At 32.5% G+C, this 72,089-nt stretch overlaps 3 protein-coding genes across 5 annotated transcripts; 2 read left to right on the top strand and 1 right to left on the bottom strand.

Moving 5' to 3' along the window:
* The first annotated feature begins 3,495 nt into the window (after positions 1-3,495).
* Positions 3,496-9,336, top strand: LOC110624927. The gene is made up of 7 exons (XM_021770391.2): positions 3,496-3,881; positions 5,362-5,419; positions 5,690-5,770; positions 5,945-5,980; positions 6,084-6,323; positions 6,411-6,552; positions 8,382-9,336. The coding sequence occupies exons 1-7, from the start codon at positions 3,670-3,672 to the stop codon at positions 8,870-8,872; spliced, it is 1,260 nt and encodes a 419-aa protein (XP_021626083.1). The 5' UTR covers positions 3,496-3,669; the 3' UTR covers positions 8,873-9,336.
* An 18,068-nt stretch (positions 9,337-27,404) lies between these two features.
* On the top strand, positions 27,405-37,442 carry LOC110624555 (B3 domain-containing protein At3g19184). 2 transcript variants are annotated; one of them, XM_021769751.2, is made up of 7 exons: positions 27,405-27,773; positions 27,861-27,962; positions 28,404-28,435; positions 28,544-28,712; positions 28,828-29,034; positions 34,508-34,664; positions 37,173-37,442. In XM_021769751.2, the coding sequence occupies exons 1-7, from the start codon at positions 27,642-27,644 to the stop codon at positions 37,181-37,183; spliced, it is 810 nt and encodes a 269-aa protein (XP_021625443.1). In that variant the 5' UTR covers positions 27,405-27,641; the 3' UTR covers positions 37,184-37,442. The 2 variants fall into 2 exon arrangements, with proteins under 2 accessions (XP_021625443.1, XP_043816564.1); XM_043960629.1 differs by having other exon boundaries at positions 34,508-34,719.
* A 15,753-nt stretch (positions 37,443-53,195) lies between these two features.
* LOC110624805 (prostaglandin reductase-3) lies at positions 53,196-66,655 on the bottom strand. 2 transcript variants are annotated; one of them, XM_021770131.2, is made up of 18 exons: positions 66,383-66,654; positions 65,899-66,072; positions 65,339-65,520; positions 64,476-64,581; positions 64,235-64,311; positions 63,677-63,764; positions 63,159-63,348; positions 62,077-62,203; positions 60,045-60,125; positions 59,768-59,869; positions 59,514-59,609; positions 59,307-59,381; positions 57,482-57,601; positions 56,437-56,565; positions 55,810-55,887; positions 55,105-55,191; positions 53,970-54,056; positions 53,196-53,541 (listed from the first exon to the last, which is right to left on the bottom strand). In XM_021770131.2, the coding sequence occupies exons 1-18, from the start codon at positions 66,435-66,437 to the stop codon at positions 53,491-53,493; spliced, it is 1,905 nt and encodes a 634-aa protein (XP_021625823.1). In that variant the 5' UTR covers positions 66,438-66,654; the 3' UTR covers positions 53,196-53,490. The 2 variants fall into 2 exon arrangements, with proteins under 2 accessions (XP_021625823.1, XP_021625824.1); XM_021770132.2 differs by lacking the exon at positions 56,437-56,565 and having other exon boundaries at positions 66,383-66,655.
* Between the last annotated feature and the right edge of the window lie 5,434 nt (positions 66,656-72,089).

Genomic DNA, 72,089 nt, shown 5'->3' with positions numbered 1-72,089 from the left:
GTCGTTCCCTTTTGCATTGCCTCTACCGCCCTTCCTTCATCAAGATCGGAAATATGCAGGGCCTCCGTATTGAAACGAGCGACATACTCTCTGAGTGATTCACCCTCTCTCTGCCTTACTGTCTCCAAATAGCTCGTCTTTCTCTCCGCTGGCACCCAGGCTATGAATCGACTGATGAAGCGAATGGCTAGGTCTCCGAAACTCCTGATACTTCCGGCCTCAAGGCTGTTGAACCACGCCCGCGCTGGTCCCGAGAGCGTCATTGGGAATACTTTACACATTAAGGCATCAGATAGAGTTTGCAACTCCATGAAGGTCTTATAGTTCATGACGTGCTCCCTCGGGTTACCAGTTCCATCATAAGCCGCCATTGATGGCATCATAAACTTCTTAGGGACAGTCTCTTGCTGCACCCACTTTGAGAAAGGGGAAGAAGTAGGCAAAGAGGTTTGGCTTTGGTCTTTCTTACCTAGCTCGGCGAGGAGCTGTTCTCTCAGTTTCTTCAACTTTTGGTCCACCTTCTCGTCTTCTGGGCTGAGTTTTTTCTCCAGGTGGTACTCCTCCTCCTCTGCTTCAGTTCCCGTCCACCCGGTTATTTCGGCGGAATAGTTATCCACCTCTTCATTTTCTATCATCTCCCTCGCCCTCCTCCCATGGATTCGGGCCTCCGGTCCTTCCTCTTCGCCAGCTCTTCTTCCTCTTTCTTCAGTATCGCGGCTGCTGGTTTGAAGACGGTCAGGTGCAGGTCGGGGGTCATTGGTCTGAGGTTCATCTACAACCGGGAGTGTATTTGCTGGGGTGTTGAGGCCTCTCTGTTGCATTATCTGCCCCAACTAGTGGGCTGTATTCTGTAACTGGAAAGCCATGTTTTGAAGATCTTGGTTAGACAAAGTGACAGCGGGAGTGTTCCCTGCCAAACTTGGCGAGGGATTAAGAGGAACAGGTGTTTGATTGTTTAATGCCGTAGGACTAGAAAAGGAGAATTGTTGCCCCTCTTGGGCAGAGCTTAGGTCATTTGGGACGTTAAGGTTACTTTCTTGGTGATTAGCCATCGTGGATCTCAGTGGGTTTCTTTAAGAGTGAAAACTCCGGTGATGAAAAGATCTCCGTCATTTCCCACAGACGGCGCCAATTGATGATCTGAGATCCAATAGAATAGGGTTTTACAAGGGTTTTGGTATTGAAGAATAAAGCCTTTTTTCTTTCTGAGGAGGGGACTCCCCTTTTATGCATTTCATCTTGCTTGCTGGGGACGTGTAAAGGCCTCTCCAGGATTGGACCACGCGTCTCTGCCATACAGATTCGGGCATACGAGAGTATCAGGCGCCTGCCCCATGCGTAACGGCCTCTGATTCTCCTTGTGCGTACGTTCGAACGAATCTGCCAGGCTGTCCGGTGAGTATCATTCTGGATCCTGGGTTGGGCCGAGAGTTGGGCCAGAGAGGAAAGGGTCTGCGATCGCGGACTGGGTCGATCTAAGCGAGGAAGCTTGGTAGAGCTCGGCCTTGAAGGTTGGATGAGCCGGGCCTGCTTTGAGTACCAAGTAGGTGGGCCTTTACTTTGTGGGCTTTAGGTTGTGGCCGAGACCTTGGACCGGGGTGAAAAAATCCAGCGGTCATCAATTTTTATATTTTTTTTCAATGTTAAACTTCAAAAGATCAAGTTATAATAAACTATATAATATTACCATTACTCTATATATATCTCTTTTTTTTGAATAATTTTCATTGCGTTTTAATTTTAAAGAGATTAAAAGTCAAATTTTATTTACTTTAATTTTTAAATATTAAATAATAAATTCTTTATCAATGTATAATAAATTTATTTAGAATTCCTTAAAATTATTTATTCATATAAATTTAAATTAATATATTTTTAAAAAAGAAAAATATTTTATTTATTTAAAATATTTTAAAATTATAGAATACCCTTACAATAAAATATATTTTAAGAAAAACTTTAAAAGTATATTAAAAAAAGTATTAATAAATGTTAAATAAACACTTTTATTGATAAATTATAAAATTTTAATAATTTTAATTATTTATAATATAATAAAGTAAAATTATTGATATAAAATAAATTAAATAAATACTTTTAAATAAAAAATAAAAGAAAAAAAAATAAAGGATATGGGAGGATCCAATCCCACCTGGGAAGAAGGGAAGAGAGGAGGGATTCTCCTTTCTAATAAAAGGGAAGCCTCTCTGTTCTTATCATTATTATATGTCTAATGACATACTGTGGGATAGTATTTGTGTGTTTTAAAAGAGTTTAAAATATCTTAATTATAGTAAAAAATTTATTTATTTAAATTTATTTTTAAGTGACTTTTGAATTTGAGTCTAAAATTTAAATTCATAATTTGAGCTTAGTTATGGGTTTATTTAATATTTTATGTTTAAGTTTTCCAAATCTCTGCTCAATTGCATTCCTAATAATAATGTGCTTTATGTATAATTGCATGGCTCTCTAAATCATTTTTTTTGTTAAATAATATTACTGTTTTCTAAAAAGTTATAATTTTTTATTAAATAAAAATAAAAATAAAATAAATTTTGAGGAAAGTTAGAATAAGAAAAAAGATTTTAATTCCAATCGAGAGTGTTGTTTTATTTCAATAACTCTTTTACTTGTAATTTTTTATTTATTTAATTTTATCTTTAAATTTATTATCATTTGAAAGATTATATATGGAACCGGTTTGATTTATATGTGTATTTAAGTTGATAGTGCTGAAGTTATTTTTAACTTTAAGAGAGAATTTGCATATTTTGACAATAACACATTGAAACTATACTAATTAATCCATACTCCTTTTGGCTATTCGTCGTTAGCACTATCATGCTTGCTTTTAGGTCTTATTCTTCTGTCAAATGCGAATCTGGTTTTTTTATAGGTGTTAGGCATATTCCTCTTATTATTTGCTTTGTTTGTTTTATTTGTTAAGAAAATGATCTTGCAGTTTGAATTATTTCTTTAGCTCCAGTGTTTTTAGCAGTGATTTCTCTATTTCAATTATTCATTTTAATTTGATTGAATTTTATTAAATTGAATTATGGAAATGGGTGGTATGGATTTTTGGATCCATTGCAGGTAGGCTTATAGCCTTTATGGATCTTGAAGTGTAATATAATTTACAGGTTAATTAATTTTTTTATTGAAACGATTATTTTGTAAAAAAAAGTTAAAAGCATGGACAAAAAAAAGAAGGTCAACATCAAACGGTCAAAAATCATTAATTACAGATAAGTTTGACGTTTCAATAAACATTTCTTCGCGGAAAAAAAAAGGAGAAAAAGAAAAACACTAAGCAGATCCGACGCCGTTTCTCGCAATTTAATCTCATCCAGGTGGATGACAGCAAGAAACTTATCCAGAGCTCTGGGAGGGATGGGCGAGAAGTGTCAAAGTCTCACGTGGACAATTTCTCAGAAAAAATTAGATAAAATAATAAAAATCCACTTCGATTAGTGGCTTAAAATTAGAAAAAAAAAAATAGTATTAATAATGCAATTTCAATTTTTCAGAAGAGAAATCACGATCCACATACCATATTTTGTTTTTTTGTGCTTCTGGGCAGTGTATGTTTTCTCTGGATTTCGATTCTTCAGCACCATCCGTTAGCGAAAGAGTGAGAAATCTTTGCAATTTCCTGGAAGCAAACCAATGTTTGGTAGTGGCGGTGGTGCTAGTGGTGGAGGAGGAGGAGGAGGAGGAGGAGGCAGCGTTTATTGGGGAAGGAAGGGACATGAATTCAAGGGAATTGTGGTAATTTTTGCTTGGATTTCACTTCCTGATAATCACTTGAAGAGCTACGTGGATTTGTACTCCTCTCTTGGTTGGAATTCGCTTGTTTCTCATGCCGATTTCCTCAGCGGGTAACTCTCTCTCTCTCTCTCTCTCTCTCTCTCATTGTTTCCTTAGAAATGAAGGGAAAAAATTGAATTTTTCTTTGTTGCTTTTTTTGGATTATTGGGGGATATATGTGTGCGTATGTGTGTATGTTTTAATCTACATGGAAATATGGCTTTACCATATAATTTTCTCATTATAGCTCTTCTAAATTTTCGCTTGTCACCCAAATAACGCCATAATGAGATCTATAATTTCTTTGTGATGATCGTTACTCAGTGATCAATTAGGGATTTGTTCTATACGCGCACTTCTGTTGAGCCATAGTGAAGTATTTAATGGTAGTTTTGCGACTGTTACCTTTGAAAATGCCTCCCGGCGGGTTCTGTAGTGTGGAATGCAAACGATTTTTGAGCAAAGGGTTCTCAGTATGGTGGTTTCGATGTCATATTTATTCCTTAACATCTTATGTGCTTACATCTTGGAGGATTGATTTGGTTATGTTTTGAAATTTTTTGCAACTGCTCGAGGTAGGGAAAAGAAACTTTTTTCTCATCTTTTATCATTAAGAAACCTTCTGCTTCTTCCTGCATGTCTTTTTCTTTCCCTCTTTTTTAGTACAGAGTGGTCATTATGCTCGTTGGTGGTAAGCATGTCCACCATTGGGTCTACCGATTGGTATTGCTCAAGTTTCTTGTTTAATGTTCTCATGTGTGGAATGCTGAGACATTACCTTCTGAGTACTCTCCTTTTACGTATTTGTTTTGTCAACCTTGCTGAAGGAGAGAGATTAAATAGGCCTGCTTGTCTTATTTAGTTTTGTGTTTTATGAATTGAATTTAGGCCATATGATTGACGTTGGATGAGTTGATAGGGCAGGCTGCAGAGACCTATGAAAATCCTTTGGTACTGATACTGAGGTGTCAAGAAGTGGTATATTCAGGAGATGGAGATGTCTGAAGTTGGATGAGTGGAAGCACTACTAGGGATAACTACATAACATTTTTGACGATTGCATCATTAAAGAATTTTAATCTATAGCTAATTTGATTTGAGATGAAGAGGATGTGGGCATTACCCTAGTGAGAGGAGTGGTCTGATTCAAGCTGGTAAAAATGCAAAGGTCAGAAGCAAGTTGGTTGACACTATGGAAGAAAAAAAATCATGGTTTACATCTTAAATATGAAATTGATCCTAGAGAATAAACAAATGACGATAAACAGTTATTTGAATTGAGTATCTAAGGCTTTCTGATACTACTAATCAATATTTTTCTTTTGTTGTAGTCTTATTTGAAGATTTTGTTTGAAATGATCATTTGAGGGGGATTAATTTGGTTTAATGCAATCTTTCTTAAATATGTTTAGTAGCTTGAAATTGAAACCAAAAAAAAGGTAATTTTTTCTTTGTGCAGGGGAAAGGGGGGAGGAGTGGTGTTGGTTAAATTTTGGATTATTTGACTTTAAATTGTGCATATTAACTGTCTAATGATAAAACTCTGTGCAGATTTTTTCCTGAAAAGGCCTTGTCGCTTGCATATATTCTCCTTAATGAGCTTGTTAAGGTCAGTTGCATGGATTTTTGTATATCAGGTGTAGCTTGTTTTTAATTTATATCTCTGTTTTATGGGATTCCATTTGATGCTGGGGCTTTGTTTATATGGGAACCCATAGTTGTGAAATTAATGCCTTTAAAATCATAAATCTGCTTGATATGGTGTGGGATCCCATACAAAATCATTTTGAGCACAGTCAGATGAAATAGGCTGTTGTTAGCTTTCAATATTGTTGAAATTGCTGCACAGGGTAAAAACCTATTGGTTATTGATATGCAGGTGATAAGGATTAGACCATGTCCAATTACTTTTGCTGCTTTTTCTGGTGGTTCCAAAGCTTGCATGTACAAGGTTTTCCAGGTAATTTGATATTTGGAGATCTAATTCTTGTTGAAAATAAACTGCAGTCAAGCATATTCTTGTTTACTTTTCCTATAATACTGAGGGGTTGGAATGATCAAGTCCTCAACCCACCCTCTGGTTTCCTCCTTCCAAACTTTGGCTATAAAAATAATTTTGCTGTACAAAATGCAGATCATTCAAGAAACATGTGATGGTCATGGTAATCTGGTAGGCAATTCTCCTCTTTGTTTGGTTTTTCTCTCTTTTTAAAGATCTGTCAAACTTTCCATGTTCTATTTTTTTTTTATTCTACTTTTTTCTTCTTGTGTAGGGTGAAAGCCGATTGCTCAGGGATTGTGTTTCTGGGCATATCTATGACTCTAGTCCAGTTGATTTTACAAGTGATTTGGGTGCCCAATTTGCTCTTCCCCCTGCCATTCAAAAGATGCCTGGTCCATCGAAACTTGTGTCTTGGTTTGCAAAAGGCATTACTTCTGGTTTAGATGGTTTATATCTTACCAGGTTTGAATCCCAGCGTGTTGAGTACTGGCAGACTCTTTACTCTTCAGTTGTAAGTTTCCAACTGGCAATTAACTTCTCTAGTGTTGTAGTTTTGCCATTTTAAACCAGTTAACCTGAAGTCCTCTCTTATATATAGGACTTTGGGGCTCCATATCTAATCCTATGCTCAGAGAATGATCACCTTGCACCTTACAAGTGTATCCACAGATTTGCTAAACGCCTACAAGATCTTGGGGGAGATGTGAAGCTTGTGAAGTGGAATGTTTCTCCTCACATCGGTTTGTACATAACTTTCTTTTTCCAAATTCTACTTTTGCATGTGCAGTAATGTTAAATAATAAATACTCTTACCGCTCATATTCAGTGGCAAGTCCACATTATCAAGAAAAGAGCCAACCGTATCCTTTATTTATTTATTTAAATTATATTTAGAGTTAAAAAGTGCTGGTAAAATAATTTCAAACATAATACATTTTCACAAGAAATTCAAGATGTTGTGCAGTTTAGGTTAGTCAATTCATTGATCAATTTTCTTTTTCGTGTTATATTTTTCTTAAACAATTTTTTATTCTAAAAGTATTATGCTCCATTTTTTTGTTAGGATATTTATTTGTTTCTTTCTATTGAATATCTTGACATTCTTTTTGTTTTTTTTCTTTTTTTCATCCCATTTGTTTGTCAGTATACCTTCATGTTTGGTAGACTCGTGCATATGCCTGTCATTGTTACTAGTCCCCAAATTTTATTTACACGGCATTTTTTTCTTTACAAAATACTTTTTAGATAGATGTATTACAGAAAATTGAAAATTCATTTATGAAAATTGGAATTTACTAATTTATGCTTGTTATGGATTAAATATTGTTAACTTAATAATTTTAGATTTGGAAATACTTTTTATATTATAGAATGCTTGTGTAATAAGAACTAAGCAGTGCAAAACCAGAACTTCAAATGGGAAGGGAGGCTGAGGGGAGAATGTGCATACAAATAAATGTAGTTATTTTTCTCATTACAATTAATGAGTGCTGGGTTCTTGTTCTTATCTGGTTTTCCAAATTAGGCAATGAAAACATTGCTTATCAATGTTTGCATAATCAACAAATGGAATGTCTTGCACATCAGTCTAGGCTAGGGTAATAGCAGTCACTGAATCTAGTAAATATGCCCCTAATTGAGTAGGAGGCAAGGCATGTATCAAACCAAACTTGATCTGTTAGGCAAGCCAGCATAAGTAGAGGGGCTATTGTCTTAGCATAGAGCCTTATTTTCTGTCTACTGGAATCAGTCTACAGAAACTTCCTTTCTAAATATTAATATCCAGTTTTATTTTAAGCAAAGATTGAAAGACAGCTTTTGTTAAATGAGAATTAATAATAACTTTAACCCAAACCATATGATCTCTGATAGGAACTTTGTTGTTGCTGTGCCCTATATCTTGTGCACAACATATTTTCTCAAAAGGAAAAGAATGCCAGGTTGCACCTTAAGATTACCATTGGTAAAAATTGAAAAGTTTGATGAATCTGAACCGTACAAGGATTGCTAAAGGAATGTTGACACTTGACTGTGTGCTTTTACAAATATCTCGACTTTTGGCCTCTGTTATGGTCAAATCAGATGTATTTTGTGATATTTGGTTTTGTTCTTTTTCTATTATTATCGACTATTTTGTAAAATTATTTTGGTTTCTCTCTGCTGTGGGTGGACTGAGTGACTGTGTAGAGATCCTATCAAAGTTGGTATGGCTGCTATCATATATGCATTTAATTTGTGTCAACACCAATTGATCTGAAACTATGAAGAATTAACTTTACAGTATGTGATCGTATCAACTTATAGCATGACCACAATCATCCCCATAATTGTATTTGGATGAGAGAGTGAGATTACTCTCTAATGCCAACTTGGTGCTGTGACTTCAAATCTCAGTAATCATCAGTGACAAAATATAAAGGCAATTAATTCTCCAGTACCATTATGTTATGTTGTTACCATAGTTTCTTTGAGATTTAAATATAAATCAGTCATTGTGACTTCTAACTGTTCCTCATTCTCTTGCTTTGATGTTCTGAAACTGTAGTAATGTCATCCTGTGATATTTCAGGTCATTACAAGCATAATCCAATCCAATACAGGGCCGTTGTCACCGATTTCCTTGAGAAGGCTGCTTCAGTTTATTCTCGAAGAATCCAACAACTTAGAGAGGGTGTTGGCTTGGATAGTATGCATGATGAGATATCTGAATTAGTTTGCAACCTTCAGAAAGCGGCAGTTAACTCAAACCAAAGCTTAAGAAGTGTTGCAGTTGGACCAGGTGACCATTTCTTTGTTCCAACTTCAGCAGAATATCAAAGTAATAGAGAGTCTGAACCCTCACAAGATGGAAGAAAAGAAACGTCTGTTTATCTGCGCCCCTCTCCCAGCATCAATGCAAATAGTATTCTTGGGCAAATGCTCTTTGATGTTTGTGTCCCCAAGAACGTTGAAGGTTGGGACATCAGATTTTCAGGTTCTCTGAATGGACAGCCAATTGCTTCTGCCAGAAGGCAATCACTTCTTCATGGTATCAAACTCCCTCGTCGCTCAAAATTATAATTACATATGGATTAATCTTGACTGGAAATCCTACGATTGGTTGTACATGCACGCATCAAAAGCCTGGAGATGACAAGCAAGACTGAACCCTCTGAATTCTGCGCAAAGAAGGTTGGTAAATGAGATACAATGGTGTCGTCTTTTGACATTTTATGCGACTATCGAGTCATATATCTTTTTCACTTGCTTCTGGGCTATTCCTCTGGGATGAAGTGTACAGGTAGAACAAGAAGCTGATGGCATGTATATAGTGAAATAAATGCTTGACAGAGGTGGCTTTTGTTTTGTACCATGTTATGAGAACAATCAACATAGGTGGTCAGGTAGGCCATGTTCCTACCAAGAGAAAAGCAAAGACCATGCTAAAACTTGTCCCTTAGAAATGGGTTTCTTAGTGCTATGATCAGATGTTAGGACGGTGAGCTTTCTGCAGCGTAGTGGAAAATGTGTAAATTTTTTTTGTATGGGACTCTAGTGTTAGCATGACTTACAATATTTATACGTATAACCTGAGTGACTTTATTACCAAAAAAAGTTCCTAATGCTCTTTTTCCTGAAGGAAAAAAAGGTGGTGTTAATAATAAGTGTTGAGGAAATTTACTTTTGGCCTATTAGTATAAAAAAAATCAAAACTTTTCACAATTTTATAATTTTATAGTCTATAAAATTATCTAAAATTATAAATTTTATTATAATTATATTCAATTTTGTGACTCAAATTAGGGAAAGTATGTTTTGTTGACTCAAATTAGAGAAAGTATGTTTTGTTGACATAGCAATGCTATGTTATTATATTCACATAGCATATAATTTATGGGTAAAAACATTAAAATTTTTTATTATTTTATAATTTAATTTAAATTTTTAAAAATTAGTATATGAGAAACTAAAGAAGTCTCAACGTGTTTCAAAAGGAACTCATTGATACATGGATAGCTTGCTAAATTTAAGAAAATGTTTTTCTAAATTTGTTATTTTGTTGAGTTTATTGTTATTATATTTTAAGAGTCATGGTTACTATTCTAGAAGTTATGGGCTAAAAAATAGGACCAAGTATTAGTTTCATATTCTATTTAAATTTTACTAATAGATCGAAGGATAAGTTTATTTTTGAATGAAATTGTAATTGTTTTCGCTCAAAGTAGAACATCAGTCTAAATAAAATTTTTATAACTTTGACTGTGATCTATTATTGATATTAGCTAGTGAATGAATTGAGAACTTGAAAGTTGACTTTGATGGGTTACGATGACCATTGGGTTTCCTACACTTGGGAGTGAGGCCGGACCCTGAAAAGAACACAAGCCCAAAATCCATTGGGCTATCTAAGTCTTAATCCGGACACATGGGTCAGGTCAGAGGGATCATGAGCGCAGGCCCAACAAAAAATAACTCAGCCCGGTGATGTGACATGAGGGAGAATAGCTGGCCTAGTCATTTCGCAATTTTAACAGCACGTATGCCGGAAGGAATTAAATGGCCGCCTGGCATGAAGGGGTGTTCTGACGCTTCCGTACGTACGGGCCTTAGTGACAAAGACATGTGTCACTATAGTATAGAGACAGGTGTCACTATAGTATAGAGACATGTGTCACTATAGTATAGAGACAGGTGTCACTATAGTATAGAGACAGTTAGACGTCATTAGCAGGCAAAAGGAAAAGAATCAGACTAAACTTACACACATATCGTAAACCCTATTTTCTGAATCTCATAATATCATGTTACAAACCAGCGTTAGCCAGATAGAGGAAAGCATGAATGAAAAATTGCTTCAACTAGAGAATGCTCTCAACAAAATATATGAGTTATTTACTTCAACCCGAAACCAATCCCCAAACAATCCAAATGAACCTTATGCTAGTTCCACAATTTCTCACTTGAACTTCATCAAAGAAAAGAATTGAAGCTTCAATGGAGAAGGCAGACAATTATTCACCTCTAAATTAGCTAAACTAGAGTTTCCAAAATTCTTTGAGGATGATCCCACAAAGTGATTTACTAAGGTCCAATAATTTTTTGAATATCAAAGAACAATTCTTTGTCGAGCAACATTTGGTTAAATAGAAATAGCTACCCATTGAAAACGACTCCTGAAAAGATATAAATAACATCCCATCTAGATTCATCAACAGTAGCATTAAGGACAAGATCATAGTTTCAGGGGTGGGAAATGATAAACCAAGAAAATCTCAATGTGTTTCCAAAAGGAATCCATGATACATGGACTGAAGTTAGGAGAGAGAAAGCATGTGGCTGAGGCATGCAATGTGGGAAATGGGTTTTGGCAGGTGGTGACATGGGCGATGACTTGTGGAGATAGGCTATGGAGTGCATGGGAACCTGGGCTGTAGTTTGCCAAAGTTTAGGAAAATGTTTTTCTTAATTTGTTATTTTGTTGAGTGTATTGTTATTCTGTTTTAAAAGTTCTTTTTCTTTAGAAGTCATGGGCGAAAAAATAGAACTAATAGTTTTGTGTTCTATTTAAACTTTTACTAATAAATCGAAGGGCAAACTTATTCTTGAATGAAATTATAGTTGTTTTTTTTTAATTTATTTTTCTTTATCTCTATTTGATTTAATGCAAAAGACTAAAAATGACCATTATTTGGTTTAAATTAAAAAAATTAATCAAATTAATTTTATCTAAAAATTTGATTTAATTTCTCTAAGAAGTTGATTCAATTTAATTTTTAATTTTAAAAGTTATAATTTATCCTATTCAATTTGATTTTAAGAGAATTTTTCCAAAAAATCAAACTGATTATGTATACAGGACAGAAACCTAGAGTATTTGGATTCTCTTTGGGTTAATGGTCGAAAGGACTCTTTAATAACGCCAAAATCCCTAGATTCAATTCTCTTAGTCTACATTTTATGTGTTTTTTTTTTCAACCTATAATTACAAGTTGTATCCTCACCGTTCAATCATTTTAGAGGAACTCATCTCAGCCATTCACTTTTACCATATAAGTTTGAGTTATACAAACCATTTCTCCCTTTCTTCCCTTCAACCGTTAGCCTTCTCTTCCTCAACCATCTTCTTCTGCTATCATCTTCCATAGTTATCGCCAGTGTTTTATTCTCACCCTTTTCAATTTCTCCTCCTCCCTTAATAATCCTTGTAGATCGTTGAAGCTTTCTTCATTCCATCCTTTTAGTTTCTCCTCTTTATTTTTTCTTCAAGCTCTTATCTCTCATTTTTCCGCTTGGCACCATCATTTGTCCTCCACTTTCTTTGAGGCAACAATAATTTGAAAAGGCAGCAGCTTGAAACAAGCTTGGAACCAAGAAATTAAGAGCACTTTTATCTGAATTTTTTTCTCTTTTTTTTTTTTAATTTTTTTCTGGAATATGTGATATTGATGATTTTGCTTTAATTAATTGTTTTTTTGACTTAATATTTATTTATATTCTGGGTAACTTGTGTGGTTATAATTTTAATTTAACATGCAATTCTATAGTGGATTGTGATATGGGTATTATGGATTAATGGTATGGTGAATTAATAATTAATATAGCTAATTTCCACTTCTCAAATAAATTTTAGGTTTTAAATGTGCAGAAAAATTGAAATCACAGTGTGAGAATTCAAAGTATTTTTAACCTTTCAAAAAGCTTAAAATAAAAGACAAAATATAAAGTTAAAACTAATAATCGAATCGATTCGATTTAAATTAATTAATTCGATCAATTTTAAATCAAATTAACTGAATATTTATCCTTATAAAAGATCACAATTTAAAATTTTTCATACTCACTATTAGTTTTAATAAAAATTGTAATAAATCTCATATTTATTAATTTTATTAGTTACAAATAATAATATATTGAACTATATTCATTATAAGAAACCATTTAATATTATCAGAATAAAAACTATAATCTATCTATAATTATGTTATTGATATTTTGGTACTGTAACACCCGGCTAAGCTCCCGCGTCAAAATCCCGGTTCCCCGGCGGAATCTCCGTTGAAATCTGGGATCTCGAGGTTGGAATCCCTTAGAAGTGTGAAATTGAAGGTTTTTTAAAATGTTTTAATGTTAAGAAATATTAAACTAAGCTTGATGTATGATATGTTTTGTTGACTCAAATAAGAGAAAATATGTTTTGTTGACATAGCAATGCTATGTGAATTATTTTATTATATTCACATAGCATATAAATAAAAATTATGGGTAAAAAAGTTAAAAATTTTTATTATTTTATAATTTAATTTAAATTTTAAAAAATTAGTATATGAGAAACTAAAGAAGTCTCAACGTGTTTCAAAAGGAACTCACTGATACATGGATAGCTTGCTAAATTTAAGAAAATGTTTTTCTAAATTTGTTATTTTGTTGAGTTTATTGTTATTATATTTTAAGAGTCATGGTTCCTATTCTAGAAGTGCTAAAATATAGGATCAATTATTAGTTTCATATTCTATTTAAATTTTCACTAATAGATTGAAAGACAAGTTTATTTTTGAATGAAATTGTGATTGTTTTCACCTAAAGTAGAATATCAGTTTAAATAAAATTCTTATAACTTTGACTGTGATCTATCATTGATATCAGAGCTATGGGTACCACTCGTGAACGAATTGAGAATTTGAAAGTTGACTTTGATGGGTTACGATGACCGTTGGATTTCCTACACCCGGGGTGAGGTCGGACCCTAAAAAGAATACAAGTCCAAAACCCATCGGGCTATCTTCAAGCAGACCGACCCATTATTGCAAATTCTAACTTGGACACATAGGTCAAGCCGAAGGGATCATGAGCACAGGTCCAACAGAAGATAACTCAGCCTAGTGATGTGACGTGAGGGAGAATAGCTGGCCTAGTCATTTCGTAGTCTTAACAGCACGAGCGCCGGAAGGAATTAAATGGCCGCCTGGCATTGAGGGGTGCTCTGATGCGTCCGTACGGACCTTAGTGACAGAAAGATGTCAAAAGGAAAAGAGATAAAAGGGAAGGAATGTGATCCTTTCAGATCAAGCTTATAAACACACCGTAAACTCATAATATCATGTTATAAACCAGAGTTAGCCGGATAGAGAAAAGCACGAATGAAAAACTGTTCCAACTAGAGATGGCTCTCAACAAAATCTCTGAGTTATTTACTTCAATCCGAAACCAATCTCTAAACAACTCAAATAGACTTTCTACTAGTTCCACCATTCCTCTCTTGAACTTCATCAAAGAAAAAAAATTGAAGTTTCAATGGAGAAGGCAGACAATTATTCACCTCTAAATTAGTTAAATTAGAGTTTTCAAAATTTTCTGAAGATGATTCCACAAAGTGGTTTACTAAGATCGAATAGTTTTTTGAATATCAAAAAACAATTCTTTGTCAAGCAACATTTGGTTAAATGGAAATAGCTACCTATTAAAAATGCCTCCTGAAAAGATATAAATAACATCCCATCTAGATTCATCAACAGTAGCATTAAGGACAAGATCATAGTTTCAGGGGTGGAAAATGATAAACCAAGAAAATTTCAATGTGTTTCCAAAAGGAATCCATGATACATGGACTGAAGTTAGTTAGGAGAGAGAAAGCATGTGGCTGAGGCATGCAATGTGGGAAATGGGTTTTGTCACCGGCGATGACTTGTGGACGTAGGCTATGGGGTGCATGGGAACATGGGCCGTAGTTTGCCAAAGTTTAGGAAAATACTTTTCTTAATTTGTTATTTTGTTGAGTCTATTGTTGTTCTATTTTAAGAGTCATGTTTCTTTTTATTTAGAAGTCATGGGTTAAAAATATGACTAATAGTTTTGTATTCTATTTAAACTTTCATAAATCGAAAGGCAAACTTATTCATGAATGAAATTATAGTTATTTTTACTTAAAGTAGAACTCTGATCCAAAAAGAATTTTTATAGTTTTAACTGAGATTTATCAGTACAACTTATTAAAATTTCTAAATTTATTTTTTTTATATCTGTTTGATTTAATAGAAAAGACTAGAAATGATCATTATTTGATTCAAATTGAAAAAATTAATTAAATTAATTTTATCTAGAAATTTGATTTAATTTCTCTAAAAAAATCAATTCAATTTAAATTTTAATTTTAAAAATTATAATTTATCCTGTTGAATTTGATTTTATGATAATTTTTTAAAAAAACCAAACTGATTATATATACAGGACAGAAACCTAGGGTATTTGGATTCTCTTTGGATTAATGGTTGAAAGGACTCTTTAATAACGCCAAAATCCCTAGATTCAATTCTCTTAGTCTACATTTTATGTTTTTTTTTTTCAACCTATAATTACAAGTTGTATCCTAACCGTTCAATCATTTTAGAGGAACTCATCTCAGCCATTCACTTTTACCGTATAAGTTTCAGTCATACAAACCATTTCTCCCTTTCTTCCCTTCAACCGTTAGCCTTCTCTTCCTCAACCATCTTCTTCTGCTATCATCTTCCATAGTTATCGCCAGTGTTTTATTCTCACCCTTTTCAATTTCTCCTCCTCCCTTAATAATCCTTGTAGATCGTTGAAGCTTTCTTCATTCCATCCTTTTAGTTTCTCCTTTTTATTTTTTCTTCAAGCTCTTATCTCTCATTTTTCCGCTTGGCACCATCATTTGTCCTCCACTTTCTTTGAGGCAACAATAATTTGAAAAGGCAGCAGCTTGAAACAAGCTTGGAACCAAGAAATTAAGAGCACTTTTATCTGAATTTTTTTCTCTTTTTTTTTTTTAATTTTTTTCTGGAATATGTGATATTGATGATTTTGCTTTAATTAATTGTTTTTTTGAGTTAATATTTATTTATATTCTGGGTAACTTGTGTGGTTATAATTTTAATTTAACATGCAATTCTATAGTGGATTGTGATATGGGTATTATGGATTAATGGTATGGTGAATTAATAATTAATATAGCTAATTTCCGCTTCTCAAATAAATTTTAGGTTTTAAATGTGTGGAAAAATTGAAATCACAGTGTGAGAATTCAAAGTATTTTTAACCTTTCAAAAAGCTTAAAATAATATAAAATTAAAACTAATAATAGAATCTATTCGATTTAAATTAATTAATTCGATCAATTTTAAATCGAATTAACTGAATATTTATCCTTATAAAAGATCACAATTTAAAATTTTTCATACGTACTATTAATTTTAATAAAAATTATAATAAATCTCATATTTATTAATTTTATTATTTACACAAAATAATATATTGAACTATATTCATTATAAGAAACCATTTAATATTATCAGAATAAAACTATAATCTGTCTATAATTATGTTACTGATATTTTGATACTGTAACACCCGGCTAAGTTCCCGCGTCGAAATCCCGATTTCCCGGCGGAATTTCCATTGGAATCCGGGATCTCGAGGTCGGAATCCTTTAGAAGTGTGAAATTGAAGGTTTTTTAAAATATTTTAATGTTAAGAAATGTTAAACTAAACTTGATGTATGATATGATGTCCCACTAGAGTATTTGATGAGAGTTCTAGTGTGAGGTTTTATGTTTATAGTTATGGTGTATGCACAGATCAAGTTTGGTAGATGGAAAATTTAAAATTTTTATGTAAATGTATGATCATGTATGAGATTTATTATGTATGACAGGTTGTATATTAGGCAACTTTAAGTCGATATGAATTTTAATGCTGGTAGCGGTCTGATTTCGGATCGTTACATATACTTTTTAATAGTATCAGTTAGTGATTAAGAAAGAAGTACAACCATGGTATTAAGAGTAGACATGATTATAGATTTTTATACCAAATAAATACTAATGTGGATAAATTTAAAAATTTTGAGTTGAATTTTATTAAATTTAAAATTAAATTATAAAATAATAAAAATTTTAAATATTTTTTTATCAATAACTTCTCCCTTTATTATATGAATATAATAAAATAATTTTAATAATATTAACAGATAAATAAAATACATCATTTCTAATTTGAGTTTTAAATTGAATATAAAAAATTTTGTAATTTTAAATAATTTTATTAACTTTTAAATATTTAAATGAAATTTAAAATAACGAAAAGTTTTAAATTTTTAATAGCAAAGCCTTACTTTTTGGTTGAAGATTGAAGGATTATATTGATGAAAAGGCACTATGCCCAATGCAACACCCAAACAGAGCAAAAACTTTAAGGCTAACAACCAAACAAACTTTAAAGCTAACAACCAAACAAACTCAGGCCTACCTAAACAAAACCTAACTTGCAATAAGGAACTTTCTGGATCTATTGCCAAAGCTATTATAAATATATGATGGGCAATTGACCGTTTTAAATTTTGAAATTAATATACAGGCTCTTGATATAGTTATAATTTTGCTCTCTTCATGATCAACAATGCCCACTTTTAAGTTAATATTTGACAAGTAAAATTCTTTTTTCTCCAACGGAAGCATAGAGAAAAAGTGGTACAATCCAAATAAAAAAATAAAAAGTTAAAGAAAAGTTTTATATTAATATTTGAAAGTAATAATAACAATCTCTTTTTTTTTAAAAAATAGAATTAAATAAATAAAATGAATATAAATATAACTAAAATAATACAATAAAAATAATTAATTTTAATAGAATGTATTTTTTTATTTTTATCCATTTTTTTATCTTAATTTCATTATCGATTTTTACTCGAGAGATTACCGCTAATGCATACTATCACTAAATCCAGAGGTTGCTGAAAATAAAAGTGAACCAACTAAAATACAAACAACTAAAATAAATAGGATATTCACTAAAGCCATGGAAGAGCTGGATTAGGCATCATAGCTTGAAAGATCAATTGCCTATAAGCCATTGATAATTAAAGATCTTAAGATTCTCGACATTAAAGTTAAAAGGGGTACCTTTACATGTGGTTAGAATAGATATTGATATCTTCTAAAATATTAATATGACTTAATTCTTATTCAAAGTATTACATAAGTTGATAGTTATATGTGACTAGAATGACCAGATATATAGACTCGGTCACTCATGATGCTCACCATCAACATTCAACGCCTTAAAAGTTGTCGCATACCAAGTAGAGCCTAACTCTTTTCTTTTTTTATTACCGTTGATATTTGTTATGTTATAACCACCAAAATCCCTATAAATATAAAATTTCTTATCTACTAGTCAGTATATTCTGAATTTGTAAGAAAACAAATAACTAACATTTCATTCTTATAGTATAAAGACAACAAGGATGCAGAGTTTAAGGTACATAATTTTAACTGATTCAAGTTATTTACAATTTTTATCTCATATTTTTTTTTTTCACATAATGAGTTCTTTTCACAACATCCAATATCATCTGCAAAAAGAAGCGGAGATCTCAAAGAAGACATAGCATCACATGGACTAAAATCCATCTCTCTCAATGCATGTAGATGAGGTCACAAGCTCTAATGACGAAGATTACCATGTAAAATGATATGCAAAGAAAACAGAAGCAAAAGAATGAGAGTGAACCCAACCAAAGGCAGCAAAGAAACCTCCTAATAATTAAAGATTTAATTTTTGTATTTTAGAAATTAAATTATTTAATCTTTTAGTTTTACTTTTGCTGTACATTTAGGTCATAATTATTCATAATTATTTCTTATCACTCCTCTCTCATAGATGAGAGGAATAATGAGAACAGAAGAGATCAACCAATGAATATGAGAGATGGAATTGGAATTAATAATAAAATTAAGAATAAAATTATAAAGAATTATAATATTTAAGAATTAAATAATAATTTAATTATAAAATTAACATAAAAATGGATGGAAGTACTTAATCGAAGCAAAATTAAGGAAATAAGTAGTCTAATTGTAAAATAGATGGGCCAAATTATTATTAAGGGAAAATTACTTTGTAGTCCCTCAGGTTTAACGTAATTAACACTTCTGTCCCTCTATTTTGGCGACCCAACACTTAAGTCCCTCACTTTCTCTTCCGTCCAATTTCGCAGTCCTTCCGTTCAAAATAGCCGTTTGGGACACGTGAATTGACAAAATTAACCCTCTTCTTCTTCTTCTTCTTCTTCTTCTTCTTCTTCTTCTTCCTACCCAGCAACTTCTTCTTCTTCTTCTTCTTCTTCTTCTTCTTCTTCTTCTTCTTCTTTCTTCTTCTTCTTCTTCTTCTTCTTTCTTCTTCTTCTTCTTCTTCTTCCTCCTACCCAGCAACTTTTTCTTCTTCTTCTTCTTCCTCCTACCTAGCAACTTTTTCTTCTTCTTCTTCTTCCTCCTACCCAGCAAATCTTTCTTCTTCTTCTTCTTCTTCTTCTTCTTCTTCTTCTTTCTTCTTCTTCTTCTTCTTCTTCTTCCTACCCAGCAACTTCTTCTTCTTCTTCTTCTTCTTCTTCTTCTTCTTCTTCTTTCTTCTTCTTCTTCTTCTTCTTCTTCTTCTTCCTCCTACCCAGCAACTTTTTCTTCTTCTTCTTCTTCCTCCTACCCAGCAAATCTTTCTTCTTCTTCTTCTTCTTCTTCTTCTTCTTCCTACCCAGCAACTTTTTCTTCTTCTTCCTACCCAGCAACTTCTTCTTCTTCTTCTTCTTCTTCTTCTTCTTCTTCTTCTTCTTCTTCTTCTTCTTCTTCAACGGGAGAAAGCATGAAAGAGAAAAAAAAAAAAGGAATTTCACATTAAGAGAAGGGTATTTTTGGAAAAAATTATCACCTCTCACTTTTGACTCTTTGACCAAACGGTTTAAATGAACGGAAGGACTACAAAATTGGACGGAAGAGAAAGTGAGGGACTTAAATGTTGGGTCGCCAAAATAGAGGGACGGAAGTGTTAATTACGTTAAACCTGAGGGACTAAAAAGTAATTTTCCCTATTATTAATGATAAAACTATAATTTGTTATCATAGCCAATTCACACCATATCTGGGAAGAAGTTTTAGAATATAAGGTAAAGATTTTTAAAGTAATGCATCCGTGTGGGATTAAAATTTTAAATAATTAAAGTTTTTAAAGCTGCAAAAATCTTATTTTTGCAGTAATTTTAATACTTTATTTTCCATCAACCTACTTTACTTTGTAAAACTTCCCTTTCATATCCAAATACTATATGTGTAGTGTGAATATTCGGTCGGATAGATTTAAAATTAAATTAAATTGAATAAATTAAAAATTGAAATATTAGAATATGTGAAAACTAAATCAAATCGATTTAGATATAAATTAATTTGAATCGAATTGATCTGATTTGATTTGATCGGTTGGATTTTTTATTTTTTGCATCTTATTTTTAATATTTTAAAATTTAATTAAAATATTTCAATCTTAATTATGATATAATCTCTTTATATTATCAAAAATAATATATTATTATCACTAATCGGTTTGATTCGTTTTTTTTTTTTTTTTTTCTAACTAAAATCCAATCGAATGAAAATAATAAAAAATTTTAAAATTAAAAATTGACCTAAACCGTAATAATAAAAAACGGAACTAAATTTTTAAATTAATTCAGTTTAATAAATTAATCTTTATCTACATATCATATAAATATAATAAAATAAGTCACATTGCATTGCCACATTATTAATATACATTCTCCACAATTCAAAATTTTAACTTAATATAATTATAATAAAATTTAAATTTTAGATGATTTTAATAACTTTTAAAATTTTGAATTCAAAATAGCAAAAAGTTTTATTTTTTTTAATATAAATACGCCTATATTAAATCATAAATAATTTTCAAATATAAAAATATTAATATATATATAATAGAGGAAAATACAAAAAGTGTCATATGCTTTTATTATTTTCCATTTCAGAATCCCCAGTTCAATTTATATTAAAAAATTATTCATGGTATCGGACCATTAGTAAAAAGCGATTTAAATACTTTCAAAAATATTAATATAAAAATCATATAACGAGATAATAATAATTGAATCACATATTTTGAAATGAAAAGTGTAGTTGAATGTATTTTTTATACTTTGTAGTTCAATATAATTTTTATATTTTTATTTTTTAATTAATAATTATATTTTAATTACTATATCAATATTTTGCATAGAAAATTATCGTTATTTGTTAAGAGTATGATATTATAAGTATTATTTTGATATAAATTAAATTATAAATCTTGAAGTGAGGATGATCTAAAATACTTTTTTATATCTTTTTTTTATGTAACATGCTTAATCACAGTGCTTAGCTCAACCATCAATAGTAAAGTGAAGTTTTCATAAGCAAAGTTTGGAATTAGCTTCTTCTAGAGTTATATATGTATCTTATAATTGAAAGTTATATAATTATGAAAATACATATTATAATTAAGAAATAACTAAGATTATATTACAAACATTCAATTTTAAAGTTGAAATGGTATTTTAGGCATGACATTTCTGTGACAACAATTTTATAAAATTAAAGGTAATTTATAATATAATCCTTGAACTTTAATAAAACTTACAATTTATTCCCTACCATTTGAATGATAAACATTTAATTCTTAACTTTTTATTCCGTTAGAAAATAGTCGTTTTGTTAAAATTTACGGTTAAACTATAACAGTTTAGTCCTTCGAATTTATTTTTTTATAACAGTTTAATCCATTTAACTTTAATAATTTATATCAATTTAGTTTTTATATTTTTAATATTTATAATAATTTATTTCTTTTAATTTCAGTTGACTTATTCAATTTACGGTTATGTAGATTTTACTAAATTTCAAAAAATATATTGTAAATTATCTTAAAATTAATTGAAAAATTAAAATCTAAATCAATATTGAATGAATTGAATTGAACTAAGATTAGTGTATCTAAGAATTTGAGTGAACAAAATAAATTTGAAATATTGAAGAACCAAACTACAATAATTTAAAAAATTTAAAAAATTCAATCCGGTGTTTGGTTTCTCTAACCAAAATCTCAAAATCACACACTCCTGGATGACATACTTGAGTTTTTAAGATGACATAACCTAGTTTCCTAATAAGTGCATAGGTTGCACAACAAGGACTTGTAGGAAAAGAAAAGCCTAATCATAGTTGTGTTGCCTTCCAACCTATAGGGATATTTGTATAAAGGAAACATGGGCAAAAGTGATGCAAATGGGATTGCATTAACAACGCCTAATGAGTAAGGATATAATAGAAAAATCTTTACAAAGCCATAGATACTAAGCCATAGATACTAAGCCCAACCCAGCCCAATCTATTTTAGCCTAAACTAGAAGAATCAAACTAAATCAACTTATCAGTCGATCCACCCTTCTGTATAGCTTAGGACCAAACAATGCCTTCTGTATAGCTTAGGACCAAACAATGCCTTCTGTATAGCTTAGGAACAAACAATGATGATGTCATCTTCGCCGCTAGAAAAATCACAGCCCAAATCACAACTAAAACAGAATAAAGTTGAATCGATACCAAAGAACCACCGCCCAAATCACAACTAAAACAGAACAAAGTTGAATCGACACCAAAGAAATATCTCCGAATAATATTAAGATCTAAAGTTCTACAAATTTCCAAAGAAGAAATGACCAAAAATCTAAGAGGTGATGGTAAAGAGCTCGTCACATAAGCCTAAAGACAAACTAATCACCAAGCAAGAAAGTAGCTCTCTAAGATTTTATCATTAGAGACATATAATCCTCCCTTCAAATGAAAGTAAGTCCTCTAAAATCCAAATACACAATTGATTCTCTCCTTAACAACATTGGAGACCTAGAAAATAAAAAAAGTAATAACATGAAATCTACACCTACGATCGAGATTAGGCGAGAAACTTAAGGGAGAAAATAAATCAAAGCTATATACTAATAAAGAAAAAAAATTTACTATTTAATGTTTATAATATAAAAAAATTTACTATTTATTTTTAAATTTTTAAAAATATATTAAAATATTTCTCACATTTTAATAATCCAACTAGTTAATTCTGCTATTACTTTTTTTGCATGATACTGTAAGTTTTGATGAGATAGAAAGAAAAAGAAAATTTTTATTTTAAAAATAATTTTCGTGTCATGTTTAAAAGCCTTCAAATCGAAAAAATTGATCGAACCGAATTAATTTAAAAATTCAATTTAGTTTTTTATTCATTTCGATTTGATTCGATTTTTAATTTTAAAAATTTCAGTTATTTCGATTCGGTTCTGTTTTGATAAAAAAATATAAAAATCGAACCGAACCGATTAATGATAATAATATATTATTTTTAATAATATAGAGAGATTAGATCATATTAAGATTAAAATATTTTAATTAAATTTTAAAATAATAAAATTAAAGTGTAAAAAATAAAAAAATTATTAAAAATTCAAATCGATCAAACCGATCCGAATCAAACTGAATCAGACCGGTTCGATTCGATTCAATTTCTGACTAAAATCAGTTCGGTTCGAGTTTTATAAATACCAAAATTTTAATTTTCAGTTTATTCAATTCAATTCAATTTTAAACTGAACCGATCGAATGTTCATCTTTTGAGTCTCTTTTCCTCTTATGATATTACATAAAAAAAATAAAAGAATACAAGCAGTACGTTTGGAAAAAGAGCAGGAATTTCTTCTTCTTTCCTTAAATTTCTGTATAGTAACTCTTTAAACAAACACAATCAAAATTTCTGCATTTCTGAAATTATTACAATTAAATAAATATTCTTTGAATAACCCAATCTAAAAATGTCCCCATTGCATTTTAAACCATCTTTTTTTTTTTGTGCATTGCATTCATATAACTATCTCTTCACTTCTATAACAAAATTTATGTATTTATAAAATTATTACAATTAAATAAACATTTTTTGAATAATCCAATCTAAAATTTTTGCATTTCATTTTAAACTCTCTCTTCATTTCTATAACAAAATTTATGTATTTCTGCATTGCTTTTAAAATAAAGCAGCCATAAATTAAAACTAAAAGATTATATATTATGTGTGTGATGATGCTAAAGTGTGACAGTGACTATTTTTAATAGGTTTATATGTTCGCCAATTGCATAACTGATAGGTTTATATGTTCATCAATGATTACAAATTTATCATGATTAGTTTTTCGGTAGAGTAGAAAAGTATAGTGTTAATTTTATTATTAAGTCTAAGAGAATAATTAATTTTAATTTTAAAATTAAATTAAATATAAATTACATGAAATTTAATTGAATTATACATTTTAAATTATATTAAACTAAATAGGAAAATAATTTCAAAATGGATTTTATGTAAAGTTTAGACAAAAAGCTTATTTTCAATTTTAAACTATAGACAAATAGTTATATAAACTCTTAAACTTTTGTAGGTTCAAATAAATATTTTAATTATTAAAATAAATTAAATAACTTTTAAATTTTAAAAATAGATTAAATATATCACTTGAAAACATATAAACCCTTCTAATTTTAAAAAATATTAAATAAAACCTTCATATTTTTAAAATATATCAAATAAGTCTTTTGCTTCTAATTTTATATATATATATATATATATATATATATATATATATATATATATATATATATATATATATATATATATATATATTTTACCTCCATATTATGCGACTAATATCATTTTACAATGACCGTGCGATTATATTATCTATTCACCTTCACAGAATATAAATTATATTTAATTAGATTATAATTAAAATAAAAATAGTATTTTTAATAAAGGCGATAAACCCACATATAAGATTTTTAAACCACTTAATAAAGAACATGTATTAATAGACTTTATAATACTCCAAATCACCTAAGAATTGCCCGTAAATTTATATTATCTATTCACCCTCACAAAACTTAAATTATATTTAATTAAATCATAATCAAAATAAAAATGGTGTCTTTGATAGAGACGATAAACCCACTAATAAGATTTTTGAACTATTTAATAAAGAACATATATTAATAAAGAACATATATTAATAGGCTCTATAATACTCCAAATCACTCAAGAATTATCCGTGAGTTTACATTATCTATTCACTCTTACATAATATAAATCATATTTAATTAGATCATAATCAAAATAGAGATGGTGTCTTTAATAAATGCGAGAAACCCACGGATAAGATTTTTGAACCATTTAATAAAGAACTTTATAGACTCTATAATATTCCAAATCACTTAGGTGGTGTCTTTAATAAAGGCAGAAATCCACATATAAGAATTTTGAACAATTTAATAAAGAACTTATATTTTGAACAATTTAATAAAGAACTTAATAAGTTCTATAATATTTCAAATCACTTAAGAATAACCTGTGAGTTTACATTATCTATTCACCCTCATATAACATAAATCATATTTAATTAGATCATAATAAAAATAAAAATAGTGTCTTTAATAAATGCGATAAACCCATATATAAGATTTTTAAACCACTTAAACATAACATAAATCATATTTAATTAGATCATAATAAAAATAAAAATGGTGTCTTTAATAAAGGCGATAAACCCACATATAAGATTTTTAAACCACTTAATAAAGAACATGTATTAATAGACTTTATAATACTCCAAATCACTTAAGAATTGTCCGTAAGTTTACATTATTATCTATTCAACCTCACAAAACTTAAATTATATTTAATTAGATCATAATCAAAATAAAAATGGTGTCTTTGATAGAGACATAAACCCACTGATAAGATTTTTGAATCATTTAATAAAGAACAGGTATTAATAGGCTCTATAATACTCCAAATCACTTAAGAATTATCTGTGAGTTTACATTATCTATTCACTCTCACATAATATAAATCATATTTAATTAGATCATAATCAAAATAGAGATGGTGTCTTTGATAAAGGTGAGAAATCCACGGATAAGATTTTTGAACCATTTAATAAAGAACTTTATAGGCTCTATAATATTTCAAATCACTTAAGTGATACCTTTAATAAAGACAAATCCACATATAAGAATTTTGGATAATTTAATAAAGAACTTAATAGGCTCTATAATATTTCAAATCACTTAAGGATAGCCCGTGAATTTACATTATCTATTCACCCTCAAATAATATAAATTATATTTAATTAGATCATAATAAAAATAAAAATGGTGATTTTAATAAAGGCGATAAACCCACATATAAAATTTTGAAGTATTTAATAAAGAACAAGTATCAATAGACTCTATAATACTCCAAATCACTTGAAGGATCACAATGGGGCTAAGGGGTCTGATCACAGTGGACTAAGGCTAAAGGGGTCATAGGCTCCTTGAAATTTTCTAAATTATCTAGGTGTTTTTAGACAATTTTTCTTTAATTCTATTATTAAGTTCATAAATCTTTAAAAAATTTATTAATTCATCCTTATTTAAAAATTATACCATTAATCTATATTAAATATTTATATTTTTAATACATATAATTTTATATAAATTTAAATATCTATACTATTTAATTTTTTTGACTAAAGTCTAAATAAATTCACTAATAATATTTTAATAAATTACTAATAACATAATTTTATAAAATATGGAAATGTTTCTACTCCTATAATTTTGATATAAAGACTAGTAAATTTTTAAAATATTATAAATTTGATAGTCACTCTCTCATAAATAAAATCTAAATACTAAATATTATTTTTATAACAATAAAATGCTCCGTTTTATTTTAATTTAAAAATTTTATTTTTAATCTTTGATATTTCAACTTTAAATATATTAATATTTTTTATTTTTAAAAATATTTATAAACTAAATTATTCATATTTGTTTTTTACGATCATTTTTAATAATAATTAGTAATAATTATTTTTATTTATTTGTATTTATGCAATTAAAACTATATATTAAATTATTTAAATTTATGAAAAAATAAATTTTGAATTTTTAGAAAAAATTAGTACTATGAGTAATGGTAAATTTTCATAAACTATTTAGATATACAAAAAATAAATCTAGAAAAAATGAGTTTAATAAATTATAAGTTGTTTTTTTTTTAAAAAATCATAAATATAGATAAATTTAAATAGTATTATGTAGGTAAAAGGTTAAACTATTCAAACCAATAAAAATTAAATGGGCAAATTCATTCAACTTTTATCTATGTAAATTATTTTTAGTTAATTTGACTCTCAATTTGAAAACTTTATTTTTAATATTTATATTAACAAAAAAATTTTAAAATAAATAAAATTAAAAATTTTACTTTAAAAAATGAAATTGAACTCTTAAATTTCTTGGATCCATCACTCCTCTAAATACTCATGGTAATATTACAAGTCAATTATATAAGATAGTAGGATGAAAATTTCATGCACTATTTTCATGTATGTTTTGACTGGATTTAAATTTAACCAAATTATAATATATTATCTCTTTTATATTTATTTTTAAAAATTTAAAAAAACCTATTTTTTTTCACTTTAAAATTTGAAGACAATGTAGTGACATATCTGATTTATTTTAAAAATTAAAATATTTATTCAACTTATTTTAATGATTAAAAAATTTGTTTGGAACCAGAGAAAAACAGTTTATTCCAACTTTTAGGGAAAAAAAAATTAATTGAATTTATTTACCATACCTATGTAAAATTTCTCTATATAAAATGCGTACCTACCTACGGAGACGCATTTCAAAATTCAAATCAAAATTCAAAAGCTTCATAGTGTACTCACTCCCTCCTCCCCCTGGTGGCTGCCTGTCAGAACTCCCAAACAAGCCTAAGCTAAAGAGATTTTGATTTCTAATTAACAAAAGAAAGAAAAAAAAGCTTATTGTCACCTTTCCGTTTCTGATTTCTGGCCTCTTCCTCTCCTCCACAGATTTTCTGGTTTTGCTTGTTGATTTCCCAGCTCTGAAAGTTTGAAGAGAACATGGTGGCATCTAAGTCCAATTATGAGAAAATCCGTCAAAAGAGACTGGAAGAAAACAAGAAGAGAATGGAAGAACTTAACTTGAAAAAGCTCGCTGTTGATCTCCGCACTACCAGTCCTAAGACTTCTCCGGTATGTGTATAGAAATGGGTTTTTGTTTGTTTTTTCATGGGTATTTATGTAATGGCGACTTCTCAAATGGTATGATACCGTATCCAGGTGAAGCAGGTGAAACCAAGGCTTCCTCGGTTATCAACAGAGTTGGTACCAGTAAGGAGGTCCTCTCGTTTCGCAGACAAGTCCCCTGTTAGCTATAAGGAGGTCTCTCTCTAAATGGGTTTCTTATCTCTTTATATTTTTGTTAATATATACTGTACTCTGTTTTCTCCTTTTTCTTAAGGATAATGTTCAAACTTTAGAAGGCAAGTTCTGGTTTGGATATAAAGGAGTCCATGTAATTATGGATAGTGAAGCAGTGTTTTTCTTTTCTTTTTTAATAATGACTGTATTGGAAATTGTTAGGCATTATAATCATTTCTGTGTTCTATACATGGTAATAGCTGAATAAGAATCTTCATATTTCCAGCTGCGACTGGCCATGGCTTGTTGAATTTGATTATTGATTATCAGTAACAGATAATGTTTTCTGGGTTTATTTGATGTTACATTTTAGAGCTCTCAAATTCCATATTGGATTCTTTGTACCATTTGGTTCTATACCATTTTGGATTGATGCATAAGTTTTCCCCCTCTTTTTGGTAGGTCGCATTTGAACCATTGGAGAGACCCAGGAGGTTGGCAATTTGATTCATCAGCTAAAATTTCAAGCATTTGACATGTAGATAACTTGTATAATGCAATATATGTACATATATTAAACCTACTGTGAGATTCACTTGCAGGAGCTACAGTTACCAGCGAAGAGATCTGCTGAATCGGATCTATGCTTCTGATGAAGTCAGGGCACATGCAATTGATAGAGCTGAACAACTTCAGTCAGGTTTAGAAGCAGATTTCCCCAGTTTTGTGAAACCCATGACTCAGTCACATGTAACTGGAGGATTTTGGTTGGTAAGTGCTGTCTTAGAGCTGAAGAGAAAGATCTTCCGCATTAGTAATTATTGATGAATAATGAGTTTCTTCATTGAGAGTTGTAATTGTAGATTCTCTAACATTTTCTTTACAGGGTTTGCCAATTCACTTCTGCAAAGATCATCTTCCTTCCCGTGATGAATATATTACTTTGGTGGATGAGAATGGAGATGGAACTGAAACAAAATACCTTGCTCTGAAAAATGGTCTTAGTGCTGGGTGGAGAGGGTTTGCTATTGATCATAAACTGGTTGATGGAGATGCAGTGGTGTTCCAGCTAGTTAGCCCTAGGGAATTTAAGGTGATTCCCAAGCTATTAAACTCATTTCTTTATTTGTTTTATACTCTATGCCTAATGTTCTTGAATGTTGAATTAAAAGTGTAGCATGATGTACATGGTCGGAGGTAGAGAAATTTCTTTTGGAGGGGCCAATAATTATACAAAAGTTATTCAAGAATGGCTTACATTTGTATATTTTGATGAGTGCCATATTATTAGAATTGCCACAAGAAAGTGCAACTGTTCCATAAAATTTTATTTGAGAGGGCCAATGCTATAAAAATTTATAGTAGATACAATTGAGCGATAAATACTTTTAATATTTCACGTTTCACGTTACATGTAACGATAAAAGAAATATAAATTATTGTTTAGAACCAATAGTTAACATTAAATTGGTGAATATGGCTTGAAATGTTGGTGGCACCTACCTTCTCATGCTCTTTGAATGGAATCATTTATATTTATGTATTATGATATTGAGCAAAATATTCATCCCATGGCTTTGGAAATCTCCACCGGATCTTTTATCAAATATCTCAGGAGTTTTAACCAATATCGTTTGGTTAAGATGATATAAAAGAGAAAGATAGACTAGAAGCCGAAAAGTCTTATTGAAATTCTTCAAATATTGAAAAGTGAGTCTCAAATAGACAAGAAATACTATTTATAATAGAAAAAAACCCTAATATGTAAAATTATAAAAATATCCAAAAAAATTATTAAAATGCAAAATTGATCCCCTAAACGGTAGAATTTCCATATCAAATTTTGTGACAGGCTTGTGGCTCTCGTCACTTTTTTGAAAGTCATGCATCTCGAAATTCCCTTTCTGAAAAGCTATCGTGGGTCTCCATCGGACGTCGGTAGCAAAAGTTAGGTCCGGTCTAAGTTTGCCGTAAAGTGCAAGACTAGTTGCTCCGTGTCATTCCCTTCCACTTGTAAAGAACTCGACCTCGAGTTGTTATCAACAGGGTAGACTAAAATAGATCCGCCACGTTAAACGTTTTGAAAATTTTCATCTCATTTGGGAGGTCAAGAACATAAACATTGTCATTAATCTTCTGAATGATCCGGAATGAACTAATATTCTTGGAGTCAAACTTTTTCTGTCCTCTGCCACGTTTCTTGCGTAAATACACCATAACTTGATCACCAACATTGAAGGACTTAAAATGCCTATGTTTATCAGCTGTAACTTTATATTTGTCATTGACTTCTATAAGACATTGTTGTACCTGTTTGAAAACATCCAGATGCTGTTTTGCCAACTTGCTTGTTGCAATACTATTGTAAAAACCTGTGGGACGGGCATTAAGATCAACTGTATGCGCTGGGACTTTCCTGCACATAACTGCAAATGGTGACATCTTTGTGGAGCTGTGGACAGCACTGTTGTAAGCAAATTCTGGTTGGGCAAAAGCGAGATCCTAAGCAGTTTTCTTATTACTGCAGATGCAGCGCAGAAGATTGCCAAGCGTGCAGTTTACCACTTCAGTTTGGGTATGGGCAGTATTGCTGTATTGAAGTTCAGTTCCAAAACGTTTTCATAAAGTCACACAGAAGTGAGCTAGCAATTTCACATTTCTGTCAGAAGTAATGGTCTTAGGGACGCCGTGTAAGCGAACAACCTCTTGGAAAAACAGTTTTGCCACATGAGAAGAATCATTAGTTTTCTTGCAAAAAATGAAATGCGCTATTTTGGAGAACCTGTTAACAATAACAAAAATGAAATCAGATCCATGTTGAGTACGTGGAAGACCAAGAACAAAATCCATAGACAAGTCCTCCCAAGGATATGTTGGAATAGGCAGTGGAGTGTATAATCTCGTATTCTGCGAATGATCCTTCTGAGTTTGACAAACTGGGCATTTCTGGACCATCCGACCTGTATCCCTTTTTAATTGTAGTTAGTAAAAATGCTCATCCAACCCAGCAATAATCTTATCACGTCCCAAATGACCACTCAAACCTCCTCTATGGACCTCCCGAATCAGTTTTTCCCGCAGAGAAGATCGAGGAATGCATAACCTGTTCTCTTTAAAAAGAAAGTCATTATGTATCAAGAACCCATCAGCAGGCTGGTGAGCCTGGACTCCAGCCCATATATCAGCAAAGTCATCATTTGTAGCATACAAATCCTTTAGAAATTCAAAACCTACAACTTTCTGATTAACTGTAATCAACAGAGCAGCCCAACTACTCAAAGCATCTGCCACCTTATTACTATGGCCAGCCTTATGTTTTATGACATAATGAAAGGCTTCAAAATAAGCTGCCCATCAAGCATGCATTTTATTCACATGTTTTTGAGTTTTAAAGAGGATCAAAGATTGATGATCTATGTGAATAATAAACTCTCGCCCCATCAGATATTGCTCCCAAGTTTTAAAAGTCTGGAACACTGCATATAACTCATACTCATAAGTAGATCACTTCTTTCTATCTTCGTTCAGTTTCTCACTAAAGAAGGCAATAGGCCTTTTAGACTGTGACAACACTCTGCCAATCCCAACTCCACAAACATCACATTCAACCTCAAACAGTTTATCAAAATTGGGTAGAGCAAGAATAGGGGCAGAAGTAAGCTTATCTTTAATCTCTTCAAAGCTTTTGTTGCAGTGTCAGTCCAAGCAAATTTCTGCACTCTCTTTTTCTTCAAACAATCTGTGATAGGGGCAACAATACTGGTGAAATTTCTGATAAACCGTCAATAGAAAGTAGCAAGGCCATGAAAGCTGTGAACTTCAGAAATAGTTTTGGGAATGGGCTAATTCCATATTGCTTCTACCTTCTTGTCATCAACGTGTATCCCTTCTGCACCGACAACGAATTCCAGAAACAGAATGCGCTCCGTCATATAAATGCATTTTTTAAGATTAATAAGCAGCTCACTTTCTTGCAAGGCTGTCATGACTTGACGAAGGAGCTGTAAATGTTCTTCGTTGCAACTAAAAATCAAGATGTCATCAAAATAAACAACCACAAATTTGCGTAAGAAAGGATGCAAAACCTGGTTCATAAGTCGTATAAAAGTGCTAGGTACATTCATCAAACCAAAGGGCATAACCAGCCACTCATACAAGTCTTCCTTAGTCTTGAAGGCTGTCTTCCATTTATCTCCCTCCTTAATCCGAACTTGGTGATAACCGCTTTTAAGGTCGATCTTAGAAAAGACTTTAGATCCAAATAACTGATCCAATATGTCATCCAGTCGTAGAATAGGAAATCGATACTGAACTGTAATTTTGTTGATGGTCCTGCTATCCACGCACATTCTCTAAGTCCCATCTTTCTTTGGAACTAATAGGACAGGTACTCCGCAGGGGCTAATGCTCTCCCGAATATACCCCTTCTTCAATAATTCTTTAACTTGTTCTTGGAGGATTTCACTCTCCTTTGGACTCATTTTGTAATGAGGTAGATTCAGTAATTTTGATTTAGGATTGAGATCAATCTGATGCTGGATATTCCGCAAAGGTGGGAGCTTGGAGGATTCCTCCACTATCCTGGGAAACTCCTTCAACAGCTTTTTGACGGGTGATGGTAAAGATGATGCATCCTCCGCTGCGCCTGTTGCTCTTACTAATAAAGCCAGTATGCCTCCTGATTTCTCAACTGCGCCTAATAGCCTTTGCATTCCCGTGAAAACAGCAACAACATTCTTTTCTTCCACTTTAGAATGTTTCGCATAACCGGAAGGCAAAATAGTAACCTTTTTTCGATTCCATGTGAACATGTATGAATTCTTCTTTCCTTTATGCAAAGCATTAACATCGAACTGCCAAAGGCGACCTAGCAAAATTCCACAGCAATCCATATCCATAACATCATAATTAACAGGTTCAGTGTAAGATTTACTGATCGAGATAGGCACGCTGCAGATTCAGTTGACCTCAATTGTCGGATCTTCCTTAATCCATCCGATTTTGTATGGTGAAGGGTGTGGCTGTATAGGCAACTACAATTTCTCCACCAATTGTTTAGCTATTAGATTCTCACAACTGCAACTATCGATAATTAGCCTGCAAATTGCTTCTCCTACTCGACACTTTGCCTGGAAAATCTTTCTTTTTTGCGTCTCATTCTCCTGTTTTGTCGAGCATAAGATTTTCTTCACTACATAGGTGACCTCTCCATCTTCAGAACCAACAATAGATTCTTCATCGTCTTCCACTTTCTCCTCAGATTCAGCCACATGTTCAACCACATTAACCTGTCGGCGATCATTATTAACTCCTCTACGTTCTAGATAATTATTTGATCGATGACCAGGTTGTCTGCAGCGGTAACATATATCTCCCGTTGGCTTCTGATAACGATTGGTTTTGCCTCTTTTGTTTGCTGTAGTGGCGACTGCTTTCCCTACTGTCTCTCCTTTCTTCCATAGCATTCTGAGGATTGTCAGAATTTACAACCTTAGGAGGATATCCACTATAATTGCCTCTATATTACTGCGTCCTTGTCAAACCAAAATTTCTGTAATTAAAATTCCGGTTATACTGCTGTCATGACTGCCAATCACCACGCTCTTCTGCCCTTTTTTCCATCTCAATGGTGTTTGCCAAAGTGAAAATCACAGCGACTCCCATCATACATTGAATTTCGTGATTCAGGCCCCTTTGATAATGAGCAACCTGCTGGACTTCGTTCTCACAGTTTTCACACCTCGCCTGCAATCTCAAAAATTCCTTGGTATATTCATTCACCATTCGATTCCCCTGTACACAGTCATAATACCGGTTATACAAAACCTGAGCGTGATCACTAAGTGAGAACTGTTGTTCAATCATCTGCTTCATCAACACCTAGTTTCGTATGGGTTCCAGCCTCCTCCGATAGCGTTCGTTTTGAACCGAATTCCACTAAATTTGTCTTAAGGCTTAGTTGCTTTTATGAGATGGATTGAGATGCATTTCTCTAATTCTTTGCTGTTTTGACTTCTAAATTTCTTGGATGGTTTGAGACTATATAATTATTTAGTTACCAATCATATTCACTGGCTTCTTAATTGTTTAACTGCCTTTTTCCTATCTGATATTTCACATAAAGATTGAACTTCTCTTTGCCACTTTAAATCATTTTTCTTTGGATAAGAGGCGTGAAAATTCGTTTATTTGTTTTATATTGTCTTGTTTGGATAAGAGGAATGAAAATAATTTTGTTTTCTTTTGATAGGAAAGCTTAAGAATACGAATAGAGAGATATATCATACTTCAAATTACTGTATTGCCTTTTCATTTTACGACATTAATTTAATTTTATTTGTTTGGAAAAGTGTTTGATAGAAGAACCGTATGGAGTGAAACAGAATGCGATGCAAAGAACATTTGATAAATGTGATATGTGAAATTATTTGATGTCACACATGCCCCTAATTATATTATAGCCTCTTATTATTTTTTCAATTTAACAGTTTTTTCAGTGGAATTACTAATCATAAATTGGTTGTACATTAGTATCCACTATCCAGTAACAACGATCATCTTCCCAGGTTTACATAATAAGGGCGTATGAATCAGAAGACAATGAAGAGGAAAATGACAAAGAAAACGATGAAGAGCAGGAAAATGACAAAGAAAACAACGAAGATGCTGGCCAGGATGTAGATGTCACACCCTTGAATAAAAGAGCCAAACGAACCAGAGCAAGTAATTACTTCCAACCTTGCAATACCTCTATGATTGGTTTGCATAATACTACATGGTAATGCATATCCATCCATACAGCTAAAACAATTTGAATTGATTCTCGCATCTATGCAAGCGTATGCCTGTTTTGTTTGTAAACAATTTCTTCCCCCCTTTTTCATTTGGGAGCCCATTGAGATTGGACTACTCAAATCTTCCTTATTAATAAGGGATTTGTTAGTCTTGGGATTTAATCTTCAGGATTGACACAAACTTCAGAGACATGAAATTGGAACTCCTAATTCAATAACTGGGTTCAAAATTATAAGGCTAGAGTTAACATTTTTTCTGATTAGTGAAAATAAATTGAAAGTTGAAACCACATTATTATTGGCATTTCCAATAAAATGATGATAATATGTGTCTTCAACTGCATATTGAATTGCTTAAGAACACTTTCCTTGTCTCCTTTTTTCCTGGGGGACTTCTGTAAAATTTCTTTCTTCAACAAAAAAAAAAAAAAGGAAAATCTTCTTCTTGGAGCAGTTGTCTCCAAGCATTCTTGGTTGATTTGACTTCTTGGAGCAGCTGTCTTCAAGCGTTCTTGGTTGATTTGCCTTCTTGGAGCCACCATCTCTTCAAACCATTCTTGGCTGGATTTTTCTTCTTGGAGTAATCCTCTCCTATGGGCTATCATTTGCTCGCTTACCTGTGTAGCTAACTTATATTGAAACATTAGAAGTGCTAGAAGTGAAGCACTTTCAGCCATGCTTGAACAACAAGAACAAACACTGATTTGATCTGTTAAGATAAGTAAAGCTCTAAAACCATTTGTAAGAAAAATTAAAGAAATTGTAGGGAAATTATGTAGAATTTTCAATTGACAGGTAAATCAACTTAGGTCTATAACAATAATCTACTAACCTGCAATAATAGGAGAAATGAGGTTTTATATTACTTAAATAAAAGTTGAAGGGTTTTTATGTTATAAAATGAAGTTCATGCACTTTATTGTTATATATCTAAGTGTACCATGTGTGTAAATTACCATTTTCTTTTGTCCTCTGCTTTTAGCAATACAAGGCTGTACATGGAACAAAATGTCATGTACTTTTCTACCCAATCAACAAAGAAAAAAGCACCTTCTCAGAAGATTAATCTTATAAGTTCAGATAAATCATTCTGCCATTTTAGGATTTTACATTCAAACTAAATATCAAAATATATACATTAAAATTTTGGAACTTGGAGGTCATCAATGTTAAATTCTTAAACAATGAACCATTTTTATGTGATGATAAGATTGTTCTAAGGCTATCTCCAACACTACACTAAATTTCATTTTAGCGTTGGAGAAGGCCTCCAATGCAACACCAAAATCTTGTTGGATTTTGGTGTTGTGCTAAATATGGCGTAATACTGTAACAGTGTTATTTACCTTTTTTTCAATTTACAGTATAGTCCAAAATTTGTAATTTTTTTTTCATAAAAGTCTTTCCTTACTATTTGAATATTTAAAAATTTTCAATTAGGTCCTTATTTTTTTCACTCTCGTAATTTATTATATTTTTAATTTATTTTATATTTTTATAATTATAAAAATTTAATTTAAATTACTATATTCTCAATTATAAATATTATTTATAATAAATTAATTTATTTTTAATATATTATATAGAATAAGTGGAGTGGCATATGTATTATAATTAAACAATATATATTAATTGAAAATACAATCAGCAACAACACACTAAATATTTAATATTTCGATAGGTCAGACCCAAATCTAGCAATATTATTAAGATGACCATATATATTAGAGGTGGATTACGGTGGTGTTCGTTGAATATTTGATTAATGTGATTTTATAATTAATATATTTTTATTTATCTATAATATAATTGAATATTTGAATATTGGATGAAAATATAAAATACATAAATATTTGGAATGAATATATGAAAATTTTTGAGTGAAATGGATAAATAAAATTAAAGTAAAATAAATAATATAATATTAAGGGGAGAAAAATACAAACAGAATATTTTTTTTTGTGTTAAAAATGATGCAGAAAGTTAAGATGATATTTTGGACTAAAATAGTGCAAAAAAAATAGTGTTTAGTGTTGGAGATAGTCTGAGGAATATTAAAAGTGTATATATCTGGCTTTTTACATTCCTTTATATTATCACTCTGCACAATTTACGTCTTGGGCTGCCCAACAGTAAATATAACTTAACTGTGTTGATAATTGAAGTGCTTTTTTTTTTTTTCAATATACTTGTTCTACCATTTCTTTTTTCTTTTTTCTTTCTTCTTCTACAGGATCGTCTTATTTTCACCTTTCGTTTGTGTTTAAAGATGCACGTAAATGAAATTTAGATGGACAAAAGATAATTAACATGAGCTAAAATATTAAAACCAAAAGTTATCTAGAATCATAGTAGCTTAAGGTGAATTAAACATAATGAATATTATGAAAGTAATTAAATGAAAACTCTGATTTGTTTTAATTATCGGTTTTGGCAGGCAGGAAATAGTCTTTGACAACAAGTTTAGACTTGCGCACAGAAGCTATATTAGACAATTGAGTCCTGTTGTTTTGGCTTGAATTATCGCGCATGCCTAAAACGGCATATGATTCCTTGCTTAGCGGGACAAAAAAATGGTGGGAAATTTGCTATGTTGTATTTTTCTTTATGTATAATTGATTCTGACAGGAACTCATTTTGAGATCTCATAGCCTTGGAGGTCTATTGTATTCTCTTATTAATGGTAAGCGTTTTTCCATTGTCTGCCTTCATAATTTTATGGTCTAAGCTCTTGAACTTTAAATCGGTGAGTCTAATCAATGTCCATCTTCATCATGGATAAGACCTGCAGTAGAAGCCTGCTCACCAAAACAAACCACATTTTCACTTGTATTAAGCTTGACTTAACTTGTGCATGGAGATTGCCATCTAACCAAATTTCCAGAACCATATTGATTGATACACAGAAATGAAAGAGAGCACAAAGAGAGAAAATCTCCTGGATTTGTGTTACAAACTAAATGAATCCTCAAGATTACACGATGCTAGTACATATACCAGCCATAACATTCTCTCTCTTCTAATAGAAATTTTAATCCCGATATAAGCATACCCAATGAGCTGTATTAGACTGTTACATTCAAACAACTTAAGAAGACAAACAAAACACACCGTTACCCTTATAGAAAACACATCGCATCAACTACTTCCCTCCCAAAAATATTCCTTGTCCTCAAGGAACAAATGGAGGAAATTGAGCTTGAATCTCCTTAGCAAATTCCCAAGTTGCATCAGCTAGATAAGAACCTGCCCAATGAATAAGCCATTGAGTAGTTGCTTGGTTCCTTTGCTTCACCATCTTTCTTTCCAAGACAGCTTGAGGATAAGGAATAGTATCAACAACAGCAGTAGGTAAGTCCAAGGAAGCAGTAACAGAAGCATAAGTTGGCCTGAGTAATGAAACATGAAATACATTGTGAAATTTAGTCTTCGGAGGTAGCTTAAGTTTGTAAGCAGCTTCACCAATTTTTTTAGTAATGGAAAAAGGTCCATAATATCTCTTCCTGAGTTTGTGAGTTGGATGAGGAACATAGTATTACATATAAGGCTGCAACTTGAGATATACTTGATCCCCAACTTGGAATGACCTTTCACTTCTTCTCATGTCAGCCAATTACTTCATACGAGATGCAACTTTAGCTAAATCCCGCTTTAGAATGTCAATAGCAGTTTCCTGTCTCTCATGTAAATATCAACAGCAGCCACATGAGAATCATTAGGGATATATGGAATGTGGATAGGGGGAATAATACCATATAGTGCTTCAAATGGTGTCATACAAATGGTGGATTGATAACTTGTGTTGTCCCAGAACTCAACCAAAGATAACCGCTGTCCGTAAGCATGTGGCATATCTCCATACATACACCTGAGATAGCCTTCAAGACATCTATTAACCACATCAGATTGGTAATCAGTTTGAGGATGTTAAGCTATAGACAAGTGGAGAGAAACACCCTGGAGCTTAAAGAATTCCTACCAAAACTGACTAGTAAATGTAGGATCTCTATCATTTACAATAGTTTTCGATAATCCATGTAGCTTATATACATTGTCTAAAAAAGCTTGTGCAACCTGCTTAGCAATATAAAGATGAGATTGAGAAATAAAATGAGTATACTTGGATGAGACTTAGGTAATTCTTCAATGAGATCTATAGAAATATCAGTGAACAAGCCTTTTGGAGAAGGCAAATGTTGTAAGGTGCCTGGAGAGGTCATTGTTTCATACTTATTTTGTTTGAATAAAACATTAATCTCCTATTTTTTACTTTTTTTTTGGTTTTTAAGAGAAATTTAAAGATGAAAGATTTCGATTGTGGGTGGTAGATTATACTAAGATAGATTCGTGTGAACGAATCAAAGAGTCGACATTTGGAGGCCTAAATTCCACTAAGCAAAAATTATATCTGCGCTACAAGAGGTAGGATCCGAAATTTATTTTAAGATAATTAATCTTTAATTTTTTTCTATATTGGCTAATAGATTAATTTTCTTTGATATAAATATTGTGTGACAATTTTTATGTTGACACTTAAATTAATTAAATAAAACTTAGAGCATTAAGCATGAAACTATAGTAATTAAGAAAAAATTTAAAATTTTGTGATTTTGATTAAATCTATTTTTTTGCTTCCGTTGTGGGTGTTGGAAAAGTCATAGTTGATGCAGAATGATAAGAAAATACTATTGCTTCTAAACAGTTAAAAAGGTATGAGTTAAATTATTCTATATATGAGCTGTGATCTTCACACTCAATATGTAGAGGCATTATGTTTACGGGGTAAAATGTAAAATCTTCATAGATCATAAAAGCTCGCAATATATCTTGAGTTAGAGGGAATTAGACTTGAGGTAAGAGAGATAGATAGAGTTGCTTAGTGATTATAACCGTAAAATTTAATACCTTCTGGATAAGGCAAATATAGTAGCAGATGCTCTTAACCGAAAATCACTTGTTAGTTTATCCTATATTTCAGCAAAAAAGAACTAGTGGTGAAAGAATTTTACAAGTTAAGGCTTACAGTTGTAGTTGTTTGGTACAGGTGTTTTGGTGGCACAAATCAAAGTGACATCTATGTTTTTAGAGCAAGTGGCACAAAAATAGCACGAAGACCCAGAGTTAGTGAAAATAGCAAGAATACTTCAGCAAGAAAAAATAATGAATTCAGGTTATGAAAATTCCTGTCAGATCCAGATGAAGTTCTTAATGAACCTAATGTAAAAATTCTAGAAGATCTCACCTATATTAAATAGCCGCAAGTTAGAAAGTTGAGAAATAAGGAAATTCTGATAGTAAAAGTCTTATGGAATCATTACAATATGGAAGAATGTACCTAGAAGACCAGAGAGTCGATACTTAGCAATTACCCTCATCTCCTTTGAGGTAAGTGAAATTTCAAATTTTTGATAAACTATCAATTGAAATCCAAAATTTCAAAATTGAAAATTAGAAGGGTAAAATGGACTTTTCAAAAGAATTTTAAGTATACTTGAAAATGCATTTTTAAAAAAATAAATTTCAAAAATTTTGAATATTCGACTGTCGAACTTCTTGACCGTCGAATATTAATTGGTAGACTTACCTATAAATAGAATCTGAAAATTCTTCTCACTTTAGACAAAGGTAAAGATTTAGCTTCCTCTTTAAAACTTTTAGTCATCCTATATGAAAAAATAACTAATTGTAAAGGGTTTTATGCTCATATTGAAGAATTGCAAGTTTTAAGTTCAAGTTTGACAAGTTTCCTCCCTATTTTGTTACTGGATTAATCTTTCAAAGAGGTAAGCTTCATGTCTTTTGAGAACTTGTCCACCTCTTTTAGATTTATCCTATATTACATGCTGCTTAGGACCGATTTTTTGTTGCATGCAAGTCTTGTTATTCAAGATTAGAATAAAAAAAATTAATGTATGGTAAAAGCTTTTGTTTTAATTTTGTTTTGGGATGCATGTTGAGTTTCATGCGTTGTATGATGAGGTTTGGGGTTTCTAAAGCTGTTGGTCGTTGGTTTTGAGCTTGGTATGGCAGTATGGGTGAGGTTGGACGGCAGATACAAGGTAAAGAGAAATAAGATTATTAGTTTTGTACATATAACAACTAGGGCGAGTATCGATCGATTCAGTTTATTATATGATGACAGAACTTATTAATTATAAAAATCAAATTGAATCAGATAAATAGGAAGTCAAATTGAATCAAATCATAAAGTTTTGATTTGATACAGATCGAAATCGGATTGATATCAAATCAATTAAAAATTCATATTCAACTAAAAATACAAGTATTATTTTATTTGTTTAGAGTAATTTCATCAAACAAATCAAGCATCAGCAAATCGCCCACATTTATATGAATTAATGAACACTGGATACAAATCAAATCCAAAATTCAATTAGAAATATAAATATATTTATGCTTCCTTTGAGCAATTTTATCAAACAGGATTCAAACATAAACTAAAAAACAAGTGATTTATTCATGAGCTTGCTTTCTAAAGTGAAGATCCAAGAAGATCATGCTTCAATGGCCCAAGAAAAGTGGAGCGCGAGGACTTGAAGGATCAATGACCATCAGCTTTGTCTCCATCATAGCGTCAACAACTTCATCGCCATCATAACATCGTGGCTTCATCTGTAATGGATTCAACCTTGGCTTCCACCATCGACAGCTTCATAACAGCATCAATGTGGGGACTTTTATCTTCATTTCTGGAGGAATGAATCATGGTCGTTGCAAGTTTTTGAATGTGTTGACGTGCCAAGAAGAGAGAAAAGCAAGGGTAGTCAAAAAAGAAGAAAAGGAGATGATGAAGAGGAAGATCATTGAGAAGAAAGAAAACGGTAGTGACATAAATGAGGAAGGAGAAAAACAAGGGACGCTAAGGTTTAGAGAAAGAAAAGAACAAATATATAGTAGGAAAAGAAACGATCAAGATTGATTGATGATGGATAGTTGAGATTATTTTGTATAATTTTTTATAAGAAGTAAAGGAAGAAAAAGGAGATGATGGCTATTGAAACCATGAGAACTCCAAAGGTTGAGGTAGGTCCATTTACCACTAGGCTACACATGAAATATGTATTATTATTCTATATAAATATCAATTGGTTCAATTTTATCAAATTTTATAAATTTAAAATTAATCAAACTAAATAAATTAAAAATTTTTAAATTTAAAACTAAATCAAGCCAATTTAATATATAAATTAAACTAAATTGTTAATTTAAATTGGTTCAGTGATTTTTTTGGTTCAAACAGAATAGCGCTCATCTTGGTAATAACCCAGCTAAAACTAATCTAAACAACTTTAATTCCATTTTCTTTTTTATTAAAAATGGTTAATTTAAATTTAAATTATTTAATAGTTCTAAACTAGGAATAGCTATATATGTTGCTAATCTAAGTATAATTGCCAAATTAGGACCAGACGCTTGAGTATAATAATTGGCTAGTGTCTCAGAGGGCTCCATTCGTAACTTTTATTTCATAGACCCACTAGCTTCACATAATTTTTTTAAACAAAAATTGCGCTAATACCAATTATAATAATTTCAATACAATTGACTTGGTTTTTTACTTAAATAATTGTTGAATCCTTTTTAAATAATTGAATTTGATTAACTTAAAATATTTATTTAGTAATTCTAAAATAACTATATATTAATATCTTTAATTCAATTTTCTCATCGACCTGGAATTTATGTCCCACAGTGGAATGGCTATATATTAATACCTGCATGTTATCGTATATTTATACATATATGAATAAAATAATTTTTCAGAAAATTAATTTGAGTACATTATAATAAATAATTGTTAGATTGAATTTCATTTAATTTTAAACACAATTATAGATCAAGTTTTAATTTATAAATATAAAATTGAAATTAAAATTTTATGTTCATTTAATAATAATCAATTAATTTTGATGTTCCGAGTTTAATTATAATAAATATGTTATAAATTTCTAAAGATTATTTCTAAAGATTTTAATTATAAGAAACACAATTATGGATTATAATAATGATGCTCAGATTGTTCAAGAGGTGCTTAATAGCTTTGCAAGGATGTTTGGGCAGGTTATAAACTTTAATAAATCTATTCTTTGCTATAGTGCTAATGTGCCGGCCTCTAGACGAGTGGTCATCTGTGAGTTATTGTATATTGTTGAAAGAGATGGCATTAGGAATTACTTAGGATTGCCCATGAATGTTGGTAGAAATAAGGCGGAGGTCTTTTGTTTTTTGAAGGATAGAGTTTGGAAACGGCTTAATTCTTGGAGCCATAGGTTTTTATCTCAAGCAGGAAAGGAAAAGAGATTTTGCTGAAAACAGTTTTACAAGCCCTCCCAAATTATGTTATGAGTCTATTTTTATTATCTAAATCTGTTTGTGATGATGTGCAGAAGCTTATGGCATGGTTTTGGTGGGGTAAAGGGAAAAATCATGAAAAAAGCATGCAGTGGATGTTTAAAAAACTTAGGGAGTTCAACTTGGCAATGTTGGGTCGTGTTGGTTGGAATTTGATTTTGAATCCTCACTCCTTAGTGGCCTCATTATTAAAAGCACGTTACTATTCTGTTGTCTCCTTCTTAGATGCTCCAAAAGGTACAAACTCTAGTTTTATCTGGACTAGCATTTGTGCATCGCAGGGGCTCTTTCGTCAAGGAATTTCATGGCACATTGGTAGTGGTTCGACAGTGCCCATTTGGCTAGAGCCTTGGTTGCCTAATAGAGCGAACCCTTTCATTACATCAAGTTTTGAAACATCTGTTGGAGTCCATTATGTTAGTGATCTCATTCAAGATGGCACATGGAACAGGGAAGTGCTTTCACAAGTTTTCAATGACAGAGATAGAAATCTTATTTTATCCTTACCGCTGCCCAGTATTTCAAAGCCAGATTCTCTATATTGGAGGTTATCCATTAATGGTTTCTATTCTGTAAAAAGTGCTTACAAAGCACTCACATGGGATGAGTCTCTTGTGTCAATGAATGATTAACAACAATTATGGAAGAAGATCTGGTCACTTCAGCTAATCCCCAAAGTTAAGAATTTCATTTGGCGTGCCTATAGTAATATCTTGCCGTTCCAGTCAGTTTTGGTATCGAGGCATGTATCTATTCAGGATGTCTGCCTCTTTTGTTTGGTTGAATCAGAAACAATATTTCATGTACTAATTTCTTGCCCGTTTGCTAGGCAAGTATGGAGGGCTTCGTATTTTGGCTGGTTTTCTCCTCCCTCTGCTATGTTTACTGAATGGTTATGGAAGATTTTAAATCTGTTTAATGGTAGTGATATTGCGTTGGCCTTAGTACTGTGTTGGTGTTTGTGGGAAGCACGTAATAAATGTGTATGGCAATAACAAACTTCTGCAGCTGTTCAAATTTGGAGTAATGCCCAGCTTTTGTTTCGGCAATGGACTGCAGCTTTTAAGGCCCCTGCAATGGTGATTCAGTCTCAACCTCGACAAAGAGCGTGGTCTGCTCCTCCTATAGGATGGGTAAAGGCTAATGTTGATGCCTCAACAAAAAGTGCAGGACAGATAGGTATTAGGGAAGTTGTTAGAGGTGATAATGGTGAGTTCGGAGGTCCTTAGTTGGTTGAAGTCCACCCCTTGAAGAAACATTGTGATTGAAACAGATTATGCTGTTGCAGTAAAGGTGTTGACATCAAATTTGACTCTAAATATGTCAAGTACTGATTTTATAATTTAAGATTGTAAGTCTCTAATTAATGAGACTGGTTTTATTGTGAGATTTGTTCATATAAGTCATAGTGGTAATGAATTTGCTTATGAGATTGCTAGATTTGCTTTTAGTATTTCACAGAGAATGTTTGATTTAATGTACCTCCTCCATTTATAAGTTTCTTATTTACATGAATATCATCTCCTCTTATTTAAAAAAAAATTAAAAAAATTGACGGATCAAATTAAGAAAAAGTAAAAATTCAATATAACTGTTTAATATTTTTAAAATAATTTCTTGGTGGGCTAATACAAAAGTACAAGAGCTATTAATAAAAAAAATAAATTTAATATATATAATAAAAAAAATAAATTTAATATGTATAATTAAAAAATTAGAAAAATGACTAGGGGCAAAGGCCCCGTAGCCGCCCGACATAGATTCTAACCTCTTGACATTTTCCCCTAATTATGCAATCTCTAGATCATACGGGTGAAATAAGAATGTTATCACAACCACAGTAAGCAAGTACGTTAGTGCAGGAATTATAGGGATTTATTGTCCGATCATCTTCCTGAGTTTAGCTCTTTCCTCTGAGGTTTTGCTCTCTTTTCTGCTTTTCCTCTTCTTCCTCCTTTTTTCTTTTCTTTTATTTCTTCCTTTCTCCTTATCTTCTCTTCATCTCATTATGTCTGAAAACTCTCTCAACGTTGACAATCTGATCTCAATGGCTCAACTTCTCCACTGTGAGAAACCAATCTTATCCCTTACTACAAATACTGCTTTTACCTCTCAACCCCAGAAAGCTATCCTGGTAGGAAAAAAGTTTTTCAGGAAGAAGGTATAATGCATCGGTAGTCAAAGCTGCCCTTGCAAAATCATGGACTCTCAGGAAGGACTTCATAGTCACTCCAAAAAGAGAAAACGTCTTTGTGTTCTATTTTGATCACGAGGTGGATGCTCGCTTTGTTATGGGGAATAGGCCATGGTATGTTCAAAATCATCTCATTTCTATTATGGAATGGCCTCCTGACTTGACGCTCGAAGAGCTCAGCTTTGAGACATCTCCCTTCTGGGTCCATGTTAATAGACTACCTCCCAACCAGATCAATAAGGAAAATGCTAAGATAATCGGAGATCACATTGGCTACTTTGAAGAGGTTGATCTTGTGCTGGATGGAGCCATAGGATTACCTCATCTCTTAAGGATACGGGTCCTGATTGACATAAGGAAGCCTTTTTGTACAGGGTTTCACAACAAAAAGGAGAAGGGAGGTTCAACATGGGTTAGTCTTAAATATGAGAAACTTCCAGATCTTTGTTTTGCATGTGGAAGAGTGGGGCACTATAGTCGAAACTGTGATCAGTTTACTGAAGCTCAAATTGTTCCCGAGAGCACGAAGTTAAAGAGCAAGTTTGGTCCCTAGCTAAAAGCTCCATCCTTCAAAAGTCGCTCGTCTGAGTTGAAGCCATCAGAAGAGGAGAAAAATTTCTTTGATCTGAATGTTACTCAATTGTTTATCAACCAGCAGATGAGAAATGGAGGCATAGATCTAGCCCCTCCTACTGGTATTACCAACTGAGCCATAATTCCGGCTCCGGCTGTCCCTCCGGGATTCAACCCACGTGACATCCGAAAGTAGACCCAGAAGTCGACCATTGAGGACATAGCTAATATCCAACAGTCTTTGCATGAAACTGGGTGTATGGACCATACTGGAAAAGCTGACAAATACAACGTTATAGAAAAAGTGACAGCGAAAATTTTACTGCAAGAACTAGGTCAGCAATCCTACGTAAAAGACACAACCCCCAACTTTCCATTCTCTATGCCTTAATCAACTACCTTATCTTTTCCAAGAATGTATGGACTCGATGGGACAGGCCATGTCAATGCTAAGCAGATCTTTGAAGACTTTCCTTTTCTTAACCAATACTTTCAAGTTGCCTTCTGGAATGAGCAATTGGAAAATGAGCAGGTTCTCTCAGTCTCAACTCTACACAAGGCTCTAGATGACAAGACAAGAGGCGAAAGGATGGGAGATAAGCTAAGTTGTGAAAAGCAGAGGGTGGACAATTATGGTCATGATAATGAAAAAACTGGTCCATAACCTACCTCCTTGTGGATGAGAAGGAATTGTGATGCCATGCTTATTCACGTCCCTTCTAGACGCATGGGACCGGAACAATTATTATCATGGGAAGAACTGCTTCAGTTAGCCATGGATTTCTGTAAGAGTATATCAGATGAGAGTAAAAGTGTTAGAGCATGGGTCAAAGAGAAAATAAAGGTGGAAGGGAATCAAAGTGTTAACATGCTGAATGAGGAGAACCTTGGCCAAGGAATAAGAGGTTGGAAATGAAGGGCAAGACTTGCACCGTCAGAGGTGTTCAAATCAGGGAAATGACTCAGAGTACAACTGTTAACTTAGAGCAAAGTGCTATTGGTGAAGGACAAGGAAAGCGAGTTAGAGATGATACCCAATTTCAAAGAAACATCAAGAAAGTCTGTGCGGACGATAAAGAGGAGCTGAAGGTGGGGGAGGCCGGCCTTAATTGGCCCCAAGAGTATCAATGAACCTTTTATCTTGGAACTGTCGGGGTTTGGAGAATCCCCTGACAGTCCATAATCTCCAAGGGATCTGTAGATCTCATTCCCCCCCACCTGATCTTTCTCATGGAAACTAAAAATAAGAGCAGATTTGTGAAAAGAATTCTGAGCAGATGTGGGTTCAATGATATGGTTTTGGTTGAGCCACAGAGAACTTCGGGTGGCCTTGTTTTTGCTTGGGATTCGAACTTTGATGTTAAGCTTGTTAAGATGTCCAGCTTCTTTATGCATTTTGTAATCATGGATGATAATTTGAATATGGAATGAAACTTACTTTTGCTCTATATTAGTAGTGTGGACAGTATTATGAATGATCAACTTGAGTTTCTGGTGCAATATTGTTCCAGTTTGCAGGGCTTGTTTTGTTGTGTTGGTGACTTTAATTTTTTTTTTTAAAAGCAGATGAAAAATGGGGGGAGGTAATTCAAAGCTGGATGGGAAAGTCTTTAAGTTTAGACAGTTCGTTGACAGACTACAGCTCATTGATATTAGTTTTAAAGGCCCTCCCACGACATGGAATAATAGAAGAGAAGGTATCTATAATATTAGGGAGAGACTTGATAGATGTCTTGCAACTCATCAGTGGTTGCTTCATTATCCAACTGCCACTGTCCAAAATCTTGAGGACCTGGGTTTCGACCATAGACCTCTTTGGGTTACTTTCAAGCCTCCATATGCCAAAGCAAAACAATATTTCAAGTTTGATTAGCGATGGGCAGAAAATGAGTCAATTAACAAGATTATTAAGGATGCTTGGATAAGTAATTCCTCGAGAAGGAATCTATTCATAGTAGCCTCTAGCTTGAAAAATGTAAGGCATACTATTGTGGATTGGCACAAGAACCACGGGTGTAACTCAAAAAAGAAAATCAAGCAAATTCAGGAGCATTTGACTAAGCTCAAGAGCAACATGATTAGTTAGGACCCCAATGCGATTAAGAGCCTTGAAAAGGAGCTGATTTCAGAAATAAAGAAAGAGGAAGTTTATTGAGCGCAAAAGTCTAGGCAAATTTGGCTTCATTTGGGTGATCGAAACACTTCCTTTTTTCATGCAAAGACGATCCAAAGAAGGAATCCAAATTACTCAACAGGGCTGAAGGACAGTCAAGGCCAGTGGAAATATGCTTGGAAGATATGCAAAATATTGTTGAGGGGTACTTCAAGAATATTTTCTCTACCTCTAACCCGTCTAATGTACATGCTTTCTCTGCAGGTCTTCCAAGTAGAGTTGATGCTGATCTGAATAGGGATCTCATTCGGCCAGTCACGCAAGATAAGTCTGGAGAGCAGTCTTTGCTATCAACCCCTCAAAAGCACCAGGAGAGGATGGGCTTACTGGTTTTTTCTTCCAAAAATATTAGAATATTATAGGATTTGATATTTGTGATGCTAGCATGAGTTTTTTTGCAGGTAGTGGTATGCTAAAAGGTGTAAATCACACTGTTCTTACTCTGATTCTTAAGGTTAAGCATGTCCAAACCATGAAGGACCTCAGACCTATTAGCCTCTGTTATGTGCTCTATAAGGTTATTTCCAAGATTTTTACTAGTCGACTGCAACCTTATATGAATAGTGTTATAGGTGACGAGCAAAGCGCTTTCATTAGAGGAAGATTAATTTCCGATAACATCCTTTTAAATCTCATTTATGCATAACCTGAAGCAAAAGAGATATGGTAAGAATTTCGGTATAGCCCTCAAGCTAGATGTTAATAAAGCTTATGATTGTGTCAAATGGAGTTATCTCCGCCATATCTTTACCTGTTTGGGCTTCCATGTTACGTGGATTACTTGGATTATGGATTTTGTTACATCCGTTACTTAACTGCAGATTAATGGCCATAGATCCAGTTTTCTTGCCCATCCAGAGGCCTGCGCCAAGGAGATGCTTTATCACCTTACCTCTTTCTTTTTTGTATGGAAGGTCTCTCTCACAGTATTAAGTGTTCATCTATTAGAGGCTTATCCATTTTAAAAAGAGGACCTTCCATAACACACTTGTTTTTTTTGCTAATGATACCATTTTTTTTTCTCTAATGCTTCTATAGGGGATCCTATGGAAATTAACGAAGTTCTCAAGCAGTTTGCGGAAGCAAGTGGGCTATGCATCAACTTTAGCAAGTCTAGTCTTATCTTCAGTTCAAACTCCCCACTACACCTACGTACTAGAATTGCAAATCTTCTGGGGATTGATAGAGTTGACCATCCGGATAAATTTCTAGGCCTCCCATTTTAGATTCCTAGATCCAAACAGCAAACCTTTGCTTTCCTCAAAGATAGAATCTACAGCCAAAAAAAGGGATGGAAAGAGAAATTGCTTTCGAAAGGGGCTAGGAAGTCCTCAACAAGTCTGTGGCAACTGCAATTCCTATTTTTGCTATATCTGTTTTTCGATTACCATCTTCTCTTTGCAGGAATATCAACTCAGCAATTTCAAATTTTTGGTGGGGCCAAAAAAATGAAGAAAATCGCATTCACTGGGTCTCTTGGACAACTCTTTGTGAGCCGAAAACACAAGGAGGAATGGGCTTTAAATCCATGGAGGACTTTGATAAAGCTCTCCTGGCTAAACAAGGATGGCGTGTCATCTCTAATCCGGACTTTCTCGTGTTTTAAAAGCTAAATGTTTTCCTCATTCCTCTTTCTTGCAGGCAGAGGTTGGCCATAATCCTTCTTGGGGCTGGAGGAGTATGCTTTGGGGACGGGACATCTAATAGAAAGGAATTCGTTGGCATGTAGGAGATGGCAGAATGATTCAGTGCAAATATGATTTATGGATACCTAATTCTTTCCCAATTCCACCTAAAATCAAGATTAATCACAATGCTAATATTTGTTGGGTGAGCCAGCTTATTGATCAAAACAGTCGAGATTGGGAAGTTCAAGCCCTCAAAAGTGTGTTTGACAAAGGAAGAGATTCAAAACATTCGACGAATCCCGCTTCCTCTTACCCATGGACATGATAAGCTAGTCTGGCGCTTTGAAAGGCATGGACACTATACAGTTCGATCAGGGTACTACATTGCTAGGCAACTACATCGTTCCTCTTCTAATCATGGTACAGCTGGTTCGGGACCTACATCCCAAGGGAGTTTCTCGAGTTTCTGGAAGAAAGTCTGGTCAATTCATCTACCTCCAAAGTTGTCTATCTTCCTATGGTCAGCTCTTCAAGAAAAGCTTCCCACAAACATGTTAGTACAGAGATGTATCTCATCAGTTTCTAATCTATGCCAGAGTTGTGGAGCTGTTGAATCGCATAGACATCTCTTTTTCGATTGTCCTCGTGCTCGAGCCACCTGGTTTTTGACATCCTTTGGTACCTGTTCTGACCTTATTCAAGGTTCTTCCATGAAGGATTGTTGGAAGGATATGCTACACAGTCTTTCAGCCTTGGATAGTAGTGAGGATCCCAAGCACTAGTTGTCTTTTATCCTTTGGGGCATCTGAAAATGTAGGAACAATGGTGTATTTAATAGTGTCATACAGAGCCCTCAGGAAGTTGTTGAGTCTGCCTCTACCTTATTCCAAGAGTTTCGCGAAAGTTTTAACAACAAATATAATGAGGTTGAAAAAAGGACATTAGCTCAAGTTTCATGGCAAGCTCCACCTTAGAGTTTTTACAAAGCAAATTTTGATGTTGTTGTTTCTACAAAGGATCACAGAGGGGCTATTTTGATAGTGGTACGTAATGACAAGGGGAAGTTATTGGGTGAGTCGACTCATTCAGCAGATATCTAATCCAGTGGTTCTGGAGGCATTAGCTTGTAGGGAGGTTGTGAGTTTGGCTGCTTCTAAAAGATGGCTCAAAATTATCATTGAGGGCGACTGTTTGAATCTTATCAGCTGCCTCAAGGAATCTCAATCTCATTGCCCTATCATCATAGCTACTATTGCCAATGACATCAAGGAACTGGCCAGTTTCTCAGACTCCATTTCTTTCGTTCATAAGGGATGGGAACGAGATGGCACACCTCGTAGCAAGGAGATCCTACATCAGTCTGGGTTCCCAATCTTTGATCCTAGAGCAAGTCTTTGTTTTCTCTAATGTTTGTAGCTGTTGTGCCTTTTAAGTTTGTCTTCGATAAAAAAAAAAAAAGAAAAAGAATGTTATCAGGGAAGATGTGCATGAAATTAAACTTATAGAAACTCAAACCCCATTATATATAATATAAAATCCACCCCAAACCGATCATAATTTAATTTCATTATTTGTAATTGGCCTAAATCCATTTGCTACTATTCGCATATTACCTGAACCTAATTATTTTTTATATTTTTTCAAAAAAAATATTTATATATGAAATATACGTATAGTTAAATATCTAAATTCATAACTCAAATTCAGAATATTAGAAAATCATAGTGATTTTAAAATAATTAAATTAAAAATAATACTAAAATTCAGTTACACGTTAATTTTGTTAAATAAATCATAAAAAATATATAAAGAAAGCTAACCATAAAAAGTTAATTAAACTATAATTAAGATAATATCTAAGACCATAACTTTACGAGTTGTTTTCATATTTATAGCTAAAATTTTTAATTTTAAATAAAAAAGTCTCAATTTTTAAATTTATTATAATTATTATAATTTCTTAAATTAATTTTAATTAAATTTAAATTAATTAATATGAGACACCAAGTATCATTATTTTTACTATAAAAATGAATTAACCAATTTAAATTAAACTTTGATTAAGAATTTAAATATCTAATTACCTAAAATCTCTAAATAAAATATTTTTTAAGTAAGAGAAAATTAAATATTTTAATCATATAATTTAAAAATTTTATATAATTAAGAATTTAAAATATTAATTAAAGTTTAATTTCAGTTAATTAAATGGTTTATGTTATAAAAATAATAACAAATACCATTTCATATAAATTAATTTAAATTTGATTAAAATTAATTTAAAAATTTATTACGATTACAATAAATTTAAAAATTGAAACTCTTTTATTCAAAATTAAAAATTTTTACTATAAATGTAAAAAAAACTGTAAAATTATAAATTTTTTAAGCCAATAAACCTTAAAATAAAAGTAATACATAAATTATAACTCAAGTTTATTATGATAATGATAAAAAAATCTTAATAAATTAACTAAGCGACATGCCCAATAAACAACAAATTAAAAATTTTACCACAAGTTGAAACAAATTTTTGTAACTATAAATTTTAACTAAAATAAATTTAAAAAAATAAGAATTAACTAAATGAGTTAAAATACCCATTATACATTAATTTATTATCCAACTCTATTAGTTAAACCGGATTCGGGCAGCATTTAGAGTGTTTAAACCTAAACTCGCAGGTATAATTTTTTTTTTTAAATTCAACCCACAGAAAACTATTTTAAAACTATGCAAACTCGTTTTAATAAGATTTAGGTGAGACCATTCGCAAAAACCTACCTGACTACCATCCTGTTATGAATATGCTTAAATATTGAGAATTCGCAAAACCCATCTGTCTGAGAATTTGGGACCTTTCCTCAACTTTCATTTCTAATATTTGCTATTCTCTTCTGGTCCCTTGATATAGCCTTTATTCACCACTGGATTCGACTATGGGAGTTAGAAATTGAGCCTACAAACCATTGTATGCTAAAGGCATTGTAGTTTGATGGTTAAGGGGCATCATACTTGAACCTAAGTGTTTTGGGACTTCCCTCTCTTAAATATAATATAATTTTATCCGTCATACGAACTTTAAATGCTACAATGCATGGTCAATATTTTTTTACTTTTAAAAAAAGCATTGCATTATAATTAGATCCGTGACTGGTGTGGTTAAGTCCAAACTGCTCTCCAGATTACTCAGAACAAGTTAAAGTTTGGAATCTAAGTCCTCTATTGGGGTAGCTTGAACGTCGATGGCGAGGTCATCAAGGCCCAGATTCGGGATACTGCTGACCAAGACAGGTTTGTGTTATCTCTTACATAAATTGAGTTCAATGACATACTGAATTTACTAGAAATCAACCATTGAGTAATTGTCTAAAACCTAGTAGTTTTGCATGAGCACAAGCATCTCAAATGTATCCAGTGGTGCTTAACCATGAATGCATTTTGAAGTTCACTTGATCAGATAGTCCCCTTAAAATCTTTCCTGTCATGCATGCATTATGCAGAGAATATAAATAGTAGTTTTTGTGGTGAAGTTAAAGCTAAATTAAAGAGAAAGCTCAGAATTTGTACAACAAATCTTCCAGTGTTCACTCTCTGTTTATTTATTCATGTTTTCTTTTATGCATTTGACTTTGATTTTAATTATACTTCTCACGATTGTCTTTCTGCTTGGATTGATTTTTGAGGTCTCTGACAAGCTTCATCAGAGGAGATGCAAATGAAGATAGAGATGAATCTTCTTGTCAAAGTGCATCAAATTTATTTGTTAGCTAACTAGGAATTATTCTCACAAAGGTGATTCACTAACAGATTCTCACAGTTTTGCCACTTGTTCGCTGAAGGTTGGATCAATGCAAACAACCACCTGTAAAATTTATACCATGTTAACTTTGACCTTTCTGAAAGAATTAAAAAAAAATCCAAACGTTTGTGTCAATTGCAATTTTAATCCAAACATTTCAAATTTGGACTAATTATCTAAACCTTTAATTTTGAAGTAATTTCATCCAATTTTGAATTAACTTTAGAAGAAATTGGTTATTGTTTGTTAGATTTTGTGAAATAAGATCCAGAAGTGTCTTAACAAGCATCCAAACGTACTATCAATTGGTCAATTGATTTTTAATTTTGAATGACTTCAAAATCGAATGGTTTGGATAATTGGTTAAAAGATGAAAAGTCCGAATAAATCGCAAATTGGTGCAAACATTTGGATTTATTTAATCCAATTAACCAAGAACTGATAGATGTGCATAAGATATATGAACTGCACCACAAAACAGAGATGCATACCTTGCCAACACTTTTACCGGAATGAAGATACTCGACAGCATCTGCAACAGCACGGACGCCAACAAATCTTTTTGGATCTATGGAAATCTGTACAATTGAATATGAGTAGTTAAATCTGATCAGTGTATGTCAAGATTACTGCTGATTGTTGTGCATGAGATAATATGTAATCAACATTAGCATTGAAAAAAGAACTAAATCATGGGGAGAACCAAAGTTTTATGATAGGAAAATGGCTTTGCTTAATTTCATATTTGAAGCGAACCAGAAACATCTCCCTCCACCTTTGCTTGCTTTAGCAAATAAATAACCAAGCATCAGCGGCATGCCCCACACAACAAAGCTTATGATGGATTAAAATAAGGATACATGCTCATGTTGTGAATTAGTATTGACTCTTAGACTAATATATACTTCATATATAATGAGCTCTTCAAAGTTTGAGCAGAAAAGAATTTCTAGGAGAGAGACCGTATAAGGTAATTCAATGGTAGAGTTTGTGAAAATTGTCTTCCTATACCATTGCAAAGGTATTGAAATCAAAAGGAAAATTTTTTATAAAGTTTTTCCTAGGAAATGACTTCAGTGGTTCACCCTCTAATTTGTCAGTGTAACTTTTGCTATCAAAATTAATATGAAACTTTGTTAAACTTTAATGCAGAAACTGAGTCTATAATTTCTCAAGTCTAGGAAATTCCATTGCCAATGGCACCAACACTGATATGGACTGCATAAGCACCAAAATAGGTCTTAAATTTTAACATTAAATAACACAAGACTTGAGAATTTAACCATTGTTCATCTTTAGGATCACATCATGTATCTTTTATTCAAGGTTTGCTTGATAAATATTCATTATCAGGTTGGCAGAAGGTCAGCATGAGCCCTAGGCCCTTGAAATGAAAATCATGTTTGAATTTATAGTCTTCAGCCAAAAAAAGGAAGAAGAAGAAGAAGAAAATGACACTGCAATATGCATTACATTATTATTTTTCACTCTTGGGTCAAGAATAAAAGGTGACACTATAATCACAACATTTTAACTTTTCACATAAACTTCTGGATATGCACTAGATGCAACCTCTGAATTTTTTATGACAAAAGTGCATGGCCCAGAACAAGATGAAAGAATCACCTTAAGCTTTCCTGTAGAGAAAAGATCAAATAGTCTGTCCAGATGCTGCTGCCATAAGTGACCATATTGAATTAAGAAAAAACCAGCCTGCACACCATTGGAATTTTTGAACTACTTGATCAGCAAAAGAGGGAAAGGCCAACACCAAATGCTTCATCCAGTACACATTGTAATGCTATATTCAGTTCTTCTATCAGTTTCTCTTATGGCTAAATGGTCATAATAGCCATTGAACTGTAGGCAAACCAAGAAATAATATTTCTCCCCAAAAGCTCTTGAAAGACAAACACGTTTCAATTTTTTTTTTTTAATTTACAAAAATGTGTCTGAAACATTTGAGCCTATTTTGGTTGGTTACAATTTCGGACATGTTTCAGAAACATAGCAATGTAGTTAAGCTAATGCTTATGTTCTTCATAGCAATAAACAAAACCATTTCCAAAATGTACAAATGTGGATAAAATAATGATATCCACTCCCAACAAAAAGAGAAGAGAGATGGCCGCAGGGAGGGGGGGGGGGGGGAAGAGAGAGAGAAGGGGCAACAAGGAAACCCATAATCTACAAGGTCAATGACACTGGAAGAAAAAGATAGAAGTACCAAAACAATATCAACAGTCTAAATATAATGGATACTCTAGCTTACAAGAGTAATACGAGGGCAATGTACAAGGAAAGCACATCCGTAGTCTAAAAGATACATACCACTGTCTGGCTTTTCGCTAAAATCTTCTCACAGAGTCCAGTATAATTTGATGGCATCCATCCATGTTCTCCTTGATACTGGAAAAGAATACAAAGCCAGGTACACCAATTCCAAGAGTGTAAACTCATACGTGCTTTACAATTCATAGGAATGCTTGAAGAAAAATGCCCACATAAATAGTGAAAGCTAAGCTATAATTTCATGTTGATCAGTAAAAAGGGCCAAAATCCAGCCCATAACCAATGTACCAAACCATATTTCAGTTTGTTTTGGTCATCTCTTGTAAGGTTTGGCTCATTTTTGTCTTCTATTAGGTTTGATTAGATTGAACCAAACCAAAATAACTCTAGTTAATCATAACTTCATTATTCAATTTTCAACAAGGATGTGTATTATTATGTTGACCCCTTCATTTGCATATAAAATCTAAATTATACATATTTGTTTGTCAACTTCCAAACAAACATTATAATGCATTACACAACATAAAAACATTAGTTTTCTCACACAAAGGAAATGTCAAAATGGTATATGATCTTATGAAGATGCAAGGAAACCTAAAAGTTTGAAGAGCAAATACTCAAACAAATGCCAACCATTTAGGAGGAATATGAAGGAAAAACAACCTGTGATATCATTCCAATCACAATAAGTCGTCCATGGACTGCTAAAGCATTCAAACACAAGTCAAACATGTCACCACCAACAGATTCATAGATGATATCAACACCTTTCGGAAATTCCTTCTTTAGGACCTGTTTGAATTGAAAGTTTTAAGTATTCCATAAACCTCTACGCTTAAAGTAGAAAGAACAAAGAAGACTTTGATAAAAGAAAAGAATGGAGAAGGAAATGTATAGATCACATCCCACAGTCCCTTATGCGAGTTTGATCTTACATAGCTACTAAAATAGGTGTCTTTCATATGTTTGATATTACCAAATCCCTTTTACTTGATTTTACACAATTTAGAACTCTATAATAGCTTTATTCTAGATTCATTCAAGTGGATAGAGACATCTAAGAAATAGATTACTTAATATTGCATTATAAGACTATTATCTGAAGGGAATGACACTCATGCTCTAAGGGTTTTTTATATGTGAATTATACAGGCGCTAAAGAAATTTGCTTTTATGCGTCCACACTACTTAGTTCTAGTCATGGCTGCAGTTCAGTCCAGCCCGAAACCAGTGGTTCTGGTTTGACGTTCAGGGGATCCTAGGACTGGATCACAAGGTCCCCTAGGTTCTAGTTAAATCCACTTTTGATCAATCCAATGGTTGAAAATTTTTTTTTTTCAGAACTTTCAAATTTGGTTTTGACTCGGCCACTTCCAGTCCAGTTTAAGGCCAATTTGTTCAATCTGGATTTGACTAATTTGGTTCCGGATTGGAGTGGATCAATTCCAATTCCGACCATTCCCTTGGTCACATCTACTTGGATCCACACAGAATAGAAAAGCTAACCAATAAATACTTGATTGTTATATAAGTTGAGACATGGGAATTTAGATAAATCTAATTAAGTTATAGGTCAAGTTTTGAGCTAGCAATTCTCGTGAACCAAAACTCAATTGGTACCCTTTTTACACATTATAACATGAAAGAAAAAAAAAAAAAAAAAAACACACTAAATGGAAGATGAAATGTTTGAATTGTAGGCACATACAGTTTTGATATTTTCAACTTTGTAATCTATAACTCGGTCAACTCCCAATTCTTTCAAGAGCATTGCCTTTTCCTTGCCTCCGCATGTTGCAACTACTTTATTTCCTGCCAACTTTGCAAGCTGCATTGGACGATTCAAAATATATACTGCTTACAACGTGAAAATGGAAAAGGGGAAAAATTTTAAGACAAGAGTAAGCAAGAAACTCGTAGCAAAAATAACTGCAAACTGATAGCAAAGAATTCAACACCAAGATATAAGAATCCATGTTGCTAAAAGGAAACTAAAAAGAAAAAACAGAAAAAAGATCTCTTATTTTTAATCTGGGAATGCCCCCTATCTTGCTTAACTTCCCATCTAGCCATAAAAAGGTATTGAAAGCTCTGAATTTGATTCCCAAATGGTGCATGTTCAGGTGCAATAGGTTATCATACTAAATTTAAGTTAGGCATGTACTGATAATAGTTCGCAAGCATGCAAGTACTATTCATTCTTATATTTATTTGCATTTATATATATTTATATAAACCTTCACATAAGAAAGGCGTCTTCACCAAGATAAATGATACTATCAGTAGGCCATAATTAGAAAAAATGATATGCAAGTATATAGGGGAAATTCCATATGATCATGTAAAGCAATAGGTATACTATATAGAAGAAAGGACATTTGCTTTGGTTGCCAGACACTTAGCAAGTAATTCTAAATTCAGAGAATACAATTACATTGCAACTTTGCAACTAATTTTGTTGAGACCTTTAGTATAAAAACACAACTAGATTTGGATATCCATATTCACAGTAACCATAGAAAGCAATAAAAATAAAGTAATGGAGTATTTAATAATAGATTTAAATATTAATTTATTTTATATATGAAAATTAAAAACATATAAAGATTTGAAAATATTATGAACTGCATGCTTTTGCAAGAGATCAAGTACAAACAGAAAGGAGAAAACTATCAATATATATCTATTATAATCTAATCGAGTTAGAAAAATTTCTAAAACTGTGCATGAAACCATATTCAACTTCAGGTACAACCTCATATATAACACTTCCCCTTAAATTGGTTTATAAGCAAAAGTTTCGAGATGCATCTGCATAACATCTCCTTAAGGCCTCTAAAGTTGAAATTGGGAACTTATCCATCCATATTGACGCCTGAACATCATGCAAACTTTACAAATCAATATCCTGATATTTTCATCAAGCAACATGTTTTACTATTTTATTGCTTATGTTGTATCAGTTAATGTGTCATCATTTCCACTTACTATTGCAATTTGACTCATGGATTTTCTAACTGACAATTCAATTCCTTTGATAATCACCCTAAGTATTTCAAACACAGCAGCAGTACAAAATCTCAGCTTGCACTGATCAAGAAACAATGAGTTAGAATAATTAGCAAAATTAAAATGTTGTATAACTTAAATCATTCAACTTTGGCATGAATCTAAAGCTGTATATAATTGTATGCTTGTTATATTTACTTCATTTAACTAGATGATAACACACAATCCTTACAATTCTAATACTGGTTTATCTTTAATCATAATTACTATTATGGCTTGTGGATATTCTCTAATTTTAAATTTGCAAATAAATTACATCTATTTAGATTATTACTACATGAAAAAGAAAAAAGATTTGTATACCAAACTGAAAAGTATTTATATAATAATGACTAATAATATTTTTAAATAAATGAGATGAATGTGTTAAGGCGCAACCTGCCATAAGAATAGGTACATATGACAGCAGTAATGAAGTTAAACAAATAGTACAATCATTTATCAAAGGACTACTGAAAGCTCACCTGCACAGCAAATTGCCCAGTCCCTCCTGCAGCAGCAGTGACAAGAACTACTTTTCCGGATTCCATCTGTCCAGCCTAAAGTTCCACGCAAGAAGAATGTCATCAGAAAAAGAAACAAAATGTAATGTTCAGATGAAGGGTTTAAGTTAAAAAATTACGAGCATATATAGCTAAACTTGGAGATTTAGCACATGCATTAAGCACAACCTTCTCTAGAGCAATTGACGCTGTTAATCCTGATGTAAGCATGGCAACAACTTCAGGATCTGGTCTTGGCACAGGAAGAATATGTTTTGCAGGAACCTGAATCATATAAATCATCCTTTGTTCATAAAATCAATGGTTGTCTTAAATTTCACATAAAGTAGAAGGTCAAACTGAGAAAAGAAAAGGATGACATGGACAAAGAATCAACTCTTGATAGTCATTAAAAAGATCATATTAAATTTTCAAGAATATACCACTGTGAATTCAGCATAACTCCCAAAAGTCATAATCGCAGCAGGAGTGCCAACTTTCAAGTCCCGAACAGATTTCCCCAAAGCTGCAACTATTCCCACTGCCTGGAAGGGAGGATTTTTTTTTTTTTCAAAAAAGGGAGAAAACTTTAAAGAGAAGAAATGATCACTCACTAGACATCTAAAGAAGCATTAATTTTATTTTCTATGATTACCAAACCCATGACAAACCAGAGAATGTCAACATGATCAAACTGTATATTTATAATGTTTTGTGCACCTCAAAACCAGCATCAAATGGAAGGCGGGAACCAACATCTTTGTTGTTGCCAGTAAAATAACGTCCTGAGCTAAAGTTTACCTGATTACAAGTTCATAGCAAGTCATTGTCAAAAAAAAATACGAGCAGATAAATGTCTATAAATACAGAGTTAGAGAAATCATATATGCGTGTGAATCACATAATTTACACCAAAAGGAGAAAAAAGCCTTGGCATGGTTATGCATGATAACAGTGAAAACAAAGATGGAACTTGATGTGAAACTTCCTTTCCCCAAAATTCTCCCTCCTTTGCAATTTGTTTTACAAACAGCCTCTCTTTTCTGCCAATTAACTGTCTCTCTAATCAAAACTTTACTTAACAGACAGAAATTTCAAATGGTTTAACATAGCTGGATGATGCAGGATCTTCTAAAGATTTTAGGACTACTTATTTTAGGAAGACAAATAGGAAGTAATACATCACTGGGTAGTTCAGAATTCGATCAATTTTATGTGGGTTTTCATGTACAATACTCGACTCTTATAAGAATCCTAAACACCCAAACATAACCCAATCTCCACAGCTCTAGTTGAAATCCAATTAGAAAATTTAAAGTGAGGCAGGGGGATCAACAAAATAGGTAAGAGACAAATGCTTAGAGCATCAGAAGTTTGGACTGGATTCTCTGGCAGTTCTTAACTCTTTCCTCAAACAATCTACAAGCTGGACAGAAATCAATTATGCTGAAGACATTAACTAAGTAGGTCAAATCCTTAATATCGGTTGTAACCAAAGTATGATGAAATACAGAATAACCCAAACTACAGATGTGCGTGTTTGTGTATAAATAAGCCAGTGTTGTTAAAGGTGCCATGAGGAGCCAGGCGAGGTGAGGCACATTTTTGTTTTAATTTTAAAGGGTTTTAAAATTAAAACCCTTACAGCCTGAGTCCCGATCCTTCTCCAAACAGCAGTAGCTAGCCGACCGACTCCCAATTCCGACAAAAGCACTAGAGAACAGGTATGTCTCCTCTCCTCTGTACTCCTCTTTGTTCTTCTTCCTTCTCCTCCCTTCCTCTACACTATCCATACCTGACCGACATTCTCCTTCTTCTTCTCCTCCCTTCCTTCCCTCTCATTATTCTCCTCTCCAGTCTCCACATCATTGTCTTCACACTCCACTCTCCAGCCGATCTAAACAGAATGGGTGTTGTGAATCTTGTGATGAAGCATGAATCTTAATGTTTATTTAGAAATTAATTAGAAACGGTGTTGTTGATTTATGATTTGTTGTTCATTACTTCATTTATTTGTGAGAATTTTTGTTTATTTATTAAGAAATTAAAATGGGTGTTTTTTATTTGAGATTTGTAGCTCATTTATTTGTGAGAAATTAAAAGTAAATTATTGTTTATTTATTTATAAATTAGAATGGGCCATGGGTGTTATTGATTAATATTTTATTTTATATTTGAAATCTTGATAAGTATTGAGTAATAGACTAAGCTAGTAGTTCTATTCAATTGTCTTATTTTATATTTTATTAATAATGCTTCATTATATATTTGTTGTTTATATTATTCTAAATATGTAAAAATTTTATCTTTTGTCGCCTTTTTCAAAAAGACGCCGACTCGCCTCTCGCCTAAGGCGAAAGAAGACCTTATCGTCTTAGTGTCGCCTTTCGCCTTGATAACACTGAAATAAGCACTGTTTCCTAGTTAACAAATATAAAGCTGAAACAAACTAGTGTGACAAACAAAAGAACACAGCATTAGCTGAATAACTCATTTTCGCCGAACACTAAAGCACCAATGACAAGATCAGCTACTCGTGGAAGTACAAAGTTAAGAGAAGAAAAAACCATGTTAAAATGCATTACTGCTAGAGGCAATTGACCATACAGTAAATTAACTAGTTAATTCTTCTCTGCATAACCAATCAGGAATTCTGAACTTAGATTTTGCTCAACATAGCTAAGAGCAGAATAAGGTGTAGAGAGGAAAACATGTTAAAAGGAATTGCTGTTAGTGTTATTAGAGAGCTTACATCACTAGCATTTACACCGGCATAAACGACTTTCACAAGAACTTGATGTGGTTCAATGGGTAATTGCAGGGGTGTTCTTACAATGCTGGTAGCATTGCGGAAATTGTGACTCAATGCATGAACAACTCTGAAAAGAAAAATCCAACATGTATTAGTAAGAAACGTACAGAAACAATAATGAATATCAAATTTAGAAGAGTTGCGTGCATGACTTCAACGAGATAGGATATGATAAATTCAAGCAGTTAACCTAAAGGGCATGAGGCCAATATAACAAATTTGTCAAAATTATAAGATAAAACCTTCCAGCAACAAAGTAACAGTTTATATTCTACCAAAACCACTATATGAAAATAAACAAAAATTTATTATAATTTTTGCTTCAGTTTTCAGCGCGCTACTTTAAAATAACAGTTCGCTTCTAACAAGATGAATGTTTTCTATTACAAATTGAAATCAGTTCTGCCCCTACAATTAAACCAATTCGAATATATATAATTTTTACTTAAAGAAATGAGGTAATGATTAAGAGTTGGTTTTATATTCAAAAGAAGTGGTGTGGAATTTACTGATTGCCATTTACCATCTGATTCTAACATAAACTCAAACCAACCAAACCAAACCATGCATATTGCTAAATAGTAGACATGGCGTTCAATTCTTGCAGAGAACCAAGTGGCCCAAGCATTTTATATGCAGAAAGCAACTAAATATTTCTTAGTCTTCCCACACACCCCTCAATTTCCTTCCCTAGCCTCCTCATTAATTTCACATTCACTTTAAAGATGGTAAACTGTTGGAAAATGAGAATACAATCTGCCCAAGCAACTTCATACATTAGATAAGAAAACCAAAATAAAGATTGATAACATTGCTCTTATTGAGAGAAAGACAAGATTCAGATGAAATAGATAGACTATGCTTTAAGGAGAGCTTCAACTGCAAGGACAGAGGAACTTCTAGGATGTGATTGGTGCGGCTATTTTTGATGAATGGAAATATTAATGTTCAACTACTTTTATTTATGTATAATGAACAAAAATCTCCATAGGAAATAAATAAGTTTAAACAAATTTTCTCACATCTTTTCAAAGCTTTGAGGGAGTTGTAGATTAGTTGGGGCTTTAAAAGCAACTCTTCTCCTGGAAGCTGAAGAACGCACCAAGTATTTAGCTTCTTCTGATGGAGTGGGCCAATACTCCATACCTCTGCGATTTGTTATCCACAAGCAAGAGCCAGCTTTACTCTCATCAGTAATGAGCTCAAATGCACCTACAAATGTACAAATGTGCAAAGATAATGGAATTCTGAAATTTGTTTGAGGGAAGCCATAGGAAATAATAATAACAATAATAATGATAATAATAAAGGAGGCTTCATTGATAGCATGTGTCGATAAAAAATCATTTTATATGGCGAGGGGTATCCTCTAGAAGGAAGACATGATCAAAGAACTTTAGGAACAAGCAATACGCATCCAAGGAAATCAGGAATTTAAAATAAATTAAAGTCCAAGGAGAAATCACGCCCAGGAAAATATCATAAAATTTTCTGGACTTGGAATCATTTGGGTGCAGGAAAGGCTTGCCATAAAGTTTACCTTTGATTACCATTTCCATAGCAACAAAGCCTCCCGTCATATCAATAAATTTATCACTGACTTTTGATGCCAACTCAGTTTTAACAAACTGCATCCAATGTGTAAGGCAAATGAAATAGCAAATACAGGCCCCACATATATGATTGTAACTGAAAATTGGAACTTTTTAGTCATTGTTGATTCAAAGATCATGAAAAAAAATAATAATAAAAGATAAAGACAGAAAAAGAAAGATTCAGTAGGAATAAAATCAATTTCAGAGAAATTGACAGTGCTAGCATAAAGGAACATAAATTTTATATTTTATATCAGTGCTATGCCAAGAACAATAATGGAAACTAGCTTATGACATACATGTTAATTGGATTTCCTTCAAAAACTTTAGGTAGATAACACAAATTGTAGCATTATTAACAGAATCTTAAGCTAGCATATGATAGATTTAAACTCTAAATTCACTTACCAGATTATTCAGGAATTTTGTTTACAGTGATGAAAGTCATAATATGAGGTGAGAAAATAACTTGTAGAAATCCACAGAATGCCTTATAGGCTTACCTCAGGACAAAGCACATTAATACGAATACCTTGACGTTTGTATGGAACAAGTGATCTAGTAAACATAACAACACCACCTGAGGAAATTTAGAAATAATAATGTAAACATTCAAGGAGGTTTACTTTGGATGAGAATTCATGTTCCATGCATTCTGAGTATATTCTGAGCATGCATGAAATATAGACAATCAGAAAAGAACATTTGAAAGAAATCAACAATAAGAGACACAGAGCGGCACACCTTTAGAGGCAGAGTAGATGGGGTCATTATACATAGGATAAAGACCTGAAGCAGACCCAAGATTTATAATGACTCCAGGCTTTTGTGCGGCTTTCATAGCTTGTATCTGTTCAGGAATTGTCGAACCTTGTAACTTAACAGAAGCTTGTGCTCAATAAATAGGAAAGCAAAAATACATCTGCAGGAATGTCTATTCCCAGCCAGCTTTCAACCCCAGTTTTATCTTCCTTTCTTTATTTCTAAATTTAAAATGGAAATATCTCTACTAAAATGTTGATCCTACTTCTAATATGTGATGCACTTGACTTGTGCAGAGTAATTTCAAGATGGCCCTCCAGGGTGGGTGCACGTAGGACCTTAAACACTGAACAACACTGACATTGATAACCATTATACTGCAGTAGTAATCTCAAGTTTCTCTGTTAAATATTAAGAATGCTACCAATACTAGCAATTCTATATCCCCAAAGACAGTGGCCAGTAGAAGAAGTTTTAAGAAAAACGAAAAAAGAAAAAAAGAAGCTAAGTTTGAACAACACTGACATTGATAACCATTATACTGCAGTAGTAATCTCAAGTTTCTCTGTTAAATATTAAGAATGCTACCAATACTAGCAATTCTATATCCCCAAAGACAACGGCCAGTAGAAGAAGTTTTTAGAAAAAAAAAAAAAAAAAAAAAAAAGAAGCAAAGTTTTGAAGTTCTGAAATAAATAGAATGCAGGATAGAAGTTTCTTAAGAGTATATATAAAGGTCAGATTCTAACTTGGCAACAGTAAACTCCCCAATACTGTAATATAATTATTTTTCCAGCAGCCTGAGTAAGACTATTTCAAGGAAAGAAATCCACATTTGAGCATACCGCAAGCTTAGTGCAATCAATTACTGCCACCAGATTCACATTAACACCATGCCTCCATGAACGAGTACCATCAGTTTGATCTTCATAGAATGGTATAGAAGTATTTATACCAGCATTGTTGATACAGATATCCAATCCTCCATATGTTGCAACATGCTTCTCAAAAGCAGCAGCTAAATCTCCTGTTCATAGCAGAAAAATAACTACAGAGAGATACCATCTTGTTCCTAAGCATTTATTATTGCTTAAATGAGGAAAGACAAGTTAATCATAACAGAATTTATGCATTTCACAAATCAGGAAAATGATATGAAAGAAAGTTATGTTAAATCGCTTCTTTGTAAAACTGTGTAATATTCCTCAGACCCCTTTGTATAACATTTCAATATTAAAGCCAATAGTAAAGTTATGCTTTACTAGACTAACTTTCTACTGATTTGATAGAATGAGGAGTCTTATAAAGCATCAAGCTTAAAGCCAAAGCTAGCTTCCATAAATGAAGCTGAAAACACAAACAACGAAACAAGAACAATTTTCTATAATTACTCGTAAAAACTTACTTGAGTTTGTGACATCGCATCTGATAAACAGTGCAGTTGGGAATTCCAATTTGGTATGGAATTTGAGATTCTCTTTCTCAATAAGAGCTGCAACTTCCTTCCCTTTTTCTTCTGAGAAATCAACAACTGTCACATATACTCCCTTCGCTCCCAAAGCTAAACTAAGCGCTTTCCCTACATTGAAAACCGCCACACCGTAAAATATAACCAAGTAAACAATTTAACTTCACCCGTGTGCAGAGATTTTAATCTTAACTTAAACCCTACGAACTCACTCCGCTATTATTTAACCTCACATAATAAAAAAATTTCCCAATTGAAAGGGAGAATCCATCATCATGGACAAATTCAGAGAATTTCAACATCATTAACATATTAAAGAACAGCAACTTTTCATCAAACGAGGGTCTCACTTATCATTCATTAGCAGAAGCAGCTGATTTTGCAAATATCAAAAAGAAAGTTAAAGCGTATAAACTTGTACCGATCCCAGAGGCTCCACCAGTGATGAAAGCTGATAAACCAGGCTTGATCTCCATAGAAATGGCGTTTTCTTGGATTCTCAGCAGTGATGTTAATGAGAGAAGATTAACCAACACAGATATAGCCTTGGAGGTGAGAGAAGATTAACCAACACATGGAAAGATCATTCTGAGCATCCAAGAAAACGCCATTTAATAATTGTATTATTGAGATATTGCCTTATTTGTCTGCATCTCAAATTCGTTCCCAGCATTGTTGCGATTATACAATGGGAAAAAGGCCAAATGTCCTTACGCAAATAAAATTCCTTTTTAAAGAAATATTAAAATAATATTTCTAATCCACTTTATTTTTTTTTCTTAATGTAATATTTTTTTTAATTATATTTATTTTAAAAATATTATAAGAAATTTTTTAAAAATAAATTAAATTAAATAGAATTATAATAGTTAATTTATAAATTATTATAGTGAAAAATAAATAAATAATAATTATGAAATAATAAAGAAAGGATAGTATTTTTTTAATAATAAAATACAATTTTTTATAGATAATTCTCAAAAGTTTTTCAATCAAATAAGAGCCTGAAATCTAAGAACTCTAATGGGTTCTGTTACTGTGTTTTTAATTTTATTTTAATTTTTTAATTAAATTTAATAATAATTTTATTATTTAAAAATTAAAGAAAATAACATTTTAAGATTAAAAATAATATTTTATTATGTTAAAACTAATATCAACTTAAATAAAAATTTTATATTTATTTTGCCAAAAATCTTTAAAATGAATTTATTTAAACTTTTAAGAGATTTATTTTATACTTTTCTTCATAAATAAAACATATATATATTTTTTTATAAAAAAAAATGCCATATAAAACCAATTAAATAACAGAATCAACCTAATTAAAACAAGTTTTTTTAACTCTATTTAAACAAGGTTAAAACAATTTTGGCTCAACTTTTTTTTTTTTTTTTTTTGAAATGGTTGGCTCAACTTTTTATAAGTTGCTGAAATTAATATTTGATTTTTATTTTCTTAAATTCAATTAAAATATTTTTATAATTTATAAAATCAAACTCTTTAAAATTAAATTTTAATTGAGTTAAAAAATAAAAATAAATAAATAATATAAATAAATTATAAAGATGTAATAACAATTCATCCCATAAATTTAATGTCTACAAAACAAACTATGAATACATAAGAAAATTAATTTTTATTATAATAAAACTCAAAAATTAAGCCTCAAACAATTGCATTTAAAGTAACTTTCGTTTTTATATCAATTTGAAGTAGTCATATTCTTTACGCTTAAAAAACAGATTTCAGCGACGGAAATTTCGATAGTTCAAAATCTATCACTATAGTTAGTGATGGATTTCGACAAACTGTTACTTAAAATCTCATCGCTACAATATTTTTAGTATAACAATTAATCAAAAAATTTAGCAACAACTTTTTTTCATTACTAATTTTATTGAAAAAATAGAGTGCTTACTATTACAATGAATTTATCACTAAATTTATTTATCTATTTTCAAATATTTTTTACATAAATAAACATAATGTATCAATTATATAACTTTGATCAATATAAAGAAATCGTTTATATTTTAAAATTGAATGATCTATATAAAATATTTAATATTTATAAAAAAATTAAATATTATTATATCTTGAAATTAAGTTTATAAACACTAGAGACGTTTTACTCTTTTCATTATTAATAATTATTAATGCAACGTCATTGATGATCTGAGATCCAGAAAATATGATTTTATAAGAGTTTTGTAAAGTTAGCAAAAGCTTAGTCTGTGAGGAGAGTGTTTCTCCTTTTATTCCTTTCATTTTGTCTGCTAGTGACGTATAACGAAATTCTCGTCATTAGACCACGTGTCTCTGCCATACAGATATTGACCTATGAGAATATCAGATTTCCTGCTACATGCGTAACGGCCATTTAATTCTCCCCTGGTACGCATGCGGGTGGACCTACCAGTCGGACGGGCTGGCCACTTTCCCTCTTCCGGATCGGGCCAGAAGATGGAGTTAAGGCTGAGCCTAGTGGAGGCCTGATTACTGGCCGGAAGGCTGGACCGACCGGATAGAGGAATCTCAGTGAATTCCGGTCCTTTAGCTGAGCGGGCCGGGTCTGGCTCTTGGGTGAGACTTAGAAGCCTTCAGATTATGGGCTGTATTCGTGGGCCTGACCTTAAACCGGGGTGAAGAAATCCAGCGGTCATCAGTCATTTTAACAGACTAGCATTCTTTGCAAAATAAACATTAACAGCATAAATATAATGACTCTTTTATTTGATTCAAGAATAATAGAATAATAATTAAATTGATCTAAAATAAAATATACTTAGAAGTTTTTAGTACAAAAAAATTGAATAAAATTTAATGAAAAATATTTTTTTAAAAAATATTTTCTATATTTTTTGACATTTGAGACACTAAAAAAACTTAATTAATAAAAAATATTTTTATAATAAAAAAAATAAATTATTTTAAGAAAAATAACCACTATAAAATTTTGCAAAATCACCAACGGAAATTTCCGTTGGTGAGCTTTGAAGATCCGTTAGTGGAATTTTTCACTAACGGATCTGTGACGGATTTATTCCATCAGGAAAATCATCGTTGGTAAATTATTCATTAACAGAAATTTGTATCCGTTAGTGACAGTGACGGATCACCAACGGAATTTTCCGTTGGTGACAGTGACGGATCACCAACGGAAAATTCCGTTAGTGACACTAACGGATTTTTGGTTAGTAATCCGTTAGTGAGTTGGTAAATTATAAAATTGCAAATTCTACACCCTGTACCTGTACACCCCCTGTACCTGTACCCTGTACATTCATATACATCCATCTGTACATTCATATACATCCATCATCATACTGGACAATAATAATACTATAAACGGACAAAACCAAATTACTCATTAAAATATATTTAAAACGTAAAGAATTTGTATTACAATTATAATTTGAAATAAAAATTATCAACTGGTCATAACAAAATATATATACTAAACTAAACTAGCTAGCTCATCGTCTATGTCATCATCACTATCTATATGAGGATCAGCAATGACAGGTGCATCATCATGCCGCTGCTGTGGAGATGGAGCTGGAGGTGCCCTAGGAGCAGATGGCTGAGTGGATGTCCCAATACCGTGTTGTGCCATCATCCTACGCATAAACATCTGCAACTCGTCCAGCACTGTGGTAATTCGACCATTCTCTGTCTCTAGCCGATCTATTTTATTATGCATCCTGGTCATTGCTTCAATTGTAGGAGGATCCACTAGGGGTGCAGATGTGTATGAAGCAGAAGAATGAGATGGGTCTTGAAAATATGTTGAAGCCTAGGATCCTAACCAATAAACGCGACTCTTTTTATGCCCGCCAACTGCTTCGTAGTACAACTGGGCCTCATTAATGGGCGTCGACTCATTGCTTCCCTCCTGTTGTTGTGTTGCAGCCTCCTTCAGTTGGACGTATTTATCCTGCATTACAAATTTAAAGTCACGTATAAGTAAAACAATTTAAGTAAATCAAATTTGTTAATAACTACATTTAATATCAACTTACATGAATAGCTTTTGACCTCGCATCAACAAACTCCTCCGTCCCCTTTCTCTTATGTGTGGCCTCAAAAAGCTCATGAGGAAGTGGTTCTCTGCCTAGTCTTTCTCTCTGTTACCAATTACAAGAAGTGTAGCATTTATCATCGAATGGAAACAAAATATCTATAAGAAGATAAATATGAAATAAAAATTTTTACTAATACCATCCTCCGCTGGTGGGTATATTGTAAAACTGAACCGTATGCGTGCCTAGAAATGCCAGATCCTGAACCTCCAGCCTCACTGCGCCTATTGGCAGAAAACTTGTCACACTTCTCTTTGTATTCAGAAGTGTTCCAAGTTTCCTGCTACTTACTCAAAACAGAATCTGGTGTAGCAAGATTCTTTGTTTTCCCTTTCCTAATTTCCCACATTAAGCCCCTGTATCTGTCAGCTGCCTTTTTCTGCCATGCAATTTTGACCAAGCTGTCAATTGCTTGGTCCCATATGAAGTATTTCTGCAAAAAGATTCAATTATATGAGTTGTTAGTACTTACTCAATTCATAATATAGGTGAAAATGCTTAAAGAAGTACACATCACCTTGAATTCCTGCCAATAAAACTCCTTGATGTCATGTGGCACTGTCTTCCAACAGTGCCCTTCCGCGACCAGTCTTTCTTTTATTATCAGAGTAATCCTGCGACTGCACATCTCCAACGGATGTAAACTACATGAAAAAACATGACTTAGTATAGGGTAACAATGAAATTTATCGTAATTAAGAAATAATTAATTATTACTTGTTATTAATGAGTGAAATGGTCTGTCGGAATGACTGTGTGCCGCCTACAACAGTGGTCGATCCTGCTGATGCTGGTGCAGATGCTGAAGCAGATGATGGAGTAGATGCTGATCCAGATCCTGTCCCTCTATCTGATGCAGTACCAGAAGTGGATGCAGGTAGAGGAGAATGTAAATGTGATACTGCAGGTCGTGGAGCTGGAGTATGACGGTGCAGACAATGACTGTGACGGTGAGGAGGTGGAAGGGGACGGGGAGGCAATGCATCAGTACATGGTGGAACTGGTGGACCTGGTCGATCCCTATGACATGGCTGTACACCAGATGCAAGTGGTACCCATATCTGAAGCTCTGTATCCCCAAGTCCCGTCGATGCCTGTGGTAACTGCGGCTCATGCTCTTGTCCGTCATCTGCATTCGCCTCCTCTTAGCTTGTACTAGAAGGAAGTCGAACCGGTCCTCTGGGCTGCTTAACTCATCCACGTCCCCTCATCTGTGTACAAATTAAAAATAATCAATGCCAATAATAATATAATGTGTAGACATTAAATTAAAAACATACAAACATAGTAAGTTACTCACTGAGAAGTGATGGAAATATACTACTCCAAACTGAATTACATTACAAATTAATTTAATCTGATTCATACGAATCGCACTCATTATCACCATCTGGATCTGCATCAGTACTAGGGTCACTAAGTAACTCATCTTCAAGTGTGCACCTTAAACATGCACGAACTTGTCAAGGAACCCATTCATAGCCCAAAGCAGTGATGCACCAAGCCTTGAACTTATATGCAATCAGTTATACACTGAATATGAAATTGCAAGGACAGAAAATTCACAAATGCTGGAAGAAATTTATTCCCCAGCAATGATTTAGATAGCAAAGTGCTATTACATTCCAAAGAAATCTCAGTTTCTGGTTTCAAATAGCGAAACACGGCTACATGTCTATAACAGCAATGAGGATGCATAACTCCATTATTTCTAATTCAGAAGAGCAATAATATTGCAGAGCAATATTACATAACATCCAGTACAGTCTCTTACCCTCAGTGTCACGAGATTTTGGGTGATACAAGTTTTACATTTAGTTTATCTAAATGAATGCCTGGATAATTTGATGATTTAGTGCAGACAATGGGCCTTAAAATTTTCAAGGGGAAGGTACTTGTAGCTACTGATTTAAGATCCAAGATTCTATCTATTAAATTGGAACCAAAAAGATGACCCAACAGGCAAATATCCCAGGATAACATTTCCCAACAAAGATTGGACCATACTTGGACTTATACTCGAATTCTATTATTTTTCAAGAA

This window comes from Manihot esculenta, chromosome 10 (genome assembly GCF_001659605.2).
Source record: "Manihot esculenta cultivar AM560-2 chromosome 10, M.esculenta_v8, whole genome shotgun sequence".
NCBI lineage: Eukaryota > Viridiplantae > Streptophyta > Magnoliopsida > Malpighiales > Euphorbiaceae > Manihot > Manihot esculenta.
Note: the sequence above shows the minus strand (reverse complement) of the source record. Positions and strands in the feature narration are given on the sequence as shown.

Bases quoted from the DNA above. Each gene is read 5' to 3' on its own strand.
- LOC110624927 (XM_021770391.2), top strand. From the start codon at position 3,670: ATGTTTGGTAGTGGCGGTGGTGCTAGTGGTGGAGGAGGAGGAGGAGGA. The intron at 5,420-5,689 runs GTCAGTTGCATG...ATTGATATGCAG, and splicing joins TCCTTAATGAGCTTGTTAAG to GTGATAAGGATTAGACCATG. The intron at 5,771-5,944 runs GTAATTTGATAT...TACAAAATGCAG, and splicing joins GCATGTACAAGGTTTTCCAG to ATCATTCAAGAAACATGTGA.
- LOC110624555 (XM_043960629.1), top strand. From the start codon at position 27,642: ATGGTGGCATCTAAGTCCAATTATGAGAAAATCCGTCAAAAGAGACTG. The intron at 27,774-27,860 runs GTATGTGTATAG...TACCGTATCCAG, and splicing joins CCAGTCCTAAGACTTCTCCG to GTGAAGCAGGTGAAACCAAG. The intron at 29,035-34,507 runs GTGATTCCCAAG...TCATCTTCCCAG, and splicing joins TTAGCCCTAGGGAATTTAAG to GTTTACATAATAAGGGCGTA.
- LOC110624805 (XM_021770131.2), bottom strand. From the start codon at position 66,437: ATGGAGATCAAGCCTGGTTTATCAGCTTTCATCACTGGTGGAGCCTCT. The intron at 65,521-65,898 runs GTAAGTTTTTAC...TGCTATGAACAG, and splicing joins ATGCGATGTCACAAACTCAA to GAGATTTAGCTGCTGCTTTT. The intron at 60,126-62,076 runs GTAAGCTCTCTA...ACTTGTAATCAG, and splicing joins CCGGTGTAAATGCTAGTGAT to GTAAACTTTAGCTCAGGACG.